The sequence below is a fragment of the Durio zibethinus genome, chromosome 11, assembly GCF_047325235.1.
Source record: "Durio zibethinus cultivar Kanyao isolate XHJ-2024 chromosome 11, ASM4732523v1, whole genome shotgun sequence".
In the NCBI taxonomy this organism is placed as follows: domain Eukaryota; kingdom Viridiplantae; phylum Streptophyta; class Magnoliopsida; order Malvales; family Malvaceae; genus Durio; species Durio zibethinus.
In genome coordinates, this window is record NC_143172.1 from 10,224,498 (window position 1) to 10,296,586 (window position 72,089).

The 72,089-nt window shown below is 31.1% G+C and overlaps 3 protein-coding genes, 1 non-coding gene and 2 pseudogenes across 8 annotated transcripts; 4 read left to right on the forward strand and 2 right to left on the reverse strand.

Moving 5' to 3' along the window:
• The first annotated feature begins 32,970 nt into the window (after positions 1-32,970).
• Positions 32,971-34,994, forward strand: LOC149516045 (phosphoethanolamine N-methyltransferase 1-like; annotated as a pseudogene). The gene is made up of 3 exons (XR_016346347.1): positions 32,971-33,513; positions 33,884-34,020; positions 34,112-34,994. The product of XR_016346347.1 is annotated as a phosphoethanolamine N-methyltransferase 1-like (transcript).
• A 717-nt stretch (positions 34,995-35,711) lies between these two features.
• On the forward strand, positions 35,712-37,317 carry LOC111289836 (phosphoethanolamine N-methyltransferase 2-like). Its single transcript, XM_089767996.1, has 5 exons — positions 35,712-35,986; positions 36,329-36,496; positions 36,608-36,661; positions 36,766-36,840; positions 36,974-37,317. The coding sequence occupies exons 1-5, from the start codon at positions 35,804-35,806 to the stop codon at positions 37,070-37,072; spliced, it is 579 nt and encodes a 192-aa protein (XP_089624122.1). The 5' UTR covers positions 35,712-35,803; the 3' UTR covers positions 37,073-37,317.
• A 362-nt stretch (positions 37,318-37,679) lies between these two features.
• On the reverse strand, positions 37,680-41,688 carry LOC111289835 (uncharacterized). Of its 4 annotated transcripts, none has more exons than XR_016346346.1 (8): positions 41,197-41,686; positions 40,227-40,468; positions 39,872-39,994; positions 39,583-39,699; positions 39,274-39,456; positions 38,579-38,720; positions 38,141-38,336; positions 37,680-37,887 (listed from the first exon to the last, which is right to left on the reverse strand). XR_016346346.1 is itself a non-coding variant. In XM_089767994.1 (8 exons), exons 1-7 carry the CDS (start codon positions 41,624-41,626, stop codon positions 38,153-38,155), a joined length of 1,425 nt encoding a protein of 474 aa, XP_089624120.1. In that variant the 5' UTR covers positions 41,627-41,684; the 3' UTR covers positions 37,680-37,887; positions 38,141-38,152. The 4 variants fall into 4 exon arrangements, 3 of the variants coding, with proteins under 3 accessions (XP_089624120.1, XP_089624119.1, XP_089624118.1); XM_089767994.1 differs by having other exon boundaries at positions 38,575-38,720; positions 41,197-41,684; XM_089767993.1 differs by lacking the exon at positions 37,680-37,887 and having other exon boundaries at positions 38,147-38,317; positions 40,308-40,468; positions 41,197-41,688.
• A 5,684-nt stretch (positions 41,689-47,372) lies between these two features.
• On the forward strand, positions 47,373-47,782 carry LOC149516046 (protein TUB21). Its single transcript, XM_089767995.1, has one exon. The coding sequence runs from the start codon at positions 47,439-47,441 to the stop codon at positions 47,664-47,666; it is 228 nt and encodes a 75-aa protein (XP_089624121.1). The 5' UTR covers positions 47,373-47,438; the 3' UTR covers positions 47,667-47,782.
• LOC111289480 (tubulin beta-6 chain-like) lies at positions 47,619-49,295 on the reverse strand (annotated as a pseudogene).
• A 15,885-nt stretch (positions 49,296-65,180) lies between these two features.
• On the forward strand, positions 65,181-65,287 carry LOC149516047 (small nucleolar RNA R71). The gene has a single exon (XR_016346754.1). It is a non-coding gene; the product is annotated as a small nucleolar RNA R71 (small nucleolar RNA).
• The last annotated feature ends 6,802 nt before the right edge of the window (positions 65,288-72,089 follow it).

The window sequence follows — 72,089 nt, forward strand, 5'->3', positions numbered from 1 at the left end:
GGTCAGATGCGGATATAAATAAGAGGTTGAACCTAATGTTGGGCCGTTGAGTAATAGGGTAGGAAAAGTTTCTTCAGTGTGGGCCTAGATGAAAGGTTATGTAATGTTCAATGGTCCAATATTAAGACGTGTTTTGGGTTATCTAGTGTTGGGCCAGGAGTTGATTCAATTGTGTTACAGAGTAGAAACCGAACTGCCATAACCATCCCTAAATCCAGAAAGGTGAAAGCTCTGAAAGATCTTGAAGATGATATACTCAAACAAGTGTCAAAGAAGAATACCAGGAGGGGAAGAAAACTGAAGTCCATGCAAACAAACAAAAGGCTTAACTAAGAAGAGGGCTTCACTAATGTGTCTTTGTTTGATGGAGATTTCAGAAATAAATTCAAAGTGATTTCCAAAGAAGCGCATGAGATATGGAATTTGGGTAAAATACTCGGCTTTTTTGCAAATTGAGACGATGAATTAGTAGTATAGGGTTAAAGGAACCCTGATTAAATGGGGCGTATTGGTATGAGGTGAGCTAGAGGTCTTTCTTTATTAAAAAATATCTTTTGTTATTTAGGGATTGTTACTTGATTGTGCAACTAAAAGGATTCTCTGCTTGAATGTAAGGGGTTTGGGGAATGATGCTAAAATGTGAATTTTAAGAAAACTAGTCATGTCGTTACGTGTGAAGATGCTTCTTATTCAGCAAACTAAGTTAGAGGATATTAGAGAAGTTCCAGTTTCGAGTCTGTGGGGAAGAGGGGATTATGAATGGATTTTTGAAACTTCAAATGGCCTTTCTGGAGGCTTATTAATGGTTGGGGATAAAAATCTATTTCCAAAGGAATATAGTGAAACTTGATTGTTGGTGATTAAGGGGAAGTGGATACAGTGGGATTTCATTGTGTGATTTGTAATGTTTACGGTTCATGTGAGGCCATGGGTAAGAAGATCCTATGACAGGAAATTTTAGGCCTAAAAAATAAACTTGACGGTTGCTAGAGTGCTGCAGGCGACTTCTACATGGTGAGAACAAAGTATGAAAGGAAAAGATGCATCCATTGTGGCTTTGGTCTATCAGAATTTAACAGAGTATGAAGCTCCATGTCGATGGATTAGTTAGAGGTATAAATGGTTTTGTAGTATGTAAGGGTGTCTTGAGAGACTCAAATTCCAAGGTATTGACTATGTTTTCTACTCCTCTAGAGGTGCTGAACGCAAATATGATTAAGATTGTGGCCGTCAAAATGGCTCTTGAGGCATTGGTCAAGTGTGGACGGTATAGAGGAGGAAAGGTGATAAGTAAATTAGACTTGATTACGATAAACCAATGTTCTAAAATGGAAAATAGACCTTGTAAGGTTTGGTTTGGCCATAGAATTTGACATTAGTTTTCAAAAGATTTTCAGAGAAGCTAATGGGATGGCTGACTCTTTCGCTAAAGCAGGGGTTGATAGAGTAGATATGCTTTTGGTTTGGTGGTAAAATGTTCCTTGTCCTTAGGCTTGTTTTCGGAAGGAATGTGTGTTACTTGGTCTCACGTTATATGTCATGTCCATTGTTCATAACATGCCATTCAATTATGAATATGCAATCATGAAATTAAACATCATTATCAAAAAGTACATACATTCCGTAAGTTTGCATTTCACATTTCTCTCTCACAAAATCAAATATTCTTAGATCTTTAATAACTTATAATGTTAAGCTAGTACTAAGGTAAGATAAAGGAAATTTAAGTTTAAGTACCCTAATCAGGCACTAATAGCTTAGGATCATTTAAATATGCAATGAATGACTTTCAAGGCACTATTAACCCCTTTAAACTTGGTTTTTCTCTTTTCTTTATTTTTGCTCATTTTTATTCTTTTCTTTCTTTTTTATCATTTTAAATTCTTTTTATTTTCTCTTTTTTTTTCATTCATATTATCATAACGATTTTGGAGATCGCTAGATGAATTTGAAAACAAAAGATAGAGTTGCTATCAATCTTTTTTAGCTAAATGTGACTGATCACCTATTAAAATTTAATTTTTTAATAAAATTTTAAAACTAATTAAAATTTATTAAAAAGATAATTTTTGGGTTTGCAAAAATAGTTTGAGTTCGAGGGTCGGTTACGCATAGGAAAGAATTAGTACCCTTACGATGTCTGTTTAAAATGGTACTAATTAATTATGTATTATCCTTTAATTATGACTAAAATGGTCTTAATTTGGTATTTTAAAATTAATTTTCTTAATTCTTTCAAAACATATTTTTAATTTTTAGTATACTTGAAAAATAAATAAGAATCTTATATTACAAAAATTCTTAAAAATATTCTAATACTCTGATAATATTAAAAAGAACTATCTCATTTAAGGAATTTTTAATAATCGTTACTTGAAATTCTTAAAAATTCTATCATCAGTAGTTTATATTTGTTTCTATAAAATATCAAATCTATAATTTTAAAAAAAATAGTATTTTTTAAAACTCATTTCTATGCGATTTATAAAAGAGTTAGAAATCTTTATAAAAAATTAATCTAAATGTTTTAATCCATTGGTAGCATTTTAGATAAATTTTTTTACCTAGAGATTCCAAAAGAATCACTACTTAAATTTTTTTTTTTAAATCTCATCTTCAGAGATTTTTCATTTGCTTTAATATGAAAATTATTAAAAGTTATGTAATAATATAATTATCACAAATATATTTATTTCCAAAAAAAAAAACACTTTTATTTATTAAGAAAACTATTCAAATTAAAGAAAATAATTAAGAAATGAAAATTTTTTGTATTGAAAAGAAACTTTTAAATATTTTAATATTTGATAATTTTTAGAAGATTTTTTTCACCTAGTAAATTCTCGAGAATCGTTATTTGAACTTTTCGGAATCCCATCATAAAAAATTTTTATTTCATTTATTAATATGTAATGCAAACAATAAACTAAAATATGCATACAAAAAATATAATACTTATTATTACATTATAAATTTTATTATTCATTTTAATTATGTTTTAATCTTCTTTAATTATTTTATAATTACCACTAAGAATTTTTTTTAAAGGAACAAAGTAAACAAAATCTTTTATTGAAAATTTCTATAGATGTCCCGATACTTTTATGGTATTTTAGAAGAATTTTCTCACATAGAGATTTTTTAGGAATCTTTACTCGGACTTTCTTAAAATCCTATGATAAAAAATTTTGTTTACATTTTTTTGTTTAATTTATTCTAATTCTAATTTTTAATCTCTAATTCTTAGAAGATAATTAATTATATTAATTTCATTACTAAAAGAGTCATTATATATCATTACTAACATCTATCCAAATTTTAGAAAAATAGATAAATGAAACTTCTTTTTGTTTTGAATATTTTCGTAAATACTCCATTACTTTGGTAGTATTTTTTTTAAAAAAAATCCTCACCTAGATATTTTAGAGAATTGTTACTCAGATTTCTCTAAAATATCATCATCGAAGATTTCTATTCATATTATTAGTTTACTTTGTATGAATCAAAAGTGCAAGGAACAAATTTTACATTTAAAATCAACTAAAGTATGAAAATTGGATTGCATAAAAATTAAAGTGATCATAGAGATTCAACCAACCCATCAAATAAAAGAAAAATTGGATAGAATTTGAACTTTAATTTAACTTGCAATAACCTGTAAGTAATATGAATGTTAATATAAAGCATGCTTGAAAATATGCCTTGTTATAATTAAACGAATTTTTAGCATATATTTTTTTAGGCCTTTGCAACATTATAAATAAACCTAGAAGAGTAAAATAAGAAAATGGCTTTAGATTTAAGTGGGATAGCATGATCAATACCAAATGAAATTGAGAAGACTCCAATTCTTACAAGAAATCATCATGCAACAAAAATTAGTACTGTTTGAACACTTTAGAAGTCAATCAATACAACAAAGCGTCCAAGAAATAAACAAGGCATTGTACTAGAAGCAACCTCTAAAACATCAAATTGAAAGAGGATATGATACTAAATAAAAAACTAGGAATAAATTTGGTCAAGATTGAAGTGAATTATATGAACCAATATATTGTAGCAACCTGAAAAAACTTGGAGTCATATTGTATTTAAGAATGAAGAACATGAAAAAAAAAAACCACTGAAAACCTTTTTGCTCTTGCTTGTTCTTTAAAACAGAAAGCTTTCTCTTTTATTGAAAAAAATGTCACCTTTGATACCATAATCAACAAACTTGATGAGATTTTAAAGTTTATGGGAGGCTAAAAGAAGAGAATAACCAATTTGCATTTTTCTTTTAAATGCTTAAAACATAGCTTACTTCTTTCTTTTGTTACATGAAACTCAAATGTTTGAACTTTCCCTAAAACATTCTTATTTAACCCCTAGCAATTACAAACTGAACATGGGAGGCCACAAGCTTCAATGCACCAAAACAAGACTGGTTCCAAAAACCTTTACATGAGCTTAGACTTGAAAGAAAGGAAAATGGGCTTCCTTTGATTGTTTAGAGGTCATTATCATGGTCCTACTAGTGCAAGACCACACATTTAAGTCCTTAAGATAGCATCAACTTATAATAAGCCAACAAGAAGCTTGCAAAGTAAGGTCCACCTTATTTTAGTTCAACCAGCTCTTATTTTATAGCAAGAAAGTAACTTTATCTCTTATAGTTTATAAGGAAAACATAATACCCATCACATGCATGAAAAGTAACAAAACCAAGAATAAAAAAGCTACCTTTCCTATGGTTTTCCCAAAGGTAGTAGCTTTCACTTTTTGTTTAACCAAGTTCTTCTATCTAGCCTTTTTCCTTTCTTTTCATTTTTTTCTTTTTCTCCAACCCCTTAAACCTCCTATAATCGACTCTTTTTCTACCTTCTTTTTTTTTTCAATAGTTTTTTCCTTTTTTTTATTTATGTGCCTCCTTTGCTTTCTTCCAACTCTCCTCCGCCTTTCCAATAGACTCCCTTTAGCTTTTCAAGAGCCTCGTAAAAAATATCTTATTTTTTTAATGAGTACAGGCCCTTGGATCCAATCTCATCCAAGGGCCAAAGTTTTTTTCTTTTTCGTTTTAAGGAAAAAAATTTGGCCATTGAATCAAGATCAATGAGAGATCTAATGGTCCACATTATTCACTGCAAATGATAGCCTCTAAACTAAGGAAAGACCATTTTACCTCTAGTGCAAATTTTTTTGTATTTAGGTCATTTTCTTAGAAATCAATGTTTTCATATTTATTTTTGAGATTTTAAAACACTAAAAATCATGAAATAATATAAAATTAATATCTGAAAAGTTTCATGAAAATTTGAGCTCGAAAAGGCTAAATTACAAAAATACCCTTATGAGGTTATTTTGGTAATTTCACAATTCTTAGATTGTTGCTGTGATTTTTTAGATTTTAAAACACTAAAAATCATGAAATATTATAAAATTAAGATCTGAAAAATTTCATGAAAATCTGAGCTCAAGAAGGCCAAATTACAGAAAACACTCTTATAATGGTATTTTGGTAATTTCACATTTTTAGGGTACTGCTGTGATTTCAAATGCATCAAAAATCATAAAATATTATGAAATTAAGATCTGAAAAGTTTCATGAAAATTTGAGCTCGAGAAGGTAAAGTTATAAATATACCCCTTAAAAGGTATTTTAGGAATTTTATATTTCTCCCAGTGTAATAAAAATTTTAAGTGTTTTAAAAAATCATAAAATTTAATTTTAAACCATATTAATTCCAATTAAGTTGTGAACTTTGAGAATTGACCCCAATTCTATTCATTTTGACTAAGTTTTGTTTAATTTTAACCAAAGTTGACTTTCAGGTTTAATCATTTCATTTATTCTTTATTTTTCATGCATCCACATGAAAAAGTATTATCCATATAATTCATATATGAAAGAGTTTGACAGTAACCATAAGAATCTCATTTTTCTTTGTTTATTAGGTCTAAATATCAATGCATTTTATGAGCTCTTAAAGGGGGCCTTTTTACAGGTTTCATATGGACTTTGTTTGGGTCTTTAAATGGGCCAACTTGTGGGCTCTTTATGGGTTGTAAATGGGCTTGGATTAACTATGCTAAAATATTTTAGATAAAATTCGATGTCTATAGTGCCCCTGTTTATATATTTTTGAGAATAAAAAATAATGCAAAGAAATAGATAACAAATTTATTTGGTTGATGTTTCTAAGAGTTTTTTTGTTTTTTGTAAATGGCTTCCCCTAAACAGGGGTTTTGAAAATTTTTTTTCAAAATCTTGTTTGAAAATGGCTCCCTTTAAATACATATTTTGAAACTTTAAAAAAATTTTATTTGAAAATGGCTCTCGATTTTTTGTAAATGGCAAAACAGAAGCGTTTGAAACTTTGAAAAGGGTTCCCTTTAAACAAAGGCTTTAAAACATAAAAAAAAAATCTTATTTGAAAATTGCTTTCCCTAAATAGAGTTTTTGAAACTTTGAAAATAGCTCCCTCTAAACAGAGGCTTTGAAACTTTTTTAAAAAATCTTGTTTAAAAATTGCTCTTCCTAAGCAGAGGTTTTAAAACTTTGAAAGCATTTTGAAAATGGCTCCCCCTAAATAAAGGCTTTGAAACTTTGAAAATGGCTCTCCCTAAACAAAGGCTTTGAAACTTTTAAAAAATCTTGTTTGAAAATTGCTCCTTTTAAACAAAGGTTTTGAAACTTTAAAAATGGCTCCCCCTAAATAGAGGCTTTGAAACTTTAAAAAAACTCTTGTTTGAAAATTACTCCTCCTAAACAAAGGTTTTGAAACTTTGAAAATGGCTCCCCCTAAACAAAGGCTTTGAAACTTTTTAAAAAATATTGTTTTTTTTTCTCTTTCTTTTTCTCTCTCTTTCTCTCTCTTTTATGTTGAAGCTAGTTTGGAAATGACTCATGTTGTTATGGCTTGAGGGTTTAACAAGTTATGATTGTTTCAAAATCATTTCTCATATTTCAATCTTTTACTTAAATGATTCTTTTTTAGAAAAAAAAAAAAAAACAAAGTTCAAATTTTTTTGAATAATATATTAAATGTAATTCATGAAGGCAATGAAAGCAATACATGTAATGCAAGTATTATTAGAAACCAATATGATGCATCCAAATTATGGTAACAAGTTTCCTTAAGTTAATATTTTTTAATTTTTTTTCCAAAACAACCAATCTCAATCCCGATTTGCATATTATAGGAGCCATTTTCTTGTGAACTACGATGATCATTTACTGATATCATTATCCAACACTACCTCCAACAAGTTTTTACTTTGATTTGATGAGTTTGAAAATAGGTGCTTTTCCAAATCTCCCATTTTTTTTTTTTAACTTTGTTATCCTTGATTTTCACAAAATAATGTAAAACCTTTTACAAATATTATCAATCATTTATCATATTTCAAATTTCATGAATAGTGTAATGAATTAGCATTTCCTCTATTTGAGAGAATGAAGATTATCAGAAAGTAAGGTAAATTGGAAAAAGGAGAATATTTATTATAGGAAGGTATAAGGACGTGTCCAATGAGAAGCTTAAGCTTGAACACTAGTTTAAACAAGGGAATCGTATTTAGACAATGAATATTTAGACAATCATGAACAATATTCAAAATTATTTCCTCTTTTAAACCCATTCCATTAATACACCCGATCCTTCTAAGTTCATTGTATTGGACATTGCTCTTTTGTACTTAGATATTTCTTTTGCATCCAAGTCACCTTTTTAGGTTTTAAACTTAGATATTTCCTTTTGATTCAAATTGCCTTTTTGGATTTTCAATTATGAGTCCTCCATTTTTTATTCATTTTTTTGTTATTATTATTTTTTTTTATCTTTTTTTTTGTTATTTTGTTATTTTTTTTCTTTTTTTGTCTCATTCTTAGGCAAAGTATTTTTTATAGCATCTAAATTTATCGGGTTTGGCAAGTTATCATCATCCTTCTCTATCAAGATCAGTGCTCACCTAAAAAAACCTTTTCGACTACATATGGACCATCTCAATTTGGTTTCAATTTTCTTCGATTATCATGCTGATTCAAAAAAATTTTTCTTTCAAATCAATTCTTTCTCACAAAAATGCCTAAATCAAACTCTTTTGTTATGTGCTCACATCATTCTTTTTTTAGTACAACTGACCATGGCAAAGAGCTGTGAGCCTTTTCTCTTCAATAAGGTTTAATTGTTCGTAATGATTTTGGTCCCATTTTGCTTCTTTTAAATCTACTTCCATCAAGATCCTTAAAAAGGGAATCTTCACCTTGATTGGCTACATAGTTTCCATCCCATATATGAGCAAAAAAAAAGTGGCCTTAGTAAATATGCACACTGATATCCTATAAGCATGCAGTGCGAAAGGTAACTTTTCATGCCAATTCTTATAAGTGTTAGTCATTTTTTCTATTATTGTCTTGATATTTTTATTGGTAGTTTCTACTGCTCCATTCATCATTGGGCGATATGGAGTTGAATTATAATACTTCACTTTAAATTGAGCACAAACATCTGCTAATATCTTGTTAGTCAAATTACGAGCATTATCAAAAATAATCTTTTCTAGATGGCCATATCTACATATTATCCCTCTTTTTATAAATTTCCATGCCACTACCTTTGTCACATTAGCATAAGAAGCTACTTCGACCCATTTTGTGAAATAGTCAATCACTACAAAGATGAATCGATGTCCATTTGAAACATTTTTAGTGATGGGTCCAATACATCCATCCCTCACATGAAGAACAGCTATAAAGGTATGAGAACATGTAAAGGGATTAGAGGATCATAAATTTTATTTGCATAAATCTGGCATTTATGGCATAATTAATACAGTCACTCTTCATTGTTAACCAATAATAACTTGCTCTTATGATTTATCTAGCCATCATATGGCCATTTGTATGTACTCCACAAATTCCTTCATACATTTTTTACAGTATTTTTTTTTAAATAGCATTCACGCATTTTAATAATATTTAATCTTAACTTTTCGTGTAAAAAATTTCTCCATCAAGGAAAAATCTCATGGCCAATCTTCTGATAATTCGTTTGTCATTTTTTGAAGCATGTTTTGGGTATTGTTGGTGATTGACATATTGCATAATATTGTAGTACCAAGGCAGGCCATCAATTTCCTTTTCAACAGTTGAACAATATGTCAATGATCTTTGCACATTTAACCAGATAGGTTGGATTTTCATCTTATCACACACTTTAAGCATCACAACCAATATAGCCAAAGCATAAGCCATTTGATTATCTTCTCGAGGTACATGACAGAATTGGACCTTTTCAAATTATTTGATCAAATCTACCACATACTTTTGGTATCATACCAACTTTGAATCTCTTGTTTCCCATTTACCACGTAGTTGATAGATTACTAAGGCTGAGTCTCCATAGGCTTCTAACACTTCAATTTTCTTTTCAATTGCCTTTTACTGGCCTATTATACATGTTTCATATTCTGCCATATTGTTGGTGCAATTAAAATCCAGCTTTGCAGTGCTTGGATAATAATTTCCATAAGGGGATATCAAAACTGCTCTAATTCTATGCCCCAATGCATTCAAAGCTCCATCAAAGAACATTTTCCTTGGCTTTTTTATCGGTTCCCTTTTCTCCATTTGGGATATGGTCATTAAAAATTTATCAAGAAAGTTCAATTTCATAGGCTCATAATCATCAGTTGCACGTTCTATAAAGAATTTAGCTATCAAACTTTTTTTTATCGCCTTTTGTGACACATATGCAATATCATATTCAGAGAGCATAACTTGTCATTTTACTGACCTTTTTGACAATGATGGTTTCTCAAAAATATACTTAATAGGATCCAACCTTGTTATCAACCAAGTAGTATGGTATAACATATATTGCCTGAGTCTGTGGGCTATCCAAGCCAATGTGCAACATATTTTTTTATAATTGGGAATATTTAGACTTATATTTAGTGAACTTCTTACTTAAGTAATAAACAACTTGCTCTTTCTTGGTTGTTTCATCTTGTTGTCCCAACACACATCCCATATAATGGTCATACACTGTGAGATACAAAATTAATGGTTTCTACATAACGTGCAATACCAATATCAACATATTTGACAGGTATCCTTTAATCTTTTCAAAGGCATACTGACATTCCTCATCCCACTTTTCGGGATCATGTTTCCAAAGCAACATAAAAATTGGGTCACATTTAGAAGTAATTTGAGAAATTAATTGGGAAATGTAATTCAACCTTCCCAAAAAACCCCTTACTTCCTTTTGCATATGTGGGGGAGATAAGTTTTGGATGGTGAGCGTCTTATGTCGATCAACTTCAATACCCCTCTCACTAACCATGAAGTTTAACAATTTTTTTAACTTAACACCGAATATGCACTTAGTTGGGTTTAGCTTGAGTTGATACTTTCGTAATCTATCGAACAACTTCCTAAGATTAGTAACATGGTCTTCTCCTTCACAAGATTTTACAATCATGTCATCCATATATACCTTTATTTCTTTTTTCATCATGTTATGAAAAAGGGATACCATAGCTTTTTAATAAGCAGCTCTTGCATTTTTCAATCTAAAATGTATAACTTTATAACATAATGTGCCCCACATGGTAACAAACATAGTTTTTTCTATATCAGTAGAGGCCATTTTAATTTGGTTATATCTAAAAAAACCATCCATGAAAGAGAATGTGGAGTACTTATGGTGTTATCCATAATAGTGTCAATATGAGGCAAAGAAAAATTATCTTTTGGGCTGGCTTTATTGAAATCTCTATAGTCTATGCACATCCAAACTTTTCCATCCTTCTTAGGAAGTAGGACTACATTAGCTACCCATTTCGAGTATTTGGTTACCTTCAAAAAGCCTACATCAAATTGCATTTTTACTTTTTCTTTGATTTTTAACAACATGTTTAGCTTTATGCTCTTTGGTTTCTACTGTACTAGCTTAGATACTAGCTTAAATGGTAATAGGTGTTCTACAATATTTGAACTGAGTCTTGGCATATCTTGGTATAACCATGCAAACACATCAACAAACTCACAAAGTAATTTTTCCAACCTCTCTCTTTCTGTGTGTGAAAGGGATATGCCCACTTTAGCCTCTTTTTTATTTTTCTTATCACCTAAATTGACTATGCCTGTAGCTTTCGTATGAGGTTGAATTTGTTTCCTTTCTTGTTCCATTAGTTTGAATAAATTTAGGGGCAAATTGTCCTCATCTGAATCCTCTTCATTATCAAGTTCATTAATGTGAATAAGTTTTTCAAAGTCTAATCTTGGATTGTTGTCATAATTATCCTTGTATTCATTATTTGAAAACCTGAAAACGGGTGAAATTGAAAGGATGTAGGCGTATGTGTGGGAAAAGAAAAAGAAAAGAAAATTGTAACTTTGAATGAATGAATAATAGAAGAAACACAAATGCAAAACACTAGACATTTTATTGAATTGATAAAAGAAAAATAAGCCCATATAAATTCTTCCAAATGCTTTTGGGCATAAATATTGAGGAAAATTAACTCATTACATTACTTGATGGAAGATTTAAGGATAATTGGCAACTTTATTGATTTCCAATTGTTCAGTTCTTCACCCAAAAGACATGGATAAAAAAGAGGCTTATCTTTCTAAATGGTTGTTATTGCATTTCCCACCATATAGATATGAAGTTTGAAAAAGGCTTCTTCTATGTTCAACATAGGTTCCCTTTGTGTGACTTCCAATAGATTAGGGTGGATATATCCATCTAAATGAAATGTATCGTACAGGAAAAGGATGATCATGCTTTCATATTTTGGCTCATGTGCTTTAAGTCGCACCAATCTTTTTTCTCTTCTTTCAACCATAGCTCTCTTTCTTTCTATCACAGTGACTTTAAATCCTAATTCAAACTTTTCCCTCTTGTTAAATACCCTTGGTGGCTCCTTGATTCCTTGTAAATTTCTTCCAAGTTTGTATCTAATGTGCCATTATTTACCAAGTGTTTGTTTGACGACCATCCTAGTTGTACTTGATAAATGTGGAGTGCGCACCTTTGACCTTTTCCTTATATAAGTTGCATTAATGATTCAAAAGATCTAGAAAAGCACTCCAATGCCTCCTCTGCAGCCCTCATATATGGAGCAATCATGAGCTTGGTTACAAATAAGTCATTTTCTCCATAAACACCAATAAGTTGATCTTTAACTGTAAACTTTACTTTTTGATGCAGAGATGATGGGACAACTCTTGCTATATGAATCCATAATCATCCTAACAGGCAGCTATAAGATGGTAAAATGTCTATGACTTGGAATTCTATGGAGAAAGCACATGGCCTGATTTGCATTAGTATTTCAATGTCCCCTAACATTTCCCTTTGAGACTGGTCGAAAGCCCTCACTACCATATGGCTGGTCTTCATATGTGATACATCAATGGGTAAAGTGATCATGGGCATGACATTAATTAAAGAGCCATTATCAATAAGAACCATAGTTATGATATGGCCTTTGCATATAGTAGTGATATGAAAGGCCTTGGTACTATCCCATCCCTCTGGTAAAATTTCATCATCATTGAAAGTTATGAAATTCAGAGCCATAATACTCCCTAAAATAGTCAACATTCTCAATAGAGATATTACAATCCACATGTAATTGATTCAACATTCTCAATAGGACATTTCAATATGGTTTAGAATTCAACAACAACAACAAAGAAATTTAAGCAGGCATCTTTTCAACTACTCTATTACATTGTATTCACTATGTTTGATTAACTTTAAGAACTTACAAGCTTTTTTTTTAGTGACATGTTTTTTTTTTCAGTGACATGCTTTTTATATTGTGCATCTTAAGCCATTATAGAATGAGTCTTGTCTCTTTCTTCAACATCTCTTCTCCTTTTTTAGCTTTTCCTTTTTGAACCTTTTCTATCATTTCAAGAGTATAACATCTCCCACTTTTCATCATTCCACCTACCCCAAATATATTTGCAATGGCATATGGGTCATTTGTAACATGATAATCATTTGATTCTTGTGCTACGATATTATAATCATACTTCTACGACACTGTCTTATCAGTTTGATAAGGGAATGGGCTAAGGACTTGAATTGTTATAGGTTTCATTCGAAAAGAAATGGGTTGTTCTTTCACCAAGCTTGGTTTTGGGTTGCAAAAGATAGTTATTGGTTTAGGCACAAACTTAGGGAACATACTTTCCAAAGATCCTCCTCCTACTGCATTCACCAAGGATCATTCTTATGCCCTACTTGGTTTTTCATTACAATAAATCATTGTCATAATGTATAGATCCATAGACCTACCGTTAGACATTGATTAGAAAAGTCGCCACCAATATTTTTTACTTAGGTGTGATTAGCCACTTGAAACATATTATGACTTGCAAAAACAAATGTTAAGTTCGGGAGTATGGTTACGCATAGGGAAGGTTATAGCATCCCCACAGCACCTATCCAAGGAATGGTACCAGTTTGATTTCAAACTATCCAAGCCTTGATCATTTTATGATTTACCAAATAATTTAATATTGAAAATGTATCTTAAAATTGTCCTAATAGCTTGGTAGCAATTTAAGATAATTTTCTCACTTCAGGAATATTCATAGAGACTAGTGTCCCATTCTAAAAAGGCTCAATCATCGGATTTATTAAAAGATTTTGTTAATAAAGTTTTCCAATAGTTTGATAGGACTTAGTTTAAGAAGCAATTCTCTAATAGTTTAGAGAATGAAAATTATTTTTTTCAATTATTACTATTATTTTTTTCAAATTGATTTATGAAATTTTCCAATAGTTTGGTGGATTCCATTTCAAAAATTAAACCCATGAATATTCTCCAATAGTTTGGTGAAATTTATGAATTTGTTTTGTAAGGATTTTTATTTGAAAAAGATTTTTTTTATTATTTTTGGGTTTTTATAAATATATTTTTTTTGAAACCTTAAAAAGATTTTTTTTATATTTTTCTTGAAAACTTCTTTGAAAAGATTTTTTTTGTTTTTGCATTTTTTTTAGAAAAAAAACCTTTTTTTTTTATAAAGATTGAATTACTAAATAAATAAAGACTAGCAAAATAAAACAAAATAATAAAAAATAAACAAAATTTAAAATATGAAAATAAATAAAAATGAACAAAATAAAATAAAAATGCAAAAGGGAAATCTTGTGATTAGGTTGGGTCAAGACGCAAGTTGACACACGAGTCAACGAGTCGAGGCATAGATCCTTCGTTGTCAAAATGGCATTATTTTGGGATAGTATATAAACCAAGTCCCAACCTTTTCCTCAGAATCTTCTTTGCCCTCTCTCTCTTGAGATTGAGAAGCTCTAACTTCTCTTTAGGATTTCTCCATAAACCTATTGGAAACTTTAAACAAAAACTGGGAATTCCATCGGTTTTTGGAAAAGTCACAAAAAAATTCAACCAAAAACTAGAAAACCCACCATTTTCTAAAAAATTGGTCGAAAAATAGACAGAAAATTCAACCCTTCACCAGAAAGCCCATAAAAAAATTCATAGTTCATCCAAAAACCTAGATTTTTCTAGAAAATCCTTGAAATCGAAAAAATTTTTTAGATTCTTTGAATTCTTCCCAGATCCTTCCAAGAAACTTTCCAGAAGTCTAAACTTAATCTCAGAAACCCAAATCTAAGCCCAGAATTTTTCAGACAAACCCAAAATAAAAAAATCAAAATCCAAAAACTCCCATTCTACCCAGAATCTTTCAAAACATCTGTTCTCCCAAAATCAACCATTTTTCCAAAATCCACTCTTTCCCTAAAATTCTCTGTGTTTTGTTCTATGATTTTCATCCAATTTTTAGGCAGTCTTAGGAGGATTTTTAGGAAATGGGTAGAATCAATCCAGGCTTGAATCCTAGGATTGATTCTATCCAAGCGTGATCATGGGTATCTAATTTGATTTAGTTAATCCCAACATACACCAATTGACTTTGAATTAAAGTTCTGTGATTCTGGTCAAATTCAAATTCTCTTATTCTTGGGCAAATTCGAGCAAAAAAGGAAAGAAAAAAGAAGAAAAAAACATAAATAATAATAATAATAACAACAATATAATAGTAATAAAAATAGTAGAATGGAACAGTAAAGTAATAATTATAATATATTATACTATATAATAATGTTAATAGTATAGTATCATAATATGGACAAGGAAAAATTGGTTTTGATTAGCCCTGGACATAAATGGGTGTCTATAGTTACCCTTCTTTGCACATCATTATTAAATAGGAATGATGCAAAGACCTAAACACCCACTTTGCTCGAGTCAAATCAATAAGCAAAACTGATCAAGAGTAAACCATGAGTATAAAAATGACCAAAACTAAGTTGCGGTCGTAAATGAATGATTGGGGCTATGTCGCGAGTCCAAGAATGATCTGACTTAAACTGAGATTGAATGATTAGAATGATGCCACAAGTCTGAGAGTGACCAAGATTGAGTTAAGATCATAAATGAATGACTAGGATGATGCCATAAATCTAATAATGATCTGACTTGAGTCGAGATAAAATGATTGAGACAATACCACGAGTTTGAGAGTGACCAAGACCGAGTCGAGGTTGTAAATTAATGACTGGGATGATGCCATAAGTTTGGATTTTCTCTTTAGTCCTTGTCTCTTTCAATTTTCTCAAAGTAACACATAATTTCTTATGCTTTTGTTCATTTATTAATCACTATTTCAACTTCAAAGTATGAGATGCAAGTTATACACTTCTTCTATTCATGGCAAGGCATAAAAAGAAAGGAAATATATTGAAAGTGGAAAGTAGGACAAATATCATTTATTTGGATAAGTAATAAATTACAAATGATGGCATAAAAATAGAAAGAGAATATATAAGGACAGTTGTTTAGGGTAGCAATGCCCCAAGACAAATGATCAAATAATCATGACAACAAATCTTGGATTTCTTAAAAAATTCAACTAAAATACGATGCCCCGACACCTCAGAGTCCTTTAAAATGCAATGTTTCTGGCATGCTGTTCAAATGACACCATTTTTATCCGAGTTTGCCTTTGTTCGATTCAAGTTGCCTTTTTGCACTTTTTTTTTAATTTTAGCCACCCTTTCAAGTTTTCAACTCGAACTTTTCCTTTGGGTCTAATTGCCTTGTCGGGTTTTCAACTTGATCCATTTTTTTTTTAGGTTTAAGCAAAGTACTTCTTCATGGCATTAGGATTAATAGGGTAAAGAAGTTCATCCCCATCCATTTTTGACAAAATTAGGCTTCTCTTGAAAAAACTCTTTTTACAACATATGGTCCTTCCTAATTTGGAGTCCATTTTCCCCTAACATAATATTGGCTTGGAAGGATTCTTTTCAATACCAATTCTCCTTCTCTAAATTGATAAGGTCAGACTTTTTGGTTATGAGCTATCATCATTCTCTTTCGGTACAACTGGCTGTGGCAAAGTGCTATCAATTTCTTTTTCTCAATAAAGTTTAATTGCTCATAGCACTCCCGAATCCATTCAGCTTCTTCTAAGCCAACTTCTTTTAAAACTCTTAGAGATGGGATCTCTACTTCTATTGGTAATATAGCCTCTATTCCATAAACCAAGGAAAAAAGAGTTGCCCCGATAAAAGTGCATACAGATGTTCGATATGCATGTAGAGCAAAAGGTAATTTTTCATGCCAATTTCTATATGTTTTAATCATCTTCTCCAAGATCCTTTTGATGTTCTTATTTGTGGCTTCTACTGCCCCATTCATTTTTGGGCAATATGAAGCTGAATTATGGTGTATAATCTTGAACTGAGCACATGCCTCTTGCATTATCTTACTATTTAAATTATTTATATTATCTAAGATAATCCTTTCTGATAGCCCATATCTATAAATTATCTCTTTTTTGATAAAGTTACAAACCACTGATCTAGTCACAGTTGTGAAAGCGGCAGCTTCGCCTATTTAGTGAAATAATCAATCATCACAAAAATGAATCTATTCCCATTTGAGGCATTTAGGGTAATGGAACCAATGACATCCATTCCCTATATAGAAAATGGCCAAGGTGCCACTATAACATATAAAGCACTGGGCAGAGCATGGATCTTATCAGTATAAATCTCATATTTGTGACATTTTTTAGCATAATCATTGCAATCTTTTTCCATTATTAACTAGTAATATCTAGCTCGCATAACCTGTCTCACCATCATATGCTTATTTACATGTGCTTCAATAGCCATTGTGAGCTTCCTCAATAATCTTTTGGCCTTAGATGCTCCTACATAATGTATTAAAACTTGGTTTTTACCTGTACAAAATTTTCCCATCTAAAAAGAATCTTATAGCCAACCTTCTCAAGACTCTCTTATCACTTTCTGTTGGTTAATCTAGGTAATGCTGATTCTTTAGATATTGCATAATATCATGATACTAGGGGTGGCCATCTTTTTCCTCTTCCAAGTTGGCATAATGCACTGGCACATCCTTGATGTCTAGTTTTATACGTTAAATTTTAGCAGTATCATCGATTTGTACCATTAATGCCAAAGTAGCCAAGGTATTTACAATCTGATTTCTTCATAAGGCAAGTGTTCAAACTAAATTACCTTGAATTATTTACACAGCTCTAAGATGTATTTGTGATAAGGGATGAGTTTTGAATCTCTTGTTTCCCATTCACATTTTAGTTGATAAATGACTAGAATTGAATCCCTAAACACCTTTAATGCTTCAATTTTCCTGTCCAATGCAATATGTAGTCCTATAATACAAGCCTCATATTAAGCTATATTATTGGTGCAGTTGAAGTTTAATATTGTTGTAATAGGATAGTAATGTTCCGTTAGAGATATTAAAATCGCTCCAATCCTATGCCTCATGGTATTAGCTGCCTCATCAAAGTACATTCTCTATATCTCTTCCTTGCCATTATCTTTTTTTATGGCCATTAATTTTTCATCTGAAAAAATGAGCTTCATAAGTTTGTAATCATCAGTAGCTCTATCTGTAGAAATTTAGCAATGGTGCTTTCTTTGATTTCTTTTTGGCTCACATACACTATGTCATATTCTGAAAGCATCACTTACCATCTTGCGATTGTTCCTGAAAGTGATGGCTTCCAAAAGATGTATTTGATGGGAACTAGTTTAGCTATGAAGCAAGTTATATGATAAAGCATATACTACTTAAGTCTTTTAGTTATCAAAGCTAAAGCGTAACACATTTTCTCTAATAATGAATACTTGGACTCATACTCTGTGAATTTTTTGCTCAGGTAATAAATAGCTCTCTCTTTCTTATCGAATTCATCTTGTTAACCTAGCACACATCCCATTGACTTCTTATGTACCACTATTTATAAAATCATTAATTTTTCTAGAATAAGTAATGCTAATATTAGAAGATTTGATAGATATTATTCAACCTTATCAAATGCTTATTGACATTTTTCATTCCATTCAATGGGATTATTCTTTCGAAAGAGTTTGAAAATGGGGTCACATTTAAAAGTGAATTGAGAAATGAATCAAGAAATATAGTTCAATCTGCCTAAGAAACCTTGAACCTTCTTTTGTATGCTTGGAGGAGATAAATTCTGAATGGCCCAAATTTTGTCTAGGTTAACTTTTATTTCTCTTTCATTGACTATAAATCCTAGTATCTTCATTGACCTAGCTTCGAATAAATATTTGGCTGGATTTAGTTTGAGCTAAAATTTCCTCCATGTCACAAATAATTTTTTAAGATTGACTACATGATCCTCTCCCCTTTAGGACTTTGTAATCATGTCATCCACATATACTTCAATCTCCTTGTGCATCATATCATAGAAGAGGGTTACCATAGTCCTTTAATTGGTTACCTTGGTGTTCTTCAGCCCAAAGGGCATGACCTTGTAGTAAAAAGTTCTCCACATAGTGATAAATATGGTCTTTTTCATATCATTTTAAGCTATCTTTATTTGATTATAACTGGAGAATCCATCCATAAAAGAGAACATTAAATGTTTAGCCATATTGTCTACTAGTGTATCTATGTGAGGCAAAGAAAAATTATCTTTCAGACTAGCTTTATTTAGATCTCAATAATCTACACTCATTCATACTTTTTTATGCTTTTTGGGGATGGATACTATATTAGCTACCCATTCAGGATATTTGGCCACTTGCAGAAAGCTTACATCAAATTATTTTTGTACTTCCTTTTCAATTTTCAACAGCATCTCTAGCTTCATTTTTCTTAACTTTTGCTATACTTGCTTGCATTCCGACTTCAAAGGTAGCCTATGCTTTACTATTTTAGTATTAAGCCCAGACATATCTTGGTAGGACCAAGCAAATACATCTATAAACTCTCAAAGCAAATCCTCTAATTGCTGCCTGTCAACTGCTAAGAGTGAGGTACCAATCTTGACTTCTTTTTTGTTTTCAACATCACTTAAATTGATCAATTCAACAACTTCTTGATGAGGCTCAATGGACTTATCTTCCCATTTAATTAGCCTCATTAAATTCGAAGATAAAGTGTATTTTTTAGAGTCTTTTTCAGTATCAAGTTCATCGATATTAATCAAAATTTCAAAATTAAACCCTAGATCATTGTCATGATTTCGTCACATTCATTTGGGGACTTGAAATTTAATAAAGTAAAAAATATTGGTAAAAAACTTTGATGGGATAATGAATGGAATAGAAAAAATGGACAAAATGCATGCTCTTACTTTTATTAAAATAATGAAAAATAAAAGGCCTAAACATAAAAGTTCATTATAATGCTTTTGGGCATAAGTAATTAGGAGAAGTGATTACATTAGAGAAAAATAAAAAATAATAGGTATATGGATAACCCTCTAATTTTTCAATTCATATCCAGGTGGGCAGGGGTAAACCAAAACTTTCTCATTTTGACTTCCATTATCCACCATATGAATGGATAGCTTGGCAAAAGTTTCCTCCCATTTTAGTTCTTTTTTTGTGTCTTCTTCAGCTCTCGGGTGCATATATCTTCTTAAAATGAAAGTTTCATTTAAATGAGGAACAATCATTGGTCCGTTCTTTGCCCTTTTGCTATTATTTTGCATTTCTTCGGTCCTATAACCCAATCTTGATCTATAATTGTAATCCTCAATCTTATGAAGCTCTCTTATCCCTTGAAGGCTTCTACCCAAGTCGAACCCAATATTCCAACCATTGTTAATTATCTAATTGATTACAATCTAACTGAACTTGAATCTTTCACCCATTGCATTGGTAGGCTCAAAATATTGGTAAGAACATTCTAATGATTTCTTTACTGCTTCCACATATGGGGCATTTATAGGTTGGGTCACCAATAAGTTTTCTTCCCTAGTTATAATCACCAATTGTCCTTCCATATTAAACTTGATCTTTTAATGCAGTAAGGAAGGGATAGCACCCGCCTTGTGGATCTATGGCCTTCCCAATAAATAACAATATGATAGGGGGATATCTACGACTTGAAATTTTATGTTGAAGACACATGACCTAATTTGTATGGGTAACTCAACATCCTCTAAGACTTCTCATCTAGTCTCATAAAATGTTTGGACCACCATCTGACTGTTTTGGATATAGGACATATCAAAGGGCAGCTTGGCTAAAGTAGACACAGATATGACATTAATAGCTGATTTATTATCAATAAAGACCTTAGCTACTATGTGGCATTTACACTTAATGGTGATGTACAATGCCTTGGTGCTCTTTCTACCTTCAAGTGGAATTTCATCATTATTGAAAGAGATGTGATGCAGTACCATTAGGTTCCCTGCTAAGTGATTCACATACTTTTACGAACATGTTATAGGCCATATAAGCTTGATTCAGTACTTTTAACAAAGCATTGTGATATGGTTCAGAATTTAAGAAAAACGAGAGTAAAGAAATTCTAATTGGCATTTTATTCAATTATTCTACTACAGAGTATTCACTATATTTTACCAAGTTTAAAAATTCACAAGTTTTCTTTTCTGGCATGAAATTTAAGGCATTTTTCTTTGAGATTTCTTTTGGTTTAACTTGCTTCTTTTTCCATTTTCTTGTTTTCTCAAAGTTTTTTGAGGGTATAACATTTTCCACTTCTAGTCATGCCTCTTACACTTGTTATGTTGGTAGATTTAGATTTCAACATAACCTTTCCTCGCCTTTAGGTTGTTACCTCATAATCATACCTCTATGGTACAGTGTTATCATCTTTGTAAGGGAATGGGCATAGGGTTTTGAAAGCTATTAGCTTGGGAACAAACCTATTTCCAACTGATTGTGACTTATCAGCATATGGTGATAGACTTTGGCACCTTTCTATTCATTACAGCCATCTCAATATCTTTCAGGTCTTCTAACTCTTTATATAACTCTATTTGATAAAAGTCCATTAGCTTTTGCACCTCTTGGTGAAACTATCAACATTTCTCAATAGAATGCCCATGAACTCCATTGTGATACTTATACCTTTGATTAGGGATGCATCTTCCCATATAGGTGTATGGGGCTATTGGTTATATCAATCCAGCCTTATATAATACATCATATAGCTAGTTGAATGACATCTTAATCTTCTCCACCATTCATTTCATAAGCTTTTTGTCTTTGTCCAAAGCATTGACTATATGGTTGGGTAGGGGATTCCCACTGACGTTGGGTGTTGAGTTCCCATTAATGTCAAAATTTATCAACCCTTTTTTAATAAGATGTTGCACTTTTTATTTTTAAAAAAGGTAAGTTTTAGTAGAATGGCCTGTTACTCTATAATGGTAATCATAATAAATGGTAGCATCATATCGTTTAGGATAAAGAGGTTCAAGCTATTTTACAGGAACATGGGCAATAAGGTGGTTTTTGTAGAGCTTTTAATATAGCTCTGTGTAACTTATAAGGATAGGATCAAAAATGGGTCTTTCATTTGTTCGTGGTTCTTTAGCATTAATTATAATGTCGACTGGGTGAGCAGGAGATCTTGGTGAAAATGGATAAGAAGGTCAGGTAGCTGGTTAATAAGGGGAAGTGAAAGTATGGTTAACAATATGGTGGTACATAAGATAAGAGGGTTGAGAGTAGTTTCTAACTTGTCACCCTTCAAGACTCATGGCTTGAGCCTCACTCTCTTTTTTCTTAGGTGCTTTTTTGGAAAACTCCCCTTCCTTAAGTTTGCCATTTTTTATGGCATTTTCGATGATCTCTCCCAAAATCACCATATCAGTAAAGTTTTTAGTTGTATTTTCTATCATCCTTTCATAGTATGACGACTTTAAAGTGCTCATAAATAGCATTGTAGTTTTCTTTTCCATCAAGGGAGGCTGCACTTGAGTAATTACATTTTACCACCTTTGAGCATATTGCTTGAAGGATTCATATGCTTTCTTTTCCATTTCTTGTAAGGAAAGGCGATTATGAGTCATGTCAATGATGTGATGATACTGATTAATGAAAGATCAAGTCAAATCTTTCCATGTCTTTATATAGGTCCCATCTAATTGGACATACCACCTTGCTATAGACCTAATTGAGTTGTCTAGAAAGACATACATGAGTAACTTCTTATTACTAGCATATGCTACCATTTTATGACAATACATTGTGTATGTGTGATAAGGCACTTAGTACTGTCATACTTTTCAAACTTTGATACTTTGAACTTGGGTAGCATCACCACATCGGGTACAAGGCAAAGCCCCACTGCATCTATGGATTCATAGAAATCAATTTTTTCTACAGCCCTCAATCTTTCCTCAAACCTGTTCATGGCTTGATCAATTTTAAAATTTTTTAAGGGCGCAACTACCTGTAACTTCTCTTTCTTCTTTACCTCATCCATAGTAAGGAGTTAAATGGGCTCAGCTATCTTTTCAATATAAACAGGATTGTCATAACTTTGGACATTCTTATAACTAGGTGTATAAGTCATTCTAGGGTAATTGTACTTTGGAAAATTATGTGTTGAGGTTAGAAGATTGGGGTAGTTTGAATCTGTTGTGGGCCAAAACCCGGAGGATATGTTGATTCAGTAGCTTTCTGTGATGTATCTTGTTTTATTGCCTTTCCACTATTTACCTTTTCCAAGGTTTTTAGAATTTTGCTCAGCTTTCCTTTAAGTACCCCATAAGCCTTTTCTATCCTCTCAAGACAATTTGCATTATCTTGCTCCATCTTCTTGGCTTTAGCTCGGGTATTGTATATGAGTGTGTAGCTATTCTTGCACCTTGATATCACAATTAAGAATCAATGATGATGCTATGATAATGAATGAATAACTGTGATACAATGCATGGAATAGAAAAGAAAAGGAAATAAAATATTTACCCGTTAAAAATTCAATAAAAGTGAACTTTCATTTATTCCAAAGGAGTCTATTTTACATCAAATCTAATATTATCCCTTTATAAAAATACTTAACTTGCTCATATTAGTCTTTAGCCTCCTCAATGAAGTTCAACAATTTCTATCCATGCTCTCCTATTGGTGTAATTGAAACTCTCAATGCCTCAACCTTTTTTGCTATCTCGCTTACCTTGATCATTGCCTTGCCGAACTGAGCTGTGAGGTGCTTCATGTATCTTTACCTTCCTAACCTTTCTCTTTTGCTGCACCATACCTGATAAAATAGTTTTTTATGCTTCTTTGTAAGGGTTCTGATATGATTTCTTTGTTCATCTAACTTTACCCTCAAAGTCTAAATATAGTCTGTGGGCATTTTATTTTCCTGTTAAAGTTCCTCAAAATCATATTCTATTTGTGCACATTCTTTTTTCAACTTTTCATTCTCATGAGCTAGATTTGTGCTCTTTATTTCTTTGGCTTGCGCCTATAAGTGCAACCTCTTATGCTCTTGTCGCAACTCTTTTAATTCCTTAAAAGTATCATTTTGTTCTCTAATAACTTTTTGGGCTTTGCTGTATTTCTTAGAAATCTTGTGGACTTGGATTTCTAGTTTTTTTACTTTGTTCTGCCACTAGTCATTTTCTCCCTAGAGCTTCAAAATTTCTTGTTTCAGTTTCTTTTTTTTGCTTCATATTCTTTCCTTACAGACTCTAGTTCTAATAGCATATCATCTGACTCATGGTCTACTAACTTGCACTGGTCTATAGGTGTAAGTACCATCTCTTACCCTCTTTTAGTTCTTCAATTAAGATACTCTAAGTGGCTTTATTAGTAAAAGGTCCAGGGCTTACCCTTTTGGGCTTCTTCTAGGCCTTGATCATGCTATCAATTTTTTGAAAAGTTTTAGGCTCCCCATATGAACAATCAAACTAGTTGAGCTTATAAGTCCTAGGAGTAAACTATTCAGCTCTATGTTATCTCTTTACCATCAATGGTGCATAACTTGTTGACCCCCATAGACCTAAAAGTGGAATACCCATCTTATCTCCACATTGATATAACATAGGTTTCCTATTCATTCATGGAACTAACCATTTCACTTGATCGGCTGTGAGTTCTTGTAGTAGATATTTTCACTCCTTCTAAGTCTTTGTTTTTGGCCAAATGCTTTGACAAAACTCTTGATTGGGTTTCAGGTATAGAAATAAAGCTTGGAGAAGGCACTCTTTTTGCATTCGAAATGGCTTTTCATCCATAAAAATAGTAATGGTATGCAACCCATGAATTTTGCCTTGTCATTTTATCTTCAAAAGTTTAGAGATATGATGGATTCTACTAAGATAGCTGGAGAACGATTACACTTTTTTTCAATTTGTTCAAAAAGATCAACACTTCTATCTCAACGTGGCATAACACCTTAGGGAAAATGACCAACCTATATATGGCTAGAGCAAATACATTCATCCCTTGATCATCATGTGGATGCTTGATAATGAAATCTTAGAAAACCTCCTATGGGATACCTTTATGCTCTCTTTTTTCTTGAATGTAGGAATCTAAGATCTTTTTTCCTACTCTTAGAATCTGGCCTAATTTCTTATGATTCCTTAATTTGTGCTTCTTCACATATATTCTATCTAGATATAGTAGATGCATGCCCACTAAAGTCGAGTACTCTTCCATAGATAGCACTAAATCAACTTCATTAAAGATGAAGCAATAATAAAAAAGATCCTAGAACTGTGTCATCATCCTAATGAGTAAGTTATCAACATCCATTGACAAGAGATATGTAATATGTTTGAACTTCTGACAAAAAGCTTCTTGCCTTAAAGGAGTCATGCTTTTCCATATATTTGCTAGGCTTTTCAAGTCATTTTATTTGAAAAGCAAGTGAACTTCTTTTGGCAATGTATAGATATGACTAGGTGACAAACAATCTCATTTTTCTTCTACTTTTTCTCTAATTCTATCTTTACATCTATGGGAGAGTCATATTTGAATAGTGTAGATGAGGCACAAACTTGTCGTTTTATAGGGTCCATGAGAGCTTTTGTTGAAATAGCTTTTGGGGTAAGAATATTATGCAATCTGTAAGTATGGTCATGAATGCGCATAAAAGGAAAAGAAATAAAAAAAGATAAAAAAATTAGTTAGTCATAGAATAAACATCATATAGCAAGATGGCTTTAAATTTTGGATTGACTATAAAGGGTGGGAAGATAAAGCTCTATCTATGGTTGGACTTTTAAGGTTGACTATATGCAGTTTGGGTCAATTCTAAAATGTTTCCAAATTGTTTCTTACATCATTGTCCATCACAGACTAGTAAAGCACCTCCATCCTCGCCCAGCATATGCTACAAGCGAAAAGGGTTCAATCTGAGTGGGAGTGTTTCGTAAGCCCATGCAGAGACATAAAATCTCAAGAGGGCATAGGTACTTCACTCCCTCTTAAAGGTAAAGCCCAGGTGAAAAGCTTACGTTATGCATATGCGAATGAATGACAGATATATATACAATAAATAGACAGTTAAACAAATATAAACAATAAATAAAAAAGAAAGACAAATGAATAATTAAGCAAGCATACACAATGAAAAAGAAAATAAATAATAAAGCAAATATAAGCAATGAAAAGGAATAAAATAAGTTCAAATTTATTAAGCGAGGCTTGGATAATAAGAAATTATTCACTGGCTTGACTCTCAAGGTCCCCAGTGGAGTTGCCGAGCTGTCATAATGTATAGATTCATAGACCTACTATTAGACATAGATTAGAGAAGTCACTACCAATCTTTTTTACTTAGGTGTGATTGGCCACCTGAAACATATTCTGACTTGCAAAAATAGATGTTAAGTTCAGGAGTATGGTTATGCATGGGAAAGGTTATAGCACCCCTATAGCACCCATTCGAATGATGGTACAAGTTTGATTTCAAACTATCCAAGACTTGATCATTTTATGATTTACCAAATAATTTAACATTGAAAATGTATCTTAAAATTGTTTCAATAGTTTGGTAGCAATTTAAGATAATTTTCTCATCTCAGGAGTATTCATAGAGACTAGTGTCCCATTTTAAAAAGGTTCCGTCATCGATTTATTAAAAGATTTCGTTAATAAAGTCTCCTAATAGTTTGGTAGGACTTAGTTTGGGAAGCAATTCTCCAATAGTTTAGAGAATGAAAATTATTTTTTTCATTTTTATTATTATTTTAAAAAAACTGATTTATGAAATTTTTCAATAGTTTGGTAGATTCCATTTTAAAAATTAAACCCATGAAAATTTTCTAATAGTTTAGTGGAATTCATGAATTTGTTTTGTAAAGATTTTTATTTGAAAAAGATTTTTTTTTTATTTTTGGGTTTTTATAAATATTTTTTTTGAAACTTTAAAAAAAAATTTTATATTTTATCTTGAAAACTTCTTTGAAAAGATTTTTTTTTTTTTTGCATTTTTATAGAAAGAAAATACCTTTTTTTATATAACATGTTAAATTACTAAATAAATAAAGACCAGTAAAATAAAACAGAATAATAAAAAATAAGAAAATTTTAAAATAAAATAAAATTTAAAATATGAAAATAAATAAAAATGAAAAAAAATAAAATAAAAATGAAAAAGAAAAACCTTGCGATCTGGTCGGGTCAGGACACGGGTTGACATGTGGGTCAATGGGTTGAGACATAGATTCTACGTGTCAAAATGGCACTGTTTTGGGACAGTATATAAACCAAGTCCTAGGTTTTTTCCTTAGAATCTCTTTTGTCCTCTCTCTTTCTAGACTGAAAAGCTCTGACTTCTTTCTAGGATTTCTTTAGAAACCCATCGAAAACTTCAACCAAAAATTGGAAATTCCATCGGTTTCTAGAAAAGTCATCCAAAAATTTAACTAAAAACTAGAAAACCCATCGATTTCTAGAAAACTGGTTAGAAAATGGCCAAAAAATTCAACCCTTCATCGGAAAACTCATTGAAAAATTCATAGTTCATCCAAAAACCCAAAATTTTCCAAAAAATCCCTGAAATCCAAAAATTTTTCTAGATTCTTCGAATTCTACCTAGATCCTTTCAAGAAACTTCCCAAAAGCCTAAACTTAATCCCATAAACCTAAATCTAAGCCCAGAATTTTTCAGACGAACCCAAAATCAAAAAATCAAAATCTAGAAACTTCAATTCTGCCCAGAATCTTTCAAAACATCCGTTCTCCCAAAATCAAACACTTTTCCAAAATCCACTATCTCCTTAAATTTCTATGTGTTCTATTTTACGATTTTCATCCAATTTATAGGCAGTCTTAAGAGGATTTTTAAGAAACGGGCAGAATCAATCGAAGCTTGAATCTTGGGATTGATTCTATCTGAGCATGATCTTGGGTATCTGATTTGATCCAGTTAATTCCAAGATTTACAACAATTGGCTTTGCATTAAAGATTTGTGATTATGGTCAAATTAGGATTCTCCTACTCTTAGCCAGATTCAAACAAAAAGGGAAAGAAAAAAGAAGAAAAAAACATAAATAATAATAATAATAATAATAATAATAATAATAATAATAATAATAATAATAATAATAGTAGTAGTAGTAGTAGTAGTAGTAGTAGTAGTAGTAGTAGTAGTAGTAGTAGTAGTAGTAGTAGTAGTAGTAGAATAATAATAATAGTAGTAGTAATAATAATAATAATAATAATAATAATAATAATAATAATAATAATAATAATAGTAGTAGTAGAATAATATAATAATAACAATATAATAATAATAGTAACAAAAATAGTAATACGAAATAGTAAAGTAATAAATATAATCCATTATACTATATAATAATGCTAATAGTATACTATCATAATATGCACAAGGAAAAATTGGTTTTGACTAGCCCCGGACACAAATGGGTATCTACAATCGTTATTAACTTAAGTATAAACTTAATGGGCATACTCCTCAAAGACCTTCATTTTGTTGCATTCACTGTGTTTTGATCATTTTTTTAATAAAACTTTACCAAGGATGAATCCATCATTGTTTGTAGCACTTGGTGAAATATGCCACAATTCTAAATTGAGTGTCCTACCATATTCATGTGATAGATACATGTTTGGTTTGGATCATAGACTTCATGATATATCTCTTTTTTTTAAGGGAATTGTGTGAAGCTTGTCAACTTTGACCAACTTTTTGAACACTTCACCCATCAGGGTTTTAATTTCATTTACAGTACTCTTAACACTCATTACCATACCACCATCTATTGCATTGATTGCTGGTCCAATGTGATTTGCTAAAGGATTTTCATTAACATTTGGTTTTCTAATGGTGTCAAAATTTATGTATCGTTTCTTGATCAATTACTGCACTCTATACTTAGGAGCTGTGCATTTTTCTATGGAATGGTCCATAACCCCATCATGATAATCACACTTGTCATAATGTATCAATCCAGGGACTTGATCAGTAGACGTAAAAATTTAAATAGTCGTGAAAAACACGAGAAGTCACCACCAATCTTTTTTAGGGTGTGATTGGCCACCCAAAATTTTTCCTTTTAATAAAACAATAAAACAGGTTTAAAGCTTTATTAAAAAGATAATTTTGGTATATGAAAACAGACTGGGTTTGGGAGTTGGTTATGCGTGGGGAAGGATTAGCACACCTACAATGCCCATAAAATTGGTACTAATTAGTTTTGCACTATTTATAATTTTAGACAAAAATAGTTTTCTATATGAAATTTAATTATAATTCCCTCTGTTTATAAGAAATAAAATTAGTTTTTAAAAAAAATCTTTTACTGAGGAATATTAAGAAAATCTTCAAATTAAAAAAATACTTTCAAATTCTCCATCATAAATGCAAATTTTGAAAATAGTATTTTCATTTAAGATTCATTATAACATTCCTTCTAAAAATAGTAAAATAACATTCTTTATAAATGATAATTATTGATAACTCTCCAATATTTAGGTAGAGTACCAATCAATTATATTTTATAGAATGTTATTTTATTTTATTTTTTTTGGTTTAAAAAATTTTAAGAAAACCTTTTATGTGGTAAAAAAAAGGGAATGTTAACAACAATAACTGAAGCAAACATATATTTATGCATTATAGATGAAGATATTAATTTAAAAATAAAATATATGCAAAATGATGATCAAGTGTGAATTCAAGAACTGAGATTTCAAATATAAAAAAACCACATGGACTCTTTAATATCTAGGTAGAGCTTGGGTGTGAATTTTTATATTTAAAAATCTCATTCAATTATTATTAGTTAATATGGTATTTTCATAACCAAAATTTTAGCAAAACAAATTTATTTTTTTTAAACAATGAAAATGTATGAAAATCCTTAATGAAATAAAATTTCTTAAATACCCTAACATCTAGGCAACATTCAGAAACAAATTACTTCACAAAAAGTTTTCACGCAAATATTTATAAATTTAAAACAAGTTTAAGGTTTTAGGTAAGTTTGGGTTTAAATTTAAAAATTTACGAGCCTCTTTAAAAGTCTCCAACATTTAGGCAGACTTTTGGAATAAGCTTATTTTTTATAATTTTTTTTTAAAAATGAATAAAATATATCAAACATAGATTTAGTTATGAAAGATTAAATTTAAACAAGCATGGGAATCCAAACAATGAAGAAATTAACAACGCATAAGATTAAGCTTGCAATTAAATTTAAACAATCATAAACAAATTGCAAGGGTATAATTAAAACCGGATACATAAAAAAATAAATTTGTTTGAATTATAGAAATGTATGAAAATTTTTAATGAAATAAAATTTCTTAAATACCGCAACATCTAGGCAGCATTCGGGAATAAATTACTCCATCAAAGGCTTTTATATAAATTTTGAAATGAGTTTAAGATTGTGAATAGGTAGATTTGGATTCAAATTTTAAGAATTTACAAACCTCTTTAAAAGTTTCAATATCTAGGCAGACTTTCGAAGTAAGTTCATTTTTTATAGTTATTCCAAAAATTAATTAAAATTCTTTATATAACTATTATACTTTCTAGCACAAAATTATTATCAGTATTAGTAAAAATCTTTGAAATGCAAATAGCAATTACGATACATTAAATGTATTCAAAGAACATAAACAAATCAATTTAAAAGATGATAGATGCACAAAAGGATTAGACATTCAAAACTTTGGCATAATCCAAAAATAAACATAATTATCATGCTAAAATGAATATGCTCAAGGATGCTTAAACATTCTAATCCCCTAATCAAAACATTTGTTATTATATTCCTTAGACCATCGAGTAACCATCATGCCAAAATTGATCCACCTTTACAACCATTATGCTAAAAATTAATCCACCCCTAAATCAATTATGCCAAAGAGAACCACAAGAGAGCTAAGCAACAAGATAATGGTAGGACCATGTAGTATGTGTAACATTTTTTCTTCATCCATAAAATACTTATGCACCGGTCAAGTAAACAAAAGCATGCCAAAAGTCAAGCAAAACAAACATAAAGATGGAACAACTTGGTCACGTGAAACTTGTTCTACATATGGCTTATTTTCAACTTTCCATTCTTTATATTTTCCTACATCAGAAATTATTATTCATGCACTGATTGAGTAACCAAAAGCAAAGCTTCGTTAAACCTTAATGCCCATTGTTGTTTGAAAAAGAATAAGGAAGAAAGAGTAGTCGTGCCTACTGCTGCAACAACAAGGGTTTAGGTTTTGGGCTTTCTTACATAATTTTTCTTATTTATATGCCACGTAATAAAAGTTTAGAAGATTATGCGTCATACCACATAAGATTTACCGTCAATTTAGACAGTTCAACAGACGGAGGGATTACATTGATACACTTTTAAACAATTAAAGACTCAATTAAAACTTTTAAAGTTTAGGAATTAATATAAAATTTAATCCAAAATTTAAGGACTACGCATACTATTAACTATAATTTACATATTGATTATGTTTTAACTATGACTTCATTTATTGAAATTTTTAAAAGATTTGAAAGGCTCCTTAATTCATGAAGAAATCAATGAAGAACCAAAACATCATGTTGAGTTACCTAATTCACTATCTACTTCAAGTGGGTTCCGTTTTATAAATTACAAAGTATTTCACTCCTTTGGAAATATAATATCCAGCATTCTTTGATAAGTAGGTATATAATTTCTTTTTCTTTTTAGTTGGTTATGTTGTCTTTGTCTATTCATTTAGAAATATAATAACTTACATTATAGTTTCTATATTTTTGTTGCTTAATTCAGTAATGATATTTTTTACTACAATTTTAATAAATTATATTTAAATATAATATTTAGATTGACCAAAAAAGAAATCTGTATGATATAAATTTATAAATTACAAATATTTTTTATGCATGTTTTATTTCATTCAATTTTATTAAAACAATAGGATAAAACATATAATAAAAACTCGTAGTAACGCGCGGGATCTAACGCTAATATTTAATAAAATTGGGCGATGAGGTGCGCCACTTAGGGTCTGCTCGTTGGGTTTTCTATACCCTTTTCGCCAAGATCCCCTCACCAAACCCGAAAGCCAATTTAATATTTACAAATTATTTTATGCACTTTTGGATTTAATAGTAAGTTTTTGTTTTATTACTTGAATTTTTTCAAAATTATTTTTATTTTTTAAAAAAATCATAAGTATAAAAAATTTTTAAATTAAAATAAAATAATCATCCAAAATTTTATCATTTTATTATAATTAATTAAGTCTCAAATATTTATTTTTATCAAATTGAATTCTTATTAGATAAAAATTAATTAACCATCAACATAAATTTTTATCTAATCGAAAATTTAATTGAGTGAAAATAAATATTTAAAGATCCAAAATTAAGTATTAAAAATTTAATTGATTAAAATAAAATAATAAAATTTGAATAATTATTTACTACACTAACAATATATTTAATAATTTCTTAATTATTTAATTTTTATTTAAGAATTTTTTATACTTAAGGCTTAACAAAATTTAAACGTCACAAATGAATTTATAAATTGACAAGTGTCTCGTTAAGATATTTATAAAAATAAATAAATCATTTAATTAATTATTGATAAGCACATGTTAAATTTTTTTATATTATTATAAAAGTTTAATGTTGATATTGATGATAAAATAATAATATATTTTTTATGTATAAATAATAATATTTTTCAAATACTTACATCCCTTATTTTTTTATATTTTATACTAAATTTTAACGTAAGAGTTTTAAATTATAGATATCATAAAATAATTTAAAAATTACTACCATAAAGATGCATTGAATTGCAGAAAAGTTACCTGATTAGTAGAGTTTAAAATTTACATCAACGAATTAAAATTTATCACATCCACATTAGATAGATTTTAATAAATTAATAAAAAATAAAGAATAAATCACTAACGTAGTATAAATATTATATTTTTATTATAAAATTAAAATAATTAAAATTTAAAATATTTATTTTTATCTAAATTCAAAAATTAAAAAAGAATGTAACATTAGCAGATGGATGCTGCTTAAAAATAATAATTAAAAAGAATATAATATAAAAAGACGGCCGTTGCCCCTACCTGGCTATGTAAAAGTCGGGTGAAGCAGGCCCTATAATCCCACAACAGAAGGAATAGAAATTGGTCGGGTAGTAGCAGTATCACTATTTTAGTTGTGTTGCATTTTTGTGTGACATGCAGCAAAGAGGAAGAAATAACAACCGCTGATCAAGGACATTTTCAAGATCTCGTCTTGCCGTTGAGGGATTTTAGCTCTTCTTTTTTTTTTTCCTCTCCTTTTTCTCTTTTCATCACAAAAATAACTAAAAACCACCCCTCCTAAAGCAAGCTAGAGATCTTCTGCATTAACCATGGCGCTAATGGTGAGATTTGCAGCTCCATTTAAACGGATTTGTTGCATTATTGTTTGACTTAGAACAAAAGAAAATTGAAATGGATTGACACATTTTTAACAAGCATTTGCGACAACATGGATCTCTGATTGACCTTTAACTAAAAAATAAATTTAAAAAAATTGATTGTTTGAAAATTGTTAGGAGTTGTAGTAGATGAACGAGAGGTTAAAAAAAAAACTATTGGATGGAGCACTCGGTTGATTTGACAGTGGAGGCTATGATGCTTGACTCCAAAGCCGCTGATCTTGACAGAGAAGAACGTACCGAAGTAATCTTTTCTTTCTTTCTTTTTCTTCACTATTTAATTTTTCTTTTATTTTGCTACTCACTTTTGTGTATATTTTTTTAAATCCATCAAATCTATGTTATCTACATTTTTCACTAAATTAATCTAAGTTCATTTTGAACTAAATTTACTTGTTTTCTACTTATTTTAATTTTAATTTTATTTTTTATTTTCAAATTTAAATTAAGATTGTTCACTTATGAATATTTTCGGTTTTTATTATGACAAAATAGAGTTAAATGTGCATTGATGCTTATTATTTCGTTTTAATTGCTGCTGCTGTTCTTTTGTGCTTTGTTTTATCCTTCAATTGTTATTTAGATTCCTAGTTGTTCATTGTTGATACATGCAGGTGCCCTCCCTACTCCCACCATATGAAGGGAAATCCATTTTGGAGCTAGGAGCTGGCATTGGTCGATTTACTGGTGAATTAGCTCCGAAGGCTGGTCATTTATAGCTTTAGACTTCATTGAGAGCGTTATAAAGAAGGTGACTGAAACTCAACCTGGCAGAAATTGTTTAGTTTGCTATTTAATAAGGGGCTTGACTAGATTTTCTCTTTCTATTTCCTTAATTGCAGAATGAAAGCATCAATGGACATTATAAGAATGTCAAATTCCTCTGTTCTGACATGACTTCCCCAGATTTGAAATTTTCAGATGGATCACTCAACTTAATTTTCTCAAATTGGCGTCCCACCGCCCCGGGGGGGTGGGGGGGGGGGGGGAGGAGATTCGAAAATTGAGACTTATCCCTCCTAGCAATGGATAAGAACTACTAACCTGGATCGTTTAATTCTTTGCTTAACTGAACTGTTGATTCTTTGAAGCAAATACCTTATGCTAAGGTTTTTTTTTTTTTTTTAACTGGATGTTTATTTGGATTTATATCATCCATGATCTACAAGTATATACTCCCTGGAATGTATTTCATAGCTTCTTCTCCAATAAAAAGAGAAATAAAAAAAGAGGAGTTCGCAGAGGCATGTTAGCTATTGATTTTAATCTTTTTCGCCTCCCAACTATTACATTTCTGGTTTGGATTTACAAGTTAACCATTTTCTTTGAGTATATTTCCGTCCAAAAACCATCATTAAATGCAGGTTGAGAATTTGGCAGAAAGGATGATGAAATGGTTGAAGGTTGGTGGACATATTTTCTTCAGGGAGTCTTGTTTTCATCAATCTGGTGACTGCAAGAGAAAGCACAACCCAACTCACTACCATGAGCCCAGATTTTACACAAAGGTTTTGGGCAGACCCATCTTTAATTCGATCTGATCTGAGGTTTGAAATATATATGAAACAGAGTGAGCTCATCTTTTGGGCTCTTTTAAACATATATTTGTCATGTATTTTAATGCAGGTCTTTAAAGAATGCCTTGCAACTGATGATTAAGGAAATTCTTTTGAACTTTCTCTTTTTGGCTGCAAGTGCATTTGAGCTTATGTTAAGAACAAAAAGAATCAGAATCAGGCAACAAAACATGATCTCATTTATTATTATATTTTTTTCGCTGTCTTGAATTGATTACTGACAAGATACAACATTTGTTTGCATATGCAGATTTGCTGGATCTGGCAAAAAGTTGGTTCAGATAATGATAGGAGATTCCAGCGCTTCTTGGATTCTGTTCAGTACAAATCTAAAAGCATACTCCGTTATGAGCGCGCCTTTGGACAAGGATTTGTGAGCACAGGAGGAATTGGTATCCCTTTTCAACCAAATATTTGTATTTGTTTATTTAAAAAGAATTTGCTACGCATAAGCAGAGAAAATGGGGAAAGAAGATGAAACATGCATATTAAACAAGAAATATTATCTCTCTTACTTTTTAAAATTTTAATACCACATACAAAAAGCTTTGTCTAGGATTTGTGTATCTAGTAGCAGAAATTGTTTTGGAGTAGAATTTCATCTTTTCCACTGTAATGTCTGAACATCAAAACAACATCTCTGGCTATAATCAATGCTGTTTGAAAGTTTTACATTTATCAAATAATGAGATTATATAGGGTATAGCATTGCTTCAATACTTTCTATGTCAGGTAAATAATGGTTGTTCTATAATCTCAAGGTCCTTTCATAACTCCCTCTCGGGCTTAACACTTTCTTTTGGTTCCTCTTATTCTAGTCAATCTTATCACGGGCATCCTCTAAAATGAAACTCGTTTCGAGCAGAAACAACAAAAGAATTTGTGGGGAAGTTGGATCTTAAGCTTGGCCAAAAGGTTCTAGATGTTGGCAGCGGCATTGGTGGAGGTGACTTTTATATGGCAGAGAAATTTGATGTCCATGTTGTGGGCATCGATCTCTCAATAAAGATGATATCTTTTGCGTTTGAACGAGCTATTGGACTCAATTGCTTAGTGGAATTTGAAGTTGCTGATTGCACTAAGAAGATTTATTCGGACAACACTTTTGATGTTATCTACAGCCGTGACACCATTCTACACATTTAAGTAAGAGGACTAGATACGTAATCTAACGTGGGCTTATGTTTGTTCAGGATTTTAAGAAGTTTCTTTATTATTCTTAAAAATGTTTTCGCTTTGAGAAGATTTAAATATTTACGCATTAGCATCAAAATGAGGATCTCTACAGGGAGAGCTACTATCTAATGGAAAAGAATTAAATGGTTTTGATGTAGTCAACCTCATGATAATTGCTTTGTCATTTCATTTGGTTCGTTCATTCTACTCCATGTCCTGATCAACTATATGAAGAATTGTCAAACCTTTTGGGTTTTTGTAGATCCAGTTTGCCATAATCTTTCACGTTCCGTATCTAAAATTGACTTTCGGGACAAACCTGCACTGTTTAGATCTTTCTACAAATGGTTGAAGCCAGGGGGCAAAGTTCTAATAAGTGATTACTGCAAAAGTTCTGGGACTCCATCATCAGAATTTGCTGAGTACATCAAGCAGAGAGGCTATGATCTCCACGATGTAAAAGCATATGGCCAGGTATATTCAAATTATTAATCATTTGTTGTTTTCATTTCATATACATTTTGTTTTTCTATTAACAATTTCTGACATCATGAGTTGCCCCTTTGTCTTGTTTTTTGTTTGCAGATGCTTAAGGATGCTGGTTTTGATGAGGCCGTTGAAGAGGATCGAACTGATCAGGTTTGGATAAATCTACCCCTTTCTTTTGTATCTTTTGTATAATTGTGAAATTATGAACTCTGTTAGGCATCCCGAGCTAAGCAAATCGTTTTCTTGTGCTTCAGTTTATACAAGTTCTGCAGCGTGAATTAAACAAAGTTGAGAAGGACAAGGACGCATTTGTCTCTGACTTTTCTCAAGTGAGTGTTTCCATCATTTTAACAACCAAGGGTTTTTGTTCTTGTTTTTGTTTTGTTTTTTTGTTTTTTTGTTTTTTTGTTTTTTTTTTGGGTGATGTTTCACCTTCACTAATGGTACTTAATTCTTTTGCAGGAAGACTATGACGGAATAGTTGGTGGACGGAAGGCAAAGCTGATAAGGAGCTCATCTGGCGAGCAGAGATGGGGCTTTTTCCTTGCCAAGAAGAACTAATTCATGCTTCTCATCTTATGTTACTTTCTATTTCTCTAATGAAGGTTTCCTTTCCATAATAATAATAAAAGAATACTGTTAGCAATATGCATCACAAAACTACTTAATGGTGCAATGATCAGCTGTTTCCAGGCGATGACCGATATTCTGATATTATGAACTAAACATCCTATCTTTGCCTTGAATAAATTATCCCCTTTCAGAATTTCTGGTACTTGGTTTAGATTGTAGACCTTGTTGAATGAATTAGATGGTATGAATCCAATAGCTCCACATCCTTGAAGTTTCAGTATTATATTATCTTTGAAACTTAAAAAGATATTTTTACCTTGATTCTGCATCTGTGTTTGTCCACGTGTTTGATGGCGCACAGCAAGTATGAGAAGATTGACAAAGTTCATGAAACTGGTGCACAATTAATACTATGCACATTCAGTATTTATCACCATTATGCTGCTTTGATTGCCTTGCATCACATTGTTCGCAGCACTGCCGGTACTGCTGCTTGATGCGTAGCCAGCCACCGATAGTACTTGCATTATTTTATGTTGCTCGATTCTTCATTTTCTATGAAGTATTTGTGTTTAACATCTATGTGATGAACATGGATAGGAAGGTTTAAGCTTTCTAATATAAAGAAAAAGCTTGAAAGAAAATTAAACGTACGGATGTTGCACATGTAGTTGTATATAAAACCTCCCATCAGGCTTGAGTAACATAGCCGGCAGTACCCTTTTTGCTATCATTGCTAATGCCATCTCCGTTTCATCTCACGAACAAGAGGCAAAGGAAATCATGAACCAATAAATAGCTTGCTGCAAGAGTACAGATTAGAAGATTGAAGGTTTAGAAAATTTTCCATTGATGCTAAATGGCGGGAAGAGTTTTGGAAGCAGGAAGAGTTTAGCATGCACATAAATGTATCAACATGGCTTAAAGCCCTTAAATTCTTATGCATCTTGATTTGAATTGACTTCAAACATATAGAATTTTCTACATATATACAACATATAGTTTATCAACTACTAGCAATACAAGCAGCCAGGGTATAGTTAGAAAAACACTTACGAGATGGATCACTTAAAACATATCTATCATATCCTTTCTGGATCTGACAACAACTGGTGAAGTAGATAGCTTTTTCTGTAATTCTCCTTCGTCTATTTCTGAAACCAGCAGGAGATTGCCTTTCTGAATTCCTCTTTCAACCTCTATCGATTCCTTTGAAGTGGACGATCTGAATATCTGCACCATCAGCTTCCACCTATGATGATATAATAAAGCTCAATCAATTTTGTTTCCCTTTTAGCAGGGGAGCTGTGCTGTCCTTTCATTAGCGAGAAAAAGGCATGTACAAAGCAAACGCTTTTCCTAGGATCCAAAATGAAAATGGAAACAAATCCTTTCTTTTATTAATTAGACAAAAGCTTCATCATTTTGGTGATCAACTTCCATAATATTTCAAATACTAACACAAGCTTAAATTATAAAATGAAAATCACTTACCAAGCACAAGAGCAGCCCCAATCCATCCTGTTGCACCCCACCTTTCGCCAAGGAGAAACCATGCAAAACATGCTCCCCATAGTGGCTCCATTCCATAAATAATGGCTGTTTCTGTTGCTGACACTTCGCGCATAGCAGCAATCTGTATGGGAAAAAAAGAAAGAAACAATTTCTATAAGTGATTCACCCAAATAAAAAAATGATATAAGATTGCCTAAAAATGCTGCATCTCAAAATTGCTGCACAGTGAGCCGGCTGAAGGTTATAGAATGCAGGGACTCTAAATGGATTAAATGGCCTTGCAGTCCATGGATATCATCTTTTCAGTGATTTCTTGGAACATCAGGTCATTATTATCTGTACTATCGTTTCTTTACATTTATTGAGTCAGGATGTATTAATTGATAGGTACTAGTTGGAATGAAGATCAATATGGAATGCAAAGCAAGGATGCTGCAAAAGCTTCCATCTTCGAATTGCCTTGAACAGACAATCAGACGAGCAACATGCCATGAAAGTCGAAACATTTGTGAAAAGCAACAGATCACGCTGTTATCACTGAAATTTATAGCCTTGCATGTTATTCTCAAAATGAGGAATTATTTGAGCTGCTAATGAGAGCGATTTCAAAGTTCATTCTTGTTTGTACCTTCTACATGAATAACTAATTCACTACCAGAAATTTAAAACAATACCTCTATCCAAAGGCACAATCCAGTTGAGAATATGCCTGTATATAGTGCAGGTACCCATGGAAAGGTTACCATCCAGTCCCATAACAGTTCCCATGTCAAAGATGATTGATCAAAATCTTGGTTGCCATCAAACCATCCTTCAATTACAACCCAGAGTGTTGAAAACAGAGCAACAACACAAACCTAAAGGAAACCATGACAGTAATACTTAAACGGTGAATGTTCCATTATGATCCACATAATTAGCACGAAATGAATTTATATATGTATAATATACAAAGGTAGTCAACTCTCTGTCCAGCAACAAACCTCATATCCAAGAAGTGCCAAGAAGTTCTCCTCCTTTGTGCTTCTAGAAAGATGTTCAGTCCGAAGCATGTGAATTCCAAAAAATATTGAGCTCAAAAAGCTTAACAGATCTCCAAACTGAAAACGGACAAGATATGGTCAAATTAAAGCATTAAAATTATTTATGATTATATATATATGAAAAGAGGAATGAGATTTGCTTAACGCTGTAATATCTTCATTTTTGGTGTATTCTTTATGTTATGAGCATAAAAAAATGCTGTCAAAAACCCATATATATAGTGCTTACATTTGGCGGAGAGCCACTACATTCAAGCATAGCAACACCAAGTGCAGACATGAGAACACCAAACCAAGTATGAGCAAGTACTACAGCTCCTAACATGCTATCGAGCATTGGTACCACGATAACCTGTTGCATCAGTCGGAATTGATTATATTTTTCAGAGGTGCACCTCTATTTAATGTCCATGTCCTTTAAGAGCAAAACTAACTTATGAAGAGTTGTGTTAATGCTTGCTGGGATATCATTTTCATGGCCTGCTTCATCTTTTCAGCAAATGGCTCATTAATGATTATAATGAAAATACTATTAAGTATCTATATGTATATATATGCTTGTAGAGTCAAAACTCAAAACATACTGTAAACAGAGAAATAAATGATGCACGCCCAGCATCAGCTGTAATTAGACCAAGTGCCTCAATAAAGTAACCCAAACTGACCCAGAGTCCCAACTCTATCCCTGCCTTCCGTATCTGAACATCATCTCGAGCCCGAATCACAAATGGTAAGAATGGGATGGCTGACATCACAAACCGCACAGCAGAGAAGGGTGCTGGAGCCATTATAGTTTCCACTGCTTTTATAACTGGAATATCACTTGCTGCAAAATTTGACACCAACGTAATTCTTGATTTCCAACTAAGGTAGCGGAGCTCCACATCATATTTAGCCTAATGGTTCTGTATTAATCATGCCATTTCTCTAGCTATATTCTTGATTAAAAGGATTGTAGGTATATATGTTTAGGACATCAAATGTATATATTACATTCAGAGCCATAGGATTAAAGAGCAATTACAAAGGCTGAATGAACCATTGTTATCTAATGGTACTGTTAGGCCACAAAAGTACGGCATCCTAACACAAAATTCATTCACTTAAACTGAATTTTCTCATAATTTTGAGGCGAATTACTTATCCCTCTGAACTATCTTTCAAAGGATTGTGAAAGATGTTCCACTAGAAATATTTTTGTTATTTTGCTTCGACTTATATTCCCCAGAAGGTGGATCCCCCTCTAATAGCCCCTAACAAATTCAATAAATGCATGTATTAAGATAGGAAGGCTTCTTATTCCACAACAACCAAAGCACTCTTTCATAAACTACAGGATTTTACTTGGAAAACAAAATGATCCACACTAATGGATTACCAGAATAGTAGCAAAGTTCAAGTATCCTGTCATATTGATAGTTTTAGATTTCAGAACTTATTATCTAATTCTTTGTCTTCTTTCTTACCTATCAATTGTATAGTTTTAGTTCATCTAGTGCTCTAGCTTCTGAACTAAACTTAAAAATCAAATTAGATAAAAAAGCAGAAACATACCAAAAACAATGGTGATGAAATTGAGTAAGAGAATACTCCTGATCTTCTTGGATGTAAACAGAAGTTTTTGCCAAAAAGGCTGCTTTCTAACAACCATCTTTTCTTCAATCTCCACATTTTTTGGTGTGGGTCCTTTCTCAACCTTGTCATCACTATGCACATATGTCAAACAACCACCTTTGCTTCTTGCATTTGATACATACCTTTTGTTGTTTGAGTAAGCAGCGACAGGAGAATTAGAACAAAAACAGCTCAACGAAGATGAAGATGTGGAATCAAAAGACAAAGTAGCCAAACTCTGCCTTCTATTTTGTACATTGGATGTAGTGGATAAGAAGAAAAGCATGGGATTCAAATTACGGCAACGAGTGGAACCATAGCCACTTGTTATTGCTGTCAGCTTCCATGTTCTTGTTAATGGGCAAACCATGGCTGATAGATCTGGATTGCTGCCTTTCTCTTCAATTTATTTGCTGAATCAGCTTATCCATGTGAACCAGAGATTAAGTTGTATTTTTTTCCTATAATTATTGAACAATAAAGTAATAATTAAGATTTTGTAAATTGAAAAAATGTGAGCCATGAAAATGCGGGAAACAGACAAGTACGCTGATATTTTTGCAACATTCAGTAAGGAACCGAAAATTTTTAATGCGGGAAATAGATGGTACTACCAAATTTAATAGACACCATTAGCATTTTAGCAATGATGATCAATGAATTAAATCCATTACATGTGACAATTTTATTTTTCATATTTTTCTTATTGGCATGTAAAAATGAGAAATACCCTGCGATTCATAGATTTTTTTTTTTTTTTGAATAATTCAAATGTCATTTAAAAAGTAAATAAGAGTTTATATAGTTTTGCATACTAGTAAGGGCTTTTAGTTCTAGGATTTTTAGATTTTGAAAGAAAATTAATTTTTAAAAAAATGATATTAAAAGAGAATGTATGATTTTTAAATTTTATTCATAACATTTTTATATTTAGTTTAGAAAAATGTAAAATTATTTAATAAAATCTTTTAGTATATTATTTTTAATGACACATAAATAATACGTAATATTTATAACATGTTACATATAAATAATATATTATTTTCATTGAAATTAAAGAATTTTTTTTAAAAAATTCATATTTGTAATAAACATAATTTTACAATCTTAATTACTATCTTTATATTAATTATTCTTAAACAGAAAAAATACACAGGTCGACTTTCGAGACAAAATTGATAATGGTTAGAAAGGCATCGTAAATCCCCTCTTAAGAGTTTCAGGGGCTCCACCTTAAAAACAAATTTTATACGTAACAATATTAATTAAATATATTTTAAATTTTATATGTAATAATATAAAATAAAGATATTTTATGTTTTATTTTAATTTTGTTATAAGTAGTAACATCAATTATGCTTTTTTTTTTTTATCTTAAAAAGAGATCATTGTTAAAATTTTAAAATTTCAAAAATAAAATTTCAACATTCGCTATGTTTCTTATATTAAAAATGCATTACTTGTTGAAATTTCAAAATTTTGAAAGTATAGTTTCAATATCCACTATATCTATTATTTTAAAAACGTTATCTTTATTAAAATTACAAAATTTTAAAAATAAAGTTTTAATATCGATTATATTTTTATTTTTAAAAACATAATTTTTGTTAAAATTTTAAAATTTCGAGGTTTCAACATCTATCACATTTTTTTATCTTAAAAATGCAATACTTATTAAAATTATAAATAACAAAAATCATATTTACTTTGTAATTTTAAGACATTAAAAAAGATAATATAGTTTGAAAATGTAATTAAGTATGAGTAAATGAAACAAATAATTCACTTTCCCTTTGAAATCTAAAAAAACCTTAAGAAGATAAGAGTTTTTTATTTTCCATATTTTTTCTTTTTTTGATATTATTGAGAATCTTAAAAAATCTCAAAAATCACATTTTGTAAACTAAACTAAGAAATTAAATTACAAAAATAAGATTCCTAAAATCTCACTTTCTCGCGAATCAAACATCTCAAATAGATTTTATTTTCTTTCACAGAAAATGATTCATCAAAATAGTTGCTAAGATGAATTTAATAAAATAGCTCTAGTTTTATTTCACTAGAGTATCGCAAAAGTCAAAAGTAATGCCTTTGATCTATGTTTGTATAGTACAAAATTTTCAACAACGAAAAAGTTCAAAAATAAAAATGGAAATAATTATCACTAATGTATATTATTTTGAAAAGTATAAAAAAAAAAAAAAGACTTGTAAATTAAGGGCTAGCATATATGTTACTTTTTTTATTTATTATTGATCTATTTCATTTTAAATAGATCAAGTTATATTGTTTGTTCTTATATTTTGGTCAAATGGTGAAATTAATTTTTTTATTTTAATATATTCAAAATGGATCTTTATACATAAATTAATTTTTGAATTTAATCAAATTGTTCATAATTCAAAGTTCTATTTAAATTGATTACGTGCCATTTGACTTTTTTAACGTAGAATTTGTTTGTTTATGTGACTGTTAACTTTATTGACATATCAAAATTTTATGATAAGTTGACAAATTTTTTGACCGCATCAATAGTTTTCCAAGTCAATTTTTTTTTTTTCAAATGATACGGCTTGTTTCAGTATTTTGATCAAATGATAGAATTAGTCACTCTACTTCAAACTATTTTGTTTTTGTATTTTAGTTAAATGATGAAATTAATCTTTTTATTTTAATATGCTTAAATTTGATCTTTATACATTAATTAAATTTTGAATTTAATCAAATTGTTTATAATTCAAAAATTTTCCATTTAAATTGATTATGTGCATTTGATTTTTCTTACGTAGAATTTGTTTGCTTATGTGATCGTTAACCTTATTGACATATCAAATTTTTATGATGAGTTAACAAAAATTTTTGCTGCATCAGTAGTTTTTCAAGTCAATTTTTTTTTTTTCAAATTGTACAAGTTATTCTTGTACTTTGATTCAATGATGATATTAATTCCTCTACCTTAAATAACAAAAATCACAATTACTTTATAATTTTAGGAGCTTAGAAAGGATAATATAGTCTAAAATACAATTAAGTAAAAGTAAATGAGATAAAATTTTTACTTTTCCTTCAAAATATAAAAAAACTTCAAAGAGAGAAAAGTTTTTTATTCTCCCTAATTTCATTTTTTTTTAAGACTATTGAAATCTTAAAAATTCTTAGGAATTACATTCCTTAAATCAAATTAAAGAATTAAATTATAAAATGTAAGATCTATAAAAAATCTTATTTTCTGCTGAACCAAACGCTTCTAAATAGATTTTATTTTCTTTCACAAGAAATGATTCATCAAAACAATTGCTAAGATTAATTCAATGCAACAACTCTAGTTTTCTATTACCAGAATATGGCAAAGTGTAAAGTAATGTTTTTGACTTGTGTTTATATAGTATGATTTTTTTCAACAACAGGAAGGAAGAAATTCCAAAAATAAAATATGAAATAAAAAATGAAAATAAATATCACTAACGTATATTATTTTGAAAAATAAAAAAGACTTGTAAATTATAGGTTCTCAGCTATGTTAATATTTTTTCTATTTATTATTAATCTATTTCATTTTAAATAGATTAAATTATACTATCCATCCTTATATTTTGATAAAATGATGAAATTAATCTTTTTATTTTATTATGTTCAAATTAAATCCTTATACATTAGTTAATTTTTGAATTTAGTCAAATTATTCACAGGTCAAAATTTTTTTATTTAAATTGATCATGCAGCATTTGATTTTTTTTACATAAAATTTTTTTATTTACGTGACGATTGACTTTATTTACATGTCAAATTATATGATGAGTTGGCAAATTTTTTTGCCTTACCAGCAATTTTTCACATTAATTTTTTTTAAATTATACTATTATCTTTATACTTGAATCAAATGATAAAATTAATTCATCTATTTTAATATGTTCAAAGTAAATTTTATACATTAATTAATTATTAAATTTAAAATTTAATTTAATATAAATAAAATAAAACACAGAAATTCTTTTTAGTGCTAATGGGTTGATAAATCGTAACTGGGAGTTGAACCAAACTCGCCTTCCAAAATGATGTCATTTAAACTTGTTATAAAAACCAAAATATCATTTGTTTTTTTATTTTTTTTTCTTTTTTTTCCCCTTTCTCTCTTCTCTGTTTTCTTTCCTTTTCTCTACAAGTCTCGCTGAAAAATTCAACGAGCCTAGATTCTAGCACAGGATTTCCAAAATCCCGAGATTAGACAATTGAAAAAATTATCTTAAAAACCCAAAAGTCGCCAATACCTAGAAACTAGCCATTGGCACTGCCATTAGTCGCTGTCTATCAAATACCAACCACCAAAAAAAAAAAAAAATCCCTTTTTCAGATAAAGACAATCCTAAAATAAAAATCCTTGCCTTTTGTTTTGTCGTGTATCGCCATCAAAAGCAAATCGAAGCTTTCAAAAAATTCCACTCTTCTTATTACCAACTTTGAAACCGAGTAAAATACCTTAAAAATTTTAAATCCAAAATCTCAAAAAAAAAAAAAAAAAAAGTCAGCCAAAAAATTGTTTCTGATTGATTATGTTGATTTTGTCAGTTTTGCCGTGTTTTCTTGTTGATTGTGTATCTATTTTTGCTAGTTCTGTTGATTTTGAGTTTCTTAATCAGACTTACGTGTTTCTATAAGGATTTTCTTTAAATGTTTTTTTTAATCCTTTTATATATATATATATATAGTCGTATATTAAACAGACTGAAAACAAAAATTATGAAAATGAAATGAAAATCAACAGAAAAAAAGAAAAAAAATGATAAAAAAAGAAACAGAATAATCCGGTTTATGTTGGGCTTAAAATTCAATTTGAGATTAAAACTCAATTTTCCAAATTAAAGTCCAATTAATAATTTAAAATCTAAAATTTACCAAATTAAAATTCAATTAATAGTTCAAAAGTCCAAAAAAATTATCTATATATGGAAAAAAATACCACTTCCAATTAATAATTTATGTTTTTTTGTGTTTTATTTTAAATCAAATCTTGAATTTGACAATTAGTTGATGTATATAAATTTAATTTGAATATATTAGTGTAAAAGGGTTAATTCCATCATTTTATCAAAGTATATGGACAAGTCATACAATTAAAAAAATAATAACATGAAAAATTACAGACATAGCAAATTTGCCACGTTAACATAAAAATTCGACATGTTAACAAAATCAACAATTGCATAACAAAAAATGTCACATTATAAAAGTTAAATATCTCATTATTAATTTTAAAAAAAGTTTGAATCATTAACAATTTGAATAAATTTAACATTACAAGAATCCATGTTAAACACATTAAAATAAAATAGGCTAATTTCACCATTTAATCAAAATAAGAGCCAGATACTACAATTTGACCTTTTAAATATGATTCTTTCTCCACTTCATTTGAGCTTTCCATTTCATGTTTCAACACCTGTTATAAACTATAGTAGTGCGGTTGTATTACTACGATATTTTTTGTTACAAAAGAATTTAGATGTGAGAAGGTAGCTCATTTCAAGGCCATATCGCAAGCTTCGACAAAGATTTACAGACACATGCAAACTGTCCCAAACTTCTTAGTACTTGAGAGGCAATCCTTGCACCAATAATGCCTTCAAACCTGAAAGTGGCAGTGTTTACTAATCACTACTGCAAGTGCAAGTTGAAAATAGCAGAATTAAGCAAAAGGATTGAAGAAAATCTATCTTTATATCTTCCTTGTAAGACCCGAGGGATATGCTGTATGTTTTCCTAAACTATTTCATATTCATTTATAATCTGTTAGAAAAATTAAGCAAAAGAATCTGGTGGAAGTTCACTGCAATCAACTTTCAAGGCAACACTTTGAGACACATAGCAAAAGCAGCAATAAACCATAAAGGTGCTTCCCCTTTAGAGAAGTATCAAAAGTTACCTATAATGATTAATGAAGTGCACGCTACTAAACCTTCCTTACAGTTGCATTAAGAGAGAAAGCCTTTAGGGAATTACTCAAAATTATAGGCTTCCTACCATTGAACATTTTTCAATACTGATTAATTGCTGCACGTAGCATACATATCAGCAAATTAGCCGAGCAGCTTCAATTCTCAGCGCCCCAATCATCGTCTTCATACTCAACATCTTCATCTGCTGTAGCATCCTGGTACTGCTGATACTCTGCAACAAGGTCATTCATGTTATTTTCTGCTTCGGTAAACTCTATCTCATCCATTCCTTCTCCGGTATACCAATGCAAGAAGGCCTTCCTCCTAAACATGGCTGTGAACTGCTCACTAACTCTATGGAACATCTCCTGTATTGAAGTTGAATTCCCAATGAAAGTTGAAGCCATAGAAAGCTCTTGTGGAGGGATGTCACAAACACTGGATTTCACATTGTTTGGAAACCACTCCACAAAGTAGGAAGAGCTTTTGTTTTGCACATTCATTATTTGGTCATCAACTTCTTTTGTGCTCATTTTGTCTCTAAACAAGGCTGATGCTGTAAGGTAACGACCGTGGCGTGGATTAGCTGCACACATCATGTTCTTGGCATCCCACATTTGTTGTTTCAGCTCAGGAACCGTGAGGGCACGGTGTTGCTGTGATTCTCTAGATGTTAATGGAGCAAAACCCACCATGAAAAAGTGAAGTCCTGGGAAGGGGATAAGTTCACTGTTTGCTAGCTTTCTAAGGTCAGATTAAGCTGATCCGGGAATCGCAAGCAGCAAGTAACACCACTCATTGTTGCAGAGATCAGATGGTTCAAGTCTCCGACTGAAACAAGATGAAAACAAAGGAAACAAAGAATCTAACAGAAGAAGTTCCACATAGCTTTAAACATAAGGGGCAGAACCTGACTAGTCTTTATACATAAATAGGTAGGGATGCTATCTTGAATACGAACAAACTATAGAGAAACATATATTAAATGCCTTGAGATTGCATATGGGTATTTGGCTAAGTGGTTGGTGCATGAATACTTCAAGAACAGGTTTAGAATCCTCATTACCGGATAAAAAAGAATGCTATAAGGTTAAGATGGACATAATATATGTTCATTAATTCAACATAGAGCTTGAGGTAGTGAGCTTTAAAGTCTTGAGGCAGATATCATAGAGTGCTTCATTGTCGAGAACCATACACTCATCAGCATTTTCCACCAGCTGATGGACTGTAAGAGTAGCATTATAAGGTTCCACCACTGTGTCTGACACCTTCGGAGATGGGAACACAGAAAATGTAAGCATCATGATATCTGGATATTCTTCTCTTGTCTTAGAAATAAGCAGAGTTCCCATTCCAGACCCGGTTCCTCATCCAAGTGAATAACAGACTTGAAATCCTGCATCAAAGATGGAAATTGTCATATTTGTGTCCCAGAAAACTCAAGAAAAATGACTTTTTAAATTCTAAAGACTAATTAAGTTTTCAGTTGGTACTTATAAGTGATTCTTTGGTCTGAAATATTTCGTTTCTTACTAGATTTCAAAGCCAAAATGGTTGAAGGATAACATCAACTCACACAAAGGTTTCATCATCATAATAATAATAAGATCATCCATGAGAGCTTTTTTTTTTTTTTTTTTTTTTTAAAAAAGAAACTAACCAATGTTAACATTTTGTAGAATGACTTTGAGAACGTAATAAAATAGTACCTTCTAGGCAGTCACAATTCTCAACCTCCTTCCTAACAACATCAAGAACAGAATCAATAAGCTCAGCTTCCTCAGTGTAATGCCCCTTGGCCCAATTATTTCCAGCCCCAGACTGGCCGATAACGAAGTTGTCGGGCCAGAAAATCTGGCCATACGGGCCAGGCCGAACACTATCCATGGTGCCAGGTTCAAAATCCATGAGAACGGCCCGAGGCACATACTGCCCACCACCTGCCTCATTGTAGTACACACTAATTCTTTCCAGCTGCCATTCTGAATTCCCAGTGTACCCAGCAGTTGGATCAATCCCATGTTCACTACAAACAACTTCCCAAAACTTAGATCCAATTTCGTTCCGGCATTGCCCTCGTTGAATATGTAGAATTTCACGCATTTTAGCTGGGGTGACGTATATCACCTGGTGGTAAAATTGGAATGAGAAAATTTTCGTTTCTATAAACTCTCCCTTCAGGGGCTTGAAAGAGAAAAGAGCTAAGGTAGCTCTTTATTTATCCAAAGGCATTTCAACTTTTAAGTTGAAAAGGAAGGCTTAATATTGGATTTGGAAATGATGATCCAACGGCAAAGGGGTGTCCGACCAGTGAGAGGGAAAGCATGTCTATTAGCGAGGTGGCTGAGTTTTAGCACGGGGAAAACTTGCCGTTTGGCATTGGTTTAATCCAGCACCGCCGGTTATGTAGGACTGTTTCGTTTGTTCTTAATTAATTAGCGACTTAATGTTATAAAAGATACCTGCATTATAGTAAACTATTTGAAGTGGTATTTAAATTTAAAAATTTTTTAATGTAACATTTAAATTATAAATTTATTAATTAATATAATATTTAGATAATTGTTTATAGGATATGTATCATTATTTTTAACTAATTTAAATACAAGTATATGTTAGTTAATAAATTTATAATTTAATATCACATTAAAAATTTTTAAAATTTAAATATCATATTAAATATTTTATTATAATTTAAAACTATTCATAATATTAATCCTTAATTAATTAATGTATCTTGGAACTCACCTTACTTTCGCAAGGAAAAGCAATCAAGAATATAGAACCTCACGCCTTAAAACCAAGCTTATCTTCTTCTCAATAATAATAATAATAATAATAATAATAATAATAATAAATCTATGTCTATTTGTTGTTTTTGTTATTTATTATTTTAGTTTTAGAGTAAAAACTAAAAAATATATGTTTGGATATAAAAATAAATAAATACTATTTAGAAGAATTAAAAATAAAAATGTAATTTTTTTAAATAATAAAATACTTGATCTTTCTTCTGTATAAACGATAATAGTTGGTGCTACAATATTTTAATTATTTCTTCAATTTAACTAATTATAATTTTGATTTTTATTGTTTGCTTATACTATCAAAACTTCTTTTATAATTTGCTTTTATTAAGATGATAAGAACCGATTTTGAGTATTTATCTGATCAATTCAAATAATTATATGATAAAAAAGGTATTGATAAACAATTAACCATTATAAGAAGTCCACAACAAATCTATTGGCAAAGAGAAGAAATAGAGCTCTTTTGAAAATAATCAAGTCAATTATAGCACATGCAAATTTGCTAATTACCTTTTAAGATGATGCATTATTAATAGATGTTTATATACTCAATCAATTACCCCTAAGTCAATTATATTAACTTCCTATGAATTGTGGATCGGTAGAAAACCTGACCTTAATAATCTAAAGCTTAGGATTGTGATATCTATTTTCATGAGATCACTAATCAACATGGCAAATTTGGTCCATGAGGTAAGAAGAGTATATTTATAAGATATTCTAAACATTCAAAGGGATGTGTTTATTGGTGATCAACCAGAGGGAGTGTAATTGGATTTTAATTTCAAGATGTCACTTTTCTGAAAAATAAATTTCTAAATATGGGTGAAATAAATTATGAAATCTGTCTTATAAGATTAAGAATGCAAATGATTTAATAGTTGCAAATCGATTAATACATATTCATGATTAAACACCAATAGTGTCTCATCAAAGTTGGTGCATGACTAAAGATGATGAATTTGTTTTACAAAAATCACAAGTTAAGTGCAATAATTGTGAAATTATTCCCCAACATCATTTTGAAATAGAGATGGACACGTTCATTGTTACCCTACAAGATTAAAATAGCCTAAAAATGTTATGGAATAGTTGGAGTCTATGAGAAATGGGAGAATTAGTCAATCTTTCGAAAGGACAAAATGCAATTGGGAAAAAATTGGTTAAAAAAATTAAGCATAACTCATATGAGATAATTGAAATATATAAAACCTATATGATAACTAAAAGGTATTCTCAACAAAAGAAAATTGATTATGAAATGGGACAATTGAAAGATATAAGAAATGCTGACCTTAATTGTGAAAACTTGCGATTGGTAGTAAATTATTAATCCCATTGTTGAGATCTAATTCAATCTTCATCGATTTCATGAGATATTTTCTTATAAAGTTTTTATTATAGCAGCTACAATTGCCTTGGGTTTAAGGGGAGAGCCAGCAAATAGACATTTATTAATAAAATATAACCAATATATATTAAATTGAAAAATATTAAGAAATAATTTAAAATATCCAAATTATAGAAATAATAATATCATTGTATTACTAATTATTAAAATAACAATATTTATTTCTTATTAAAATAGACTAAAAGATCTTAATACATAGATCAACTATGAAAATTTTAAAAATGTTTTAATAAATTTTGATATATGCTTTATGTAAGTATTTTTACTAAAAATATTAATAGTATTTTTATCATTGAACAAATGCTAATCAAGTTTGAATTAAAAACATTATTGTTAATAATTTTTCATATATTATTAATCTTTTCATTAAACTATACCAATATAATATTTTGTGTTTTAAAGGTCAAATTATACTATTCGTCCTTATACTAATACAAAATTTAAACTTTGTTCCCTGTACAATAATTTGAGAAAATTATATCCTCATATTAATTTAATTTAATAATGTTGGTCTAATTGTTAACACTATTATATGATCTTCGTTGACCATACTAACATTATATTAACTATGATGTGTCAAAATGAATGGTTTTGATGAAAATTTTAGAGTTGATATGGATTTTATTTGGCCACCTGTCATATACTTTTTCACATGGACTTTAAAATTTTTTAAAAGAACTTTTATAATATACTTTTTACTAAAATCCAAATTGAAAAAAATAAAAGTAAAAAAACTTAACCCTATCGCTTTTTATCATCTCACTTTTTTGTCACTAATGAAACCATTGAAAGAGATTTGAGAATAAAGTTTGAAATTCAAATCCACTCTATATGAATTTAATAATCAAGTTCAAAATTGATATGATTTTACCAATTTCAACAATGTTGAAGAGTTTGCTCTTAGGTCATTCATAAGGTTGGATCGAAGGAGAATATCTAGGTGTTTGTATCGAGTTGTTCGTAAGGGGTAAAACCCTAAAAATACAAGGAAGAGAAATTGGTCAATGATAAAGGTTGAGAATTTTTCTTATGTTTATGTTTCAACACTCAAATCAGTTCTCAATCAAATAGTGGGAAGGATAATAAGGTGAAATGTATGCTTGAAAGCTAAGAGTTTTCAACTGGTTTAAAAGTACCAAGATAGGGCTACTTACACCTGTGTGATGGGGTACCTTAGGCCTAAGTGGCCCAAGTTGGCATATAAGGCTAAGGTTTTCTTCTTAGGCGTGAGTTGAGTTGATAGTTGACAGTCCACTTAAGGGATGACAAGTTAGCACTCTAATGTGTTAGCGAGTAGGCTAATGAGGTGGTCAAGCTAACATGAACCTTGGCATTTTAAGTCAGCATGACATTTCAGCTTGGCCAACATGACCAAAATACCCTCGTTTGTCAATTGACTTATAATTTAGAGGAAAAAGTTCATTTTGCCCTTTGGACACTAAAATGTCCCTATCATTCTGCCCTTTCACCAAGTAGTTTGAGGTATTAAACTAACGAGGATATGGTTGGTCGATTTGTTATCATTCAAAATGAGCTACGGTTAAGCGTGTGTTTCTTTCAGAGCTTTCTTAGTGTCAATTTGACCTCAATTCACTAATGTAATCATAAGGCTATGCCAATGTAGATGAGGTGGTATCATTGTCTGAGTTTGAGGTGATGCAGTCGACATAGTGCTCGCATGATATGATTGACAAGATGCTTGTTGTGTGTGCTTAGCGTATGCAATCGAGGTGACACTTATAGACTTTTTATGGCAAATCATAGCAAGTTCGAAGTGAGGTTACATGTACGACCAATGTAATAGTTATGGATTTTGATTGATGAGTTTTGCATAGTGAAAGAACAGATGTAACCCTGAAACTGCATTTATTAAAGAGAGAGAATTTTTTTATGATTATTTGAATTAAGACTAAAAAGTTGAAGAGTCATTATTAGTAACTATTATGATGATATGGCTTAATGTGGGACGTTCATTTGATTTAGGACTTGGCTATATAAAAGGCCCACTAAGGTCTCAATTTCTCACCACCTAGACTTTCTAGCTCTTTAGTTGAATAGTTCCTATCGATCTTAAAATTTTCTAGCTTTTTTTCTTTTGGCATTCTTCTAACGAACTCTTCGACGTGTTTCTCTTCTTTACATTGTCTTTTGATTCTAGCTTGCCTAACAACTTTAAGGTAGAAATAAGGGGAGGTCAACTTAACTAAGAGAAATCCTCTTCGGATGATAAAGTCCTTTCTGTCATTATAAGAAAAGACTACCATCGAGCTATCTACTAGTTAAATATGATGTTTGTTAATGACAAAATGTAAACTAAAGACAACGCCCAAGCAAAGGTGGAAAGGTTCTATCATGGTATAGACAAGCTTTTAGCAATAATTGATTTTGACCTCTAAAACCCTCTAGTCCTAATAGCCATGGTAAGTTTGACTCCTTTGTTTGACTTTTTTTTACTTCTTTTACTTTCCTCCAAACAATTTAAACATTTTTTTCCTAACCTTTTAATAGTTTGAGCTCAGAGTTTAGCTTTGTCTTATCTTATGAGTTTGAAAAGCCTTTTGACTCCTCTTTATCTTTTTTTTCCTTTGACGTAATAGAGGTTTTAGTGCTAACTTAGTCTGAGGGTCCTATTTAATCTTCAGAAATCGAGCAGTCCAACGATTAAGCTTCTAAGCCTGATCAAGTCGAAAGGTCCAGCCAAGCTGAGAATAAGGGTAAAAGTGAAGGAGAGGTAAAGGTAGAGGCAGAGCCAAAGGCAAAGGCCGTCGACAACAATAATGATGATGATAATGATTACCTTATCTTTTTTTACACTCATAACTCTTTGGGTATAACCTCTAAAAAGGTGATGAATAGCTTAAAGGGTTGAGCTAACCCTAAAGATTGCCTTAATTTATACTCTATTCATCATGTCTTTATGATGAAAATCAAATTTGATTTTCTTAAGGAGGGATACAATGTAATGATGTTGACATTAAAGGATAATGTCATTACCTCATTAAAGTCCGATAAGATTTTGGTGTATTAAGACTTTATATTGGCTAGACTCAGATTTTTTTTTATTTTTTTATTATTAAACTTCCTTTATCTTATAATTTAACAATCACTTAACTTACTCAAAATTCTTTTAGGTACATAGTAGGATTTATTATTCTTTGTGAAGAACTAGGTATTCTTCCCTTTATCCCCCTCTTTAAGAAATTTGTTGTTGTCAATAAGCACCCTCATGATAAGAACTAGTTCTATGAAATAGCTCAGCTCACTAAGAGAAATTTTGTCAATTGCTTAAGCTCAATAAAGACTTTAAGGTCCTTTTCTTCTGTACAAAAAAGGTCAAAGGGGTTAGGAGAATTAATAATGGCCCAGGCATTTTGAAAAGCCAAAATCGGCACTTTAACTATGGACAAACTCGGTACTTAAGATACAATAAACATTTTTCTTAAAAGGGAGAAGTTAGTAGTTGAAGCTTATTAACTAACTTCCCCTAGTGTCATTAAGAATGTCAAGTACTAGGGTAGGTGTTTAACTAACTTTGCACAACTAACTTTGTTTTTACCAACTTTGTTCTAACCTTAATTCAATTTTGTTTTATAGACATGACTAGCCGAGGTACAGGTGGTTTTAACATATCTAGATTTGCATAGCCTCCTACGAGGATATGAGGGATAAAGCCCCTATTTATCTCAATGCTCTCTCTCGAGGGATAAAAATAATAGACCCACCATTTCTTCAACAAAGCCAAGTCGGCGACAAGAGCCTAGCCATACTTCAAAAGGTCAAATAAAAGATTATGGCTTAGAGGCCCCAAAAAAAGATAAAAGGTGAAGTCTTTCTCCTTTGAGCCTATAGTCGAGCTCTAGCCTTCCTCAGAGAGGGTCTTTATTACCATAGAGTTTGACTCTTAGAAGAATGCCTATGAAGATCCCAAAGTGGTAATGAATATTATGTAGGCCATCGTGTCCAAAAAATATTTGTCTATCCATTTTTTAGCTCGATTTATAAATTAATATTTGTTGTTTATAGTTTTTGATTGATTCCCATCTTCTATCTCTTAAAACATGGGATAGGGCTTGATATGCTCAAGACTTTAACTTTTTCAATGAGGTAGTAAGAAAGCTCAAACTTTGTAACTCTGAGTACAAAAAGACAAACAAAGAGTTCAATAAAAAGGTAGATGAATTGAGCCAAAGGCTTGAGGACATGTTAATAAAAAAAGCCATAGTCGAGTCATGCAACAACAATCTAACCTTAAGTTGATCATGGCGTTGGTTACGGTGGAGTACCTTAAGAGTGAGCTCCACGTCGCGAAGCTTATCGATCAACATGCTATTGAGAACTTTTTTGAGTCCAACAACTTTTACAACATGCATACCTACTTTGCTCAAGACTAGGTTTTTGACTATTTTAACTTGACTTTAAAAGAGGTGAAGTTCATTTATGTTGATCTTAACTTGTCAATGATCAACATAAACAATCTGAGGTCATAATAGGTTGCAGCACTAGCTGAAGAGATCTAGAATGAAGAAGACTTGGAAATTAAAGCCATAATGAACATTGCTTTTGAGGTTGAGCAGAGAGAAAAGGTAAGCAGTCGAGGTGAAAGCCTAAGCTAGTAAACCTGAGACACTAGCTCTCATGGATTAGGTCGAAGAGGGGCTTAGGATAGCTTTTTTTTTCTTTTCACATTTCTTTTGTAATTTTTTGTTCTAATCTTGTACATATCACAAATTCATTAATGAAAAGTAAAAAATTTTTGGCATCTTTCAACTTAGTTTTCCTTTCACATATTCTTGGCTTAGCTTAACTCATTAATATATAGTTTGTAATAAATAACTTTCCTAAGTCTTAGCTTGGTAATTAGAACCAAAAAAGTAATAAAAGACTAAAAGTAACTCTAATAAAGTAATAAAGTCTAAGGTCGGTCATAAAGAATTTTGCCATATAAGAAGCTAGAGAGGTCGATCTCAAATAGGACTATGGTTTTTGCTCCAAAGGTTAACTTGAAAGGGGTCTCCCTTATGTGGACTTTGGGGGTTGTTTTTAAAGCCCATAACCCTTTAAGGAGCTTCTCAGCCCATTTGCTTTGGCTTTATCTAGCCTTTTCTTGAAGGATTCAAGTATTGTCTTGTTTGCTGCCTTAACATGACCATTAGACTACGAATAAGTGACTGAGGTGAACCTTAGATCAATGCTAAGGTTGAGACATCATTATTTAAACTTTGAGTTCTTAAACTATCTTTCATTGTCTATTATTATGGATCGAGGTTGACCAAATCGGTAGACTATGTTCTTTTAAACAAAATTCTCGACTTGAGACTCGGTAGTGGCAGCTAGTACCTCAACCTCTAACCATTTGGTGAAATAATCAACCACCACTACTACAAACTCCTCTATCCATTGGCCTAAGAGAATGGACTGAGCATGTCCATACCCAACTACATGAAAGGCCATAGGCTTATTATAGGAGTTAACTCAGTCAATTAAAGATGTTGCAAATGAGCAAACGTCTAGCATTTGTCATATTTCTTCACTAGGTTGGTCTTGTCTTTTTTGATGGTCAGCCAATAACATCCTTGCCTCAAGACATTATAAGCCAACGACCAAGGTTCGAAATGGTTTCCACATATTCTTTCATGGATTTCTTTAAGCACATAGTTTGCCTCTTATTTATCCATACACCTCAAATAGGGCAAATTGAATGATGTTCTATATAACTTCCCATTGATGATAATGTACTAAAGAGCTTTTCTCTTCAAAACTTTGGCTTGAATTTTATCCTTAGGCAATTTTTCAATCATCAAATAGACTTTGATTGGGGATACCCATGACTTTTTTTCCTCAATTAGCTGACTTTTTTCTCATTGATGCTCTTTTCCATCAACTCTTCTAGAGGACAAGTGCAAAGTTATTTGTTGTGATCTTAGCACCAACTTAGATAAATAGTTAGCTAAAGTATTTTCTAACCTTAGTATTTTTCCTGCCTTGGCCTTTAGAAACATTGCTAAGTGTGTCAGTGCTTTGTTTGGATACTTCTTTTTTCCTTCTTCTCGAGTCCCAAATTCTCCATTCACTTGCCCACCCACTAGCTGTAAGTCACATATATAAAGAGACTTTTTGCATTTAGGTTGGCAGCTAGTATTAGGCTTGCGATCAATGCTTTATATTCTATTTCATTATTCGAGGCCTTGAACCTAAACTTCAAAACATATTAGAACTACATGTTTTTTGGGCTAATCAGAGTTAGGTCGCCCCATTTCTTTTGTTAGTGGTTGAAACATCTACAAAAAGTTTCCAAGTCTATTTTTTTTCCAATTATCAGCCATGTTAGACTATTGTTCTATCTCAACCGAGGTGCATTCAACAACAAAATTAGTTAGCACCTGAGACTTTAGGGTCAACTTAAAAAGTATGTGCAGATCATATTCGTTGAGCTCGATTGTCCATTTGATCAATTTACCTAATAGCTTGAGCTTTTGTAGAATTTACTTGATCGACTGGTGGGTCAAAATGTTCATTGTGAGGGATTTTACGTATGGTTTGACCTTTTGGCTGAGGTGACAATAACAGAGGGTAGATTTTCTATTTTTTGATAGTTGAGCTCTGCCCCAATCAATATTTTACTCGTTAAGAATACTAGCATTTGTTTTTCTCCTTTTTCTCGGACCAGAACTAAACTTATGGCTTGATTTGTAGTTGCAATGTAGAGGTATAACACCTTATCAAGCCTTTCTTTGATAATGTGCGGGGAGAAGAGAGAAACTTCTTCAACTCTTCAAAGGCTCTTTGACACTAAGGTGTCAATTTGAAGTTAGAAATGTTTCTAAATATCTTAAAAAATGGTAGGCACCAATCTACCAATCTTGACATAAATTTGCTCAGTGTAGAGACTCTTCTTGTTAGCCTTTGCACATTTTATACTAATTTTAGCACTTTTAAATCTAAGATGATCTAAAATTTTTTGAAGTTATCCTCTATCCCCTTACGGTTGATCATATACCCAAAAAACTCACCTAACGTAACCCCAAAACATATTTGCTCAGGTTAAACCTCATGTTGTACTTGTTAATTGTATTGAAGGTCTCTTCTAGATATTTCAGGTGTTCGGTCAAACTCTTACTTTTAACAATCATATCGTCAGTATACACTTTGACATTAAGATCGATTTGGTCCTTAAAAATTTTATAGACCAACCTTTACTAGGTTGTCCTTGCATTTTTAGGCTAAATGGCATCACCTTGGAACATTACAAGCTTTTCTCTATCATAAAGGCTATCTGTTCTTCATCTGTCCTTAAATTTTGATTTGATTATAGCCCGAGTATGCATCTATGAAGCTGAGTAGCCCAAGAAAAATTATCCTTTAAGCAGGTTTTATTAAGATTGGTGAAGTCAATGCACATTCATAACTTTTCACCATGATGAAGTTGTCTATCCATTCATGGTAGTATGTCTTCTTAATAAAGCCTTCCTTTAACAGCTTGTCGACCTTTTCTTTATTGGTTTTTTGCCTTGCAAGGGCAAAACTCATTTTCTTTTACCAAACTAGTTTAATGTTTGGGTCAGAAAGCAACCTATGAACCATCAACACAGGATCAATCCCTGGCATATCTAATGGGGTCCACGTAAGCAGGTCAAAATTGTTCCTCAGTAGCTTATTAGGTCAACTGTAAATGCACATGTTGTACAATAATAGTGACCTATTGATCAAGATATCGTCTTACAGAGATTAGGTAAAAAGGTTCCTAGACTAAGTATCTATTATCACCCTACCTTCTAAAGTTGGCTCAAATCACCAAATGAATATAAAATCTAACTATGAAAATAAAAGTAAATAAAATATGAAAAATGTAATATTAAGTAAATGAACAAATGAACTAAAACAATATGTTAAATGCTTGCTAAAAAAAATGTAAAATACAGTAGTTAGATTAAAGTAAAATCAAGATTGAACTAAAATTGAAGTAATGAAAATGCAAAATGCAACTAAACTTGCAAACTTGAGAAATAAAAAATATAAAGCTAATCTAGACAACCGTGACTTCAAAAACTAAAATTTGAATTAAATTGCAACTAAGTGAATGGATTTCAACTGGAAATTGTAAAAGCAAGTAAGTATCTAATCTATAAAGGCATTGAAAATGCAGATTTTGAAGTCAAAGATGCAAACTACAAATGGAAAATTAGAAACTAAAAATGCAAAGAAAAATCTGGAAATCAATTGTGATGCTGGAAATTTAACTTTAAATCATGTAAAACTAAGTGAATATGCACTGCACACTGATAGATCATTAAAAGAACTACATGAAAACATGAATTGAAGATCTAAAGCTTAAGAAGAAATTGCAAATTTTAATTCAAAATAGCAAAAATGAAACTAATGAAATTTCTAGAACTTAAACTTCTTGCTATTGTTTTGGATCTAAATTGAGCAAAATGAATTAAAATTGAGCTGGAATTTTAAAGATCAACTCAAGAGCATCATGCGAAATTAAAGAAAAGATCAAAATTTGAAAAGAAGTTGGAAAAAAATACTAAACAAATCAAAACAGAATGTAAGTTGCATAAGAATTTTACTAGTTCATGAAAAGAAAAAGCTAGATCTAGAGACTTCTAATGAGAATGAACTAGAATTGAGCTAAGGATATATTCATTAACAAATTTACCACAAGATTCAACAAAAAAATCACAACAAATAAAAAGAAACTTAGCTTAATGAACTAAGAATCCAAATAGTGTGCAAGGAAGCAGAAAACAAAGCATGATTAACAAAATTTATCCAAACAGCCATCAAAATGATGAAATAAATTGTAACAAAATAAAAGTAAGCAAGATAACAAATAAATCTAAGAGATTAAAGGTTGAAAGAAGTAAACAATTCTCCAAAAAGAGAGAAGAGTCCCGCTCAAGCTGGATCACATGAACTGGAATGCACTTTATCTAGATTTCAATCGTAACTAAATTAAAAATACAATAAAGGAAAATGTAGAAACTAAATATCAGAAAATTAAAATCCTAAGCTAAAATCCTTTTTGATGCTAGCCTCCCCTTATTTATAGATAAATGGGAGGTGGCTCAAGCCTCAAAATATCTCTTTAAAATATTTACAAATGAATGGTCTTCTATAGCCTTCATTCTTTTTAATTCATTTGCTGCAAAGTTGTTTTGACACCTTGATCTCCATTGGTTGTAGCTTCTTTATTTGTTTTCATTGATCCAAAAACATTCCATGTTCTGGCCAATAGGAGCTTTCCAAAATGCCAGCTCAGCTACTTTTTAAAGCCTTATTTGAATCACCAAAATGTGCCCAAATGTAAGTGCATGTAGTCACAATAATGTAGCTTCATTCTACACCACTAGTCCTTTGCATTTTTGCTGCCAATTGCATGCTTCAAACTCTCCATTTTTGCTGAAAAAATTCAAGTATTTAGTGAACAAATTTCTCATTAAAATCATTAGAGAAATCCTTGAAATAATGCTAAAAAAGAATCATAAAAGCAAGGATAAAGAAAACTTCCTCAATAGGTAATGTATGTTAAGCACACTAGTTTAAGCCATTTTCACAATTTGCACTAAAAATCCTCCTAATTGTATAAAAAATGTCTAAAATTCCTTATTTTCTCTATTATTACCTACACATGAGACAAATGTGTATTTATGAGTATTTGTGCCAAAAATCTTATAGAACAAGCCAAAATATAAAGAAAATTAAACTAAAAATGGGCATGAAAATAATAAATTTTAGTGCAATCAAACCCTTAAACTTAAGCTTTTGCTTATCCTCAAGCAAAATAAGATTGAGCTAAAATCATCAATAACTCTTAATGTTTATTCAACATAAATGCCTCATAGATTGACCAATGGATATAACTAAAGCAAAATCATGAACATGTGCTAATATACAAAAATCAACTTATGTTAAGATCATTCCTAACTATGGTTCCATAAACAAGCAACACCTTTCACACATCCTTGCATGAAATCTAGTAATGTTATGCAAAACATGATACTTCAATAACAAAGATTAATAAAGTATGCTCATGTCCCATAAGTTCACTTATCACATCTATCTCTACTAATGTAGATAAAAACATGACAGGATCATTTAGGACTTTCATAAGCTAGTAATGTATGGCTAGGGTAAAGGTACAAAAAAGTCATTTATGCTTAAATACCCTAACAATGCATTACTTGGTCTAGGATCATTGATAGTTGAGCTTCCAAGGGAAAAAAAGGTAAGTTTGACTAAAGAATTACCCCCAAACATTGTTTTTACCCACTTTTCTTTACTTTTTCACCACTTTATTGCTTTTGCTTTTTTTTAAAAAAAATTTTTTAAATTTTTTTTTACTTTTTCACAACTTTTTCTTCTCTTTTTCTATTTATTTGCAAGCTAGCTTGACTTTTTCTTTTTTTTTTCTTTTCATTTTTTATTATTTTCTCATTCATTTCCAAGCTCCACTCTTCCTCCCTAATTATGCATAGCTCATAAATGGTTCATGAATGTCCTAATGCATGTAGGACAAGGGACCAAAAAGATATGAAATATACAAATAAAGGCTATGAACTTGTAATGTGGTTTCAAAACAAAAAAGATGTATCATAAGGCTTAAATGGGGTAACTAAAGAAGTATTGTGTCAAGGTTGGCTTGAAAAGGCTCAATCAATCCAAAGATGGCCTATATTATTTTCCTAATAATGTGTTGTTTAGGATTTCATCTCGAGAGATTATCAAAACAAATTCTAGAACATGAAACACAACTTCAAAGATCAATGCAAAAAAATATTTCATGCTCACATAATCAATCACTAGATAAAAAATGCAATTCAATGATCAAAGTATCAATCATAAATGAAAACACATACTTAAGAATTCACTAAACCCAAGCATCATCTCATATTGCACACAATATTCAATTTTTTTTTAAAGCTGTATTCATTCTCAATCTCTATTATTGGCTTTATGAAGAACTAATCAAAGAAAGTATAGTAATGATTCAAGCTACAAAAAGTCAATCTTAATTTTAAGGCAAAACCCAAGGAAAATTCAAAATTTTTTTTTCAATTTTAAACAATTTTCCCATAGTCCCAAACTTAAACAACATATTGTCCTCAATGTGTAAACCTCAAAAGAAATAAAGCACAAAAGAGAAAGAAGAAAACTCCCTTATCATCATGGAAGCATGGTAACCGAATCTTTCATGTATGATTGGTTGAAACTAGTGCAACCTTTTTAAGCTTTTATTCATCCTACAAAACAAAGAAAACAACTACATCAAGAAACCACATCACTATGTACAAGAAAAAATAAGCCAAATATGAAAATAAAAAAACAAGCATATGAACAAAACATGAAATGTAAAGCTTAGGTTGCCTCTCAAGAAGCGCTTTATTTAAAGTTAAAAGCTAGACTATCAAAATATGCTCAACTCTATAGGTTTATAGTGATCACTCTACACTTAGTTCCCGAATCCAACCATTTAATGACCTCTATTTTAACCTTCTCATCCAAAATAAGATTTGATGATGGATCATGTGGGCAATATGAGTGATAGTGAATTTCTCAACAAAACCTTCAACCTCACACCTAGAAGGACTAAGGTAAATGGGTTTCAATTTTGGAATCTACTTAATCAATCTATCATCAATATTAATCATATCATAACCTTATTGCATCAACCCCATATCCTCCATCCTATAAGGACTATGATAGGTATGATTAAATTGAAAATTTCTAAGAACTAGTGAATTAATCAATGTTGATAACCCATTAAACACAATTTACCTATCACCTCACATGCATAATCAAATTGAAACTTCTCAAAAACTGGTGAATCTAAATCTGAAAGTTTAATCACTCTAAAAAGAATGTCAAAATAAACTACAAGCTTAGCATTGGAAGTTAGTGCAAATTAAAAACTAGAGACTATCAATATCTTATCATCTTCTTCATTCAAACCCATGTCCTCTACCTTATCAACTACAAAGGATTCCTCAAAATGTGAAATAGGGTGCTCTAAGTGAAAAATATCATGAATCACATCACTAATTGCATCTATTCTCAAGAACTCATCAAAATTATCAAGAAATGGTAAAGCTTTAAAAACATGAAAAGGGACCTTCTAATCCTAAACTCGCATGGTCAATTCCCTATTGTGCACATCAATCAAAGCGCTAGTAGTGGCTAAAAAAGGTCTCTTTAGAATAATTAGGATCTTACAATCTACCTCTATATCTAGAACTACAAAATCAGCAGGTAAAATGAATTTTCCTATCTTTGCTAAGACATCTTTCATAATCCCTCAAACATATTTCAATGATCTGCTAGCCAACTATAGAGTAACCGAGGTGAGCTTGGCCTTGCTTATGCCTAATTCCCTAAAAATGGCCCAAGGCATCAAATTGATACTAATGACTAAATCACATAAAGCTCTATCGAATGACATACTACATATCGTACGTGGGATGGTAAAACTACCAAGATGCTTTAGTTTTGCAGGTAATCCTCTTCGAATTAAAGATATGCACTCACTAGTACGTGCATATGTCTCATAATCCTTAAGTTTCATCTGTCGAAAGATAATGTCCTTCATGAATTTAGCATAAGGGGGCATCAGTTTTAATGCATCTGCAAAAAAGATGTTGATATGCAATTTTGTAAAAACCTTTAGAAATATGGAGAATTTTTTTTCTTTCCTTTATGTTTCAAACCTTTGAGGGAAAGAAATGTAAGGGCTAGGTGGCTCAACTATAGGAAAAGCATACCTAGATGAACTGGTAAAACATTGTGTGATGGTGTTTAAAGTAACTGGGTAGGAATAGGTATTATCACCCTTATCTTTTTTCTTGCCTTTCTCCATATCATAAACTAGCTCTCTATCACGTTCATCACTATTAGACCCCTAATCTACTACATTTTGAGAACCAATATGGATCGGATCACTAGCTAACTATCTCATACTCCTAAGAGTAATGGCTTTGCATTATTCTTTCCCCTCCCTGTTAAGGTTAATTTCAATGTTACTTGGTAAGGTACCATGGGGTTGAATACTAAAAGGTAGCTAATTAACCAATATAGGTCTCTAGGTTCTTTATAGACACGATTTGGTTTTGAAACATGGTGTTTTGGGTTTGTATGAATGAGATATGAGTTCTAATCACAATACCTAAGAGATTCTTGACTGAGGGTATCTTTTTAGGGGGAGGCATAGATGGATATAGAGTTGTGTGTTATGGGTGATGCTGCTGTTGATATGATGGCTGCTGAAAACCTGGAAGGTGAGGTGTTCTAGTGTATTGAGGTTGTTATGATGCTTGAATAGACCAACCTAGACTATATGTAGAAGTATAAAGTAATTAGGCTACCTAGGGTTCTATCCTAAATAATGGATACTTTTTGGGTGAATAGGACAAGACTTCTTCAGATGACCTACCTCATATACTTTATACAAAACTATAGGATTTTGGGTGAACTTGGAATGACTAGGACTCAGCTTAAAGGATGTGACCTTAAGATTTAAAGATTCTAAAGATTTGGCTAAAGACTCTACCCAAGTACTCAATGTTGTAAACTCATTAAATTCATACACCCTTGAAGCTTTCTAAGATTTTATCTACCATTTGACCACTAATAATTGTTTGTAGCCATATCCTCTATCAAATCATATGAATTGTTAGAAGTCTTACACATTATGGCACTTCTTGTCACACCATCTAATATGGTCTTAGTATTCGGTATCAACCAATTGTAAAAAATCTGAATTATTTTGGTAGTCTATGGTGTGGACACCACATTAGAAGCTCCTTATATTTCTCCCATGCCTCATACAAGGTCTTCGAGTTATGCTAGAAAAAGATTGTAATCTCATTCCTAAGCTTGGCTATTTTGGTCGGAGGAAAAAACTTAGCCATAAACTTCTACACTAAATCAATCTAGGTAGTGATGAAATTTTGTGGCATCGAGCTAACAAACTTTTAGCTTTATCTCAAAAGGAAAATGAAAACAATCTAAACCTAATGGTATCCTCAGTAGCACCATTATATTTAAAAGTATCACATATCTCCAAAAAGTCCCAAAGATGAGCATTCAAGTCCTTACTTAAATGACCACTAAATTGTACTAACCATTATATCATTTGGATGATTTTGTAAGTTAACCTCAAAGTTATTTGCTTGTATGGCTAGCCTCCTAATGCTAGGTTGACATCCATTAAGATCAGGCACAACATAATCTATAAAAGCTCTAGTGTTTTGCTTGGCCATAGTGATAGTATGATTGAGTTGTCTCTCACTTCTAATTCTTCTAAGAGTAGTCTCAAGCTCGAGATCTAGAGAGATCAACTCACATCTCCTAATTGAGTGCATACATGAGCCACAAGAATACTAGAACAAAAGAACACTTTAAAAATAAAGGTCTAAGTATGTACATTGAAAAAAAGTAAACAACAAAGGAAGATAGGATATGTACACCTAAAACTGAAATAATCTTAAGACTAGCCTAATGTATGTGCAATTAGGATGAATCAATCTATAGAAGAATATGGTGAAGGATGATATTAGCTTGGGACTCTTGACTCCTAATCCCCGGTAACGGCATTAAAAACTTGATTGGGTCAATCTATAAGTGCACATGCCGTACAAGTAATAATAGTGACCTTTCAGTCAAGATATCGTCTCATAAAGATTAGGTAAAGAGGCTCCTAAACTAAGTGTCTATTATAACCTTGCCCTTCTAAAGTTGGCTCAAATCACCAAATGAACATAAAATCTAACTATGAAAATAAATGCAAATAAAGCATGAAAAATGTAATATTAAGTAAATGAACAAATGAACAAAAACAATAGGTAAAATATATGCTAAAAAAATGTAAAATACAATAGCAAAATCAAAGTAAAATTAAAATTGAATTGAAATTGAAGTAATGAAAATGCAAAAGGTAACTAAACTTACAAAACTTGCAAAATAATCTAGACAATCCATGACTTCAACAACTAAAATTTGAATTAAATTACAACTAAGTGAATGGATTTCAACTAGGAATTATAGAAACAACTAAGTATTTAATCTATAAACATGTTGAAAATGCAGATTTTGAAGTCAAAGATGCAAACTATAAATGGAAAATTAGAAACTAAGAATGCAAAGAAAAATCTAGAAATCAATCGTGATGTTAGAAATTCAACTTTATATCATGTAAAACTAAGTGAATATGCATTGCACACTAATAGATCATTAAAAGAACTACATGAAAACATAAATTGAAGATCTAAAGCTTAAGAAGAAATTGCAAAAATTTTAATTCAAAATAGCAAAAACAAAATTAATGAAATTTCTAGAACTCAAACTTCTAGCTAATATTTTGGATCTAAATTGAGCAAAATGAATTGAACTTGAGTTGAAATTTTAAAAATCTGTTAAAGAACAACATGCAAAACTAAAGAAAAGTTCAAAAACTGAAAAAAAAGTTGCAAGAGGGAACTAAACAAATCAAAACATAATGTAAATTACAGAAGAATTTTACTATTTCATGAAAAGAAAAAGCTAGATCTAAAGACTTCTAATGAGAATGAATTAGAACTAATCTAAGCAAAAATTCATTAACAAACTTACCATAAGATTCAACAAAAAAATCATAGCAAATAATAAGAAAACTGGCTCAATGAACTAAGAATCCAAATAGTGCACAAAGAAGTAGAAAACAAAGCAGGATTAACAAAATTTATCCAAACAACCATCAAAATCATGAAATAAATTACAATAAAATGAAAGTAGGCAAGATAACAAGTAAAACAAAGAGATCAACGGTTGAAAGAAGCAAACAATTTGCTAAGAGTAGAGAAGGTCACGATCAAGCTAGAGCACATGAACCGAATTGTACCTCATCTAGATTTCAACTGTAATTTGCAAGCATTAACTAGAACGATTGGGAATGAATTTAAAGCTGAACTTTTACTATGTTATATCCTAATGAACCAAAAAACTTTGAAAAAAAATTAGAGCAAAAAAAGTACAAAATCACTGAGTTCCAAAGAAAATATTGCAACTAGGTCAAGTGGGCAAATAAAAAAAAACAAAATTGAGATCAGTAAGAGAACTTGAAGATTTAAGCTAGAAATCAATAAAATTTATGAATTTCATTGCCAAAATTATAAAGAACACTGAAAAATACTTCTGGAAATGTAAAATTGCAATCAAAATCAATAGAGAAACATAGAAATCAAGGGCTGTTTGTCAAGTAGGAAAGTAAAAATGCAACAAAGAAAAATACAAAAACTAAAGAACAAAAAACTAAAATCCTAAGCTAAAGTCTTTTTTAATGGTCGGCCCTTTTTTTATTTATAAACAAATAGGAAGTGCCTCAAGTTCCAAAATATCTCTTTAAAATATCTACCAATGAATGATCTTTTAGAGCTTTCCTTCTTCCTTGTTCATTTGGTGCAAAGCTATTTCGACGGCTTGATCTCCATTGGTTATAGCTTCTTTCATGCATTTTTTCTGGTCCAAAAATTCCATGTTATGGCTAATGGGAGCTCCCAAAACTACCAGCTCAGCTAGTCCTTCAAGCCTTCTTTGAATCACCAAAACATGGCACCAAATGCAAGTGCATGTAATCACGATAATGTAGCTTCATTTTATACCACTAGTCCTTTACATTTTTGCCACTATTTGTTTCATGGCAAAATACTCTCCATTTTTGCTACAAAAAAATTTTAGTATTTAATAAACAAAATTTTCATTAAAATCATTAAAAAATTCTAGAAATAATGCTAAAAAATATCATAGAAGCAAGGATTTAGAAAACTCCCTCAATAGGCAATGTATCTTGGGCATACTAATTTAGGCCATTTTCACAATTTGCATAAAAAATGCTCTAAATTGTATTAAAAAAATGTCCAAAATTTTTCATTTTCTTTATTGTTACCTACAAATGAAACAAATGTGCATTTAGGAGTATTTTTGCCAATAATCTCAAAGAACAAGCCAAAATATAAGAAAAATTACACTAAAAATGAGCATCAAAATACTAAAATTTTTGTGCAATCAGTAACTATACTACTTGTTCTTTATGGTCAGGCTTGGCCCATATTTGCATACATTTATCTATGTTTTCATAAAAAAATGGCATAACAACGTGATTTTTTACCTATTTTGGTCAGCTAATATCAATTTTAGGCCTTTTATTGATGATTTTTTTTTACTCATTTGGTTAGGACTATTTCCTACAAGAAGGATGAATCTCAACGTGAGTGTTGATGTAATTAATTCTTTAGTTTAATAGAGTGCTGCATTCATATAAAGATGAGCTGAACAATTCAATAAATTTGATTGTTTGTATTTATCAGACTGGCTTAAGAGCTTGATTCAAATGATACGTATGTCAACTTTAGAACATGAAATCAAAAAATCTTCAAAATATCTTTTAGAAGATATTTACAATTGGCAAGCTTAAGAGCTCGATACTGGCTCTTAAGATAATGTCTTTTATTTTTTACAATTTGTTTGGTCTTTTTACTTTGGCTATTTTGTTTTGTTTCTTCAACTTCATTGACCTTAACCTTTGGCTCTTATTTGTCTTGAGACTCATTGACTTTAGCTAAGCTATAAGTTAACTTTCCAATTCCTACATAGCAATTTCTTATTGTGAACTAGTCTCCTCGGACTTTTCCAACCCTGTTAAGAGTGGGAAACTTAATTTTGAGATAAAGAGTTAAACCATTGATTCTTTTAACATATTGATTTGTTGGCCTAGTATCATGTTATATGTTGAAGGGACATCCACTGTCATAAATTTTATGATTGATGTGACATTTTTTAGCTTAGTACCCAAAATGATTAGTTGTCTGATTGTCTCATTTATTAATGCCTATTCATTCTTAAAGCCAATCAAAGTGGTGCTAAATGACTTTAGCATCTCTTCAACTATTTCTATCCTCAACATGGTTGAGTAATACAGAATGTTGGTTAAACTCTCATTGTCAAATAGGATCTTCCTCACCACATGGTTGTAAACCATGGCCTGAATGACAATGGAGTCATCATGTGCCAACTAGATCCCTTCCAAATCTTCTGAGTTAAAAGAGATTGGCTCATCCTTTTAACTTTTTTTGTTTCTTTTTAAGGACCCAATAGCCATAACTGCCCTTTGGTTAAATTTTTTTTCCACTGACATCGGGGTCCCTCTAATAATCATTGATGATTTTTGGGATAGGTTTGTTGTCTACATTATTTCTTTTTTTTTCTCTCAAATTGGGCCTATGGTCTTCACCACATCAATTACCTCTTTTTATTCTCTCTTCATGATTTTTTTTATCTATTTTTTTTATCTCTTCTCTTAAAATCCTTTTTCTTTTGTCCTTGCCTTTTTCAGTCCATTAATTTTTTTAGCTGACCTCTTCTGATCATATTCTCTATTTCATTCATTAGGTTAATGCAACCTTCAATATTACAATTGTAGTCTTTATGAAAGGCGTATCTCTTCGTTAGATGTTTTATGCTCTTTTATTTCAATGGCTTAGGCCATCTAAGCTTGGGGTCCATTTCAATTTGCATTAGAATCTTCTCTTATGAGGTATTTAATGTAGTGTAGTAGTGATGTCGTCTACTCAAGCTTTTTACCCTAAGGTACCACTTTAATTTTTCCCTCTTTGGGGATTATAGATTTTTTTTCCTTTTCACGAGTCAATAAAGAGGAATAAGCCTATCTCATTTTGATTACTTTTCATTGTATCTTCAATGTTGATATACTTTTCAGTGATAAGTAGCACATCGACTAAAGTCTTGGATGGCTTTTAGGGGAAAGTGAGCTTGAAGTGTTATTCTTATCGCTTAGTCCACTTGTCAAGGCAACCACTATGGCAGTTTGTTCTAGGTCTTTAACCTGAATAACCTAAATATTAAAATGTGTGATGTGCTTTTTCACCATTCATTTTTGCCTTGGTAGATTGACATTAGGCCAAATGTCATTTTTTATGTTCATCGATTATTGATAAAGGAAAGCTGAATTGCTTGAACATAATGATTGACCTTGGATTGAGACTCTTAAACCAAAATCGAGCTGCCCATTGAATGTTGTGGCTAACCCTTTACATATAAAGAGCTCATCGACACCTTATATCATCATGTTAATGCAATAAAGCTCAAAGTGATTAAAAGGATCAGATATATCATCATAAGTCTCCAAGGTCATCATCTTGAATCCCTTCGATGGCAATGCTTGGTCTATCCCCTCATTGAAGAGGGAGGTTTCCAAGAACCTTAGCTCATTGTCAAAAGTAAAGGCTTTATTCTTTAACACTTTCCTTATTGCCTCTATCAGAGCTTTCAAATTTTAGTTGGGTTATGATTTTGAGGGGGCTTGTTTGGACTTTTAAGTGTTAGCCTTTGTTGGGGTGTTTGTAAGGTATTGGGTCATTGATGTTTTGTTCTCATTTGATGCCAGCGAGGCAATAGTTTCATCATAGGTCGATAATTTCTATGTTGGTGGCTTTTTGGAAGTTGTTGGATTTGGTGCTTTTGAGGTTTATGGTAGGGGTTAGGTTTTTTTATCATTTCTTGAGGGATTGTAGTTACTGAGTAATGCTTCGAATTGCTCCATGATTTCACAAGTCAATCTAGGTTTGGCTGGCTAAGCTGGATATCAGTCTAGTAGCAATCGTTTCTCTTTTCCCAATTACTTTATTTTTTGGTGACATTTTTGTCAGTTAAATGAGAATAACCCTTACCTAGCACACCAAAATGTTTGTATCGAGTTGTCTATGAAGAGAAAAACCTAAAAACACAATAAAAAGAGATTGATCAATGACAAAGGTTAAGAATTTTCCTGATATTTATGCTCCAATGCTTAAGTCAGTGCTCAGTCAATAAGTGAGAATGAGAATATGGTGAAATGTATGCTTGAAAGCTAAAAGTTTTCAATTAGTTTAGAAATACCTAGATGGGGCTACTTATACTTGTGTGATAGGGGACCTTAGGCATAGATGGCTCAAGGTTGTGTAAGAAGCAAGAGCTAACCTCGTAGGCCCAAGCTGAGTTGGCAACTGAAAGTCCACTTAGGGGATAATAAGTTAACACTATCATGTGCTAGCAGGTAGGTAGCTAAAGTGGTCGAGCTAACATGGAGCTTAGAATCTTAGGTCGATCTAACGCATCAACTCGATTGAAATGACCAGAATAACCTCATTTGTCAACTGACTTATTCTTTGGAAGAAAATTTTCATTTTACCTTTTCGACATTAAAATGCACTTAACACTGGATTTTTCGTCGGGTTTGATCGAAGAAGAATATCCATTAAAGGCGATCAAAATCTACAAAAGGATATTAGAATCTAGAAAATGAGACAAAGGCCTGGAAATACTTGAAGGAATTGAATAATTTTAGATTTTGAAAAGATGATTTGATACATAGATTGTATGTGCAATGTATTCAGACTAGCAACTTCATTTTTAAAGCTTTAGAGGATAGAAATTGTATAAAGCCATTTATCAAATCGTCCCTTGAAAAAATTAAAATATATATATGACATTTATTTTTATTGTCTATATCTTTATTTTAATTTTTTTATATTTTTAAAATTTTAATTTTTTATTATTTACATTTTAATTCTTATATCTTTTGTATTGGAATAAATTATTTATAAATATATAAATTTTATATCTTTTGTTCTAAAATTTAAAATTATT

What these genes read in the sequence shown, in the direction of transcription:
- LOC149516046 (XM_089767995.1), top strand. Translation starts at nt 47,439, where the DNA reads ATGTTATTTTCTGCTTCGGTAAACTCTATCTCATCCATTCCTTCTCCG.
- LOC111289835 (XM_089767994.1), bottom strand. Translation starts at nt 41,626, where the DNA reads ATGGTTTGCCCATTAACAAGAACATGGAAGCTGACAGCAATAACAAGT. An exon ending in CATTTATTTCTCTGTTTACA is followed by an intron (nt 39,995 to 40,226) that starts GTATGTTTTGAG and finishes CTGATGCAACAG; the next exon opens with GTTATCGTGGTACCAATGCT. An exon ending in GTAGTGGCTCTCCGCCAAAT is followed by an intron (nt 39,700 to 39,871) that starts GTAAGCACTATA and finishes GTCCGTTTTCAG; the next exon opens with TTTGGAGATCTGTTAAGCTT.
- LOC111289836 (XM_089767996.1), top strand. Translation starts at nt 35,804, where the DNA reads ATGGCAGAGAAATTTGATGTCCATGTTGTGGGCATCGATCTCTCAATA. An exon ending in ATGTAAAAGCATATGGCCAG is followed by an intron (nt 36,497 to 36,607) that starts GTATATTCAAAT and finishes TTTTGTTTGCAG; the next exon opens with ATGCTTAAGGATGCTGGTTT. An exon ending in TTGTCTCTGACTTTTCTCAA is followed by an intron (nt 36,841 to 36,973) that starts GTGAGTGTTTCC and finishes ATTCTTTTGCAG; the next exon opens with GAAGACTATGACGGAATAGT.